Source organism: Oncorhynchus kisutch, linkage group LG14 (genome assembly GCF_002021735.2).
Source record: "Oncorhynchus kisutch isolate 150728-3 linkage group LG14, Okis_V2, whole genome shotgun sequence".
NCBI classification, from domain to species: Eukaryota; Metazoa; Chordata; class Actinopteri; order Salmoniformes; family Salmonidae; genus Oncorhynchus; species Oncorhynchus kisutch.
In genome coordinates this window covers 47,747,307-47,819,395 of record NC_034187.2, presented here as the reverse complement: position 1 = coordinate 47,819,395, position 72,089 = coordinate 47,747,307, and the positions used below count along the sequence as shown (strand labels likewise).

At 43.3% G+C, this 72,089-nt stretch overlaps 3 protein-coding genes across 3 annotated transcripts; all 3 read left to right on the top strand.

Moving 5' to 3' along the window:
- The first annotated feature begins 705 nt into the window (after positions 1–705).
- LOC109903134 (protein S100-A1) lies at positions 706–2,822 on the top strand. The gene is made up of 3 exons (XM_020499760.2): positions 706–835; positions 2,000–2,165; positions 2,563–2,822. Exons 2-3 carry the CDS (start codon positions 2,025–2,027, stop codon positions 2,719–2,721), a joined length of 300 nt encoding a protein of 99 aa, XP_020355349.1. The 5' UTR covers positions 706–835; positions 2,000–2,024; the 3' UTR covers positions 2,722–2,822.
- An 8,371-nt stretch (positions 2,823–11,193) lies between these two features.
- On the top strand, positions 11,194–13,599 carry LOC109903135 (ictacalcin). The gene is made up of 3 exons (XM_020499763.2): positions 11,194–11,290; positions 12,229–12,371; positions 13,211–13,599. The coding sequence occupies exons 2-3, from the start codon at positions 12,234–12,236 to the stop codon at positions 13,349–13,351; spliced, it is 279 nt and encodes a 92-aa protein (XP_020355352.1). The 5' UTR covers positions 11,194–11,290; positions 12,229–12,233; the 3' UTR covers positions 13,352–13,599.
- Positions 13,600–33,241: 19,642 nt separating this feature from the next.
- snx27a (sorting nexin 27a) lies at positions 33,242–71,531 on the top strand. The gene is made up of 13 exons (XM_020500761.2): positions 33,242–33,658; positions 41,508–41,739; positions 46,786–46,978; positions 47,542–47,606; positions 47,690–47,794; positions 55,907–55,985; positions 56,294–56,457; positions 59,829–59,918; positions 63,460–63,609; positions 63,778–63,906; positions 65,773–65,832; positions 67,000–67,048; positions 67,655–71,531. Exons 1-13 carry the CDS (start codon positions 33,348–33,350, stop codon positions 67,720–67,722), a joined length of 1,695 nt encoding a protein of 564 aa, XP_020356350.1. The 5' UTR covers positions 33,242–33,347; the 3' UTR covers positions 67,723–71,531.
- The last annotated feature ends 558 nt before the right edge of the window (positions 71,532–72,089 follow it).

Below are 72,089 nucleotides of genomic sequence, written 5' to 3'. Positions count from 1 at the left end.
TGATTGGTCCTTGGGTGGTGGGATATTCTGTTACGTTCATGGAAAGGAGCGGACCAAGGCGCAGCATGCATAGAGTTCCACATACTTTATTACAAAGTGAAACATCACAAAAAGAACAAACGAACATCCAGTACATAGTCACTTAGGCACTAACTGAAAACAATATCCCACAACGCAGGTGGGAACAATGGACAACTTAAGTATGATCCCCAATTAGAGGCAGCTGATTATCGTCTCTAATTGGGGATCGTACTTAAATTGTCCACTGTTCCCACCTGCTTTGTGGGATATTGTTTTCAGTTAGTGCCTAAGTGCGCTCTGTACTGGACGTTCGTTTATTCTTTGTTGCTTTTGTGAAGTTTCAATTTGTAATAAAGTATGTGGAACTCTAAGCACGCTGCGCTCCTTTCGAAGAACATAAGAGTGCTTTCTCAAACAAGCCTATTGTCATTACAATCGATTATCATTTACACTAGGCTATGTCTATTTGTCTTTACCTCACTCTCAATTTTCACTATTCTCATTATTCTGTATATAAATGGGAGATTAATACAATTTGGGGATATTAATAATTTCTCAAATAAAATTTGCCCTACTTGTCATGTAAATGAGTAAGTCATTTTAATAATTTTAAACGCACAACGCGAACTATTCGTTGACTGTGTTTGCAAGGTTTACCAATTTAACCTACTATATTGCTCAATATATCATTACTTCACTCAAGGCAGCGCATAGGCGCCGCCCTGTAGTCTGTATATAAATTCTCAGACGCAATATTTTTCTCAGCTCAGCACGATTCAACTCTTCTCAATCGCCAACTCCACACTCGTGAACGGTAAGAATTCAGCATTTAATATGTATACTCTTGTTCTTGTCCGACTGGCGGTAAAAAAAAATGTCTACGAATGTAAAAAGTTGCTTCAGGCTAAATAGTTTTGTTAATCCTATCTGATCTCTTCATCCAACTCAGGAACTAGTCAGCGGACTTGAAATACTTTAATTCATTCTTGGTCTTGTGCATTTGGCTTTGAAGTGCAGTTTTCTATGGGGTAGTTGTCAAACTTTTCATCTGTAAATATAAAAGTCAACATAAGTCACTTTTTACAGTCCAGCCTTACAGTAGTACCTGTTTAGGTGTTCTGCATTGATGAAGGATTTTAAAACTTTATAGTTTCATAACTAAAATAATCACATTTGTCATAAGGACAAAAGAGCATGTCCAACACATAGATATAGAACCTAGAATGTTTGCTAAACAATTAGAGCATTATAATTGTGTGCATTATAATTGTTTTGGTCTAAAATAATCTGCGTTTGTAATATTATTTAACAATAAAGAAATTGACTGAAATACGGGTGTGGCTCACTTTGAATGACTGGGTTAAGAGCTGACTGTGGACATGTACACACACGTATTTTCTCCCTGTTGGTGCAACCTCTCTTTCTCGAGTCTGGTTTGTCTTTCCTTTTACCCTACTTTCCTCAGTTTTGGACTACATTTTTTCCAAGTTCAGTCATTTCCTCTCTTCTCTCATACCACACCCTTTTTCATTGGCTCTCTTTTACATTTCCCTTCTATCTAATTCAACCAGGTAAAGTTAGGTCAAATGATCTGTGTGCTCTTTGTATCTGACTTGTGTGAATGTATTTTGTGTTCTGTATTTGAGAGAAAAGAACTTAGTAGTGAATCTGTGATCAACTTTTGTTGGTGATTTTATGGATTACTCATGTGAGCATTACTCATTGGAATGGGCAGGGCACATGGTGCTGATTTTCTTCAACATGGCCCATTCACTCACACACACACACACACACACACACACACACACACATTCCCTCATGAAATATAGTTCCTTTAGCCAACATCTTGTAAACTACAGTATTTGTTAAAAAAACATTATGCCAGACTAAAAGATACATGTTAGTCACATTAATGCTTTGCTACCCTGTCATTCAAATGTAATTTTTCTCTCTCTCTCTCTCTCTCTCTCTCTCTCAGTGCAACCTAACTTAGACCTGCAACCATGCCATCAGACCTGGAACGAGCAATGGAGTCCATGATCACTGTGTTCCACAAGTATGCTGCTAAGGAGGGCAGTGGCAACACTCTGAGCCGCCGTGAGCTAAGGGACCTGATGGAGAACGAGCTGTCTGGCTTCCTCAAGGTGGCCATCTCTACTACTACTACTCTCTACTATGTCTGTGTATCATATGGCACCATAGGGCTCTGGTCAAAAGTTGTGCACTATTTCGGCAATAGGATGCCATTTGGGACGTACAGTATATTATCTCTATTACTATTTTGCTGTAGAAGCACTCCCTGTTAATTTGATCACGTGACTTGACCAGGAAAAACTCAGGGGACCCTGAGGGGACTCAGGGGACCAGGTCATAAGGCCCAGAGTTTTCCTTGGTCAGGTGGTCTGCAAAAAAAATGTGTTCCTACTTGTCATGTATCTGCCCAATAAAGAGTAGCGACGTCAACAGTTGTCCCCTAGTACTGTTTGTGAAATTACAGTATTTACATTTAGTATTATTAAAACATCCCTGTCTTCCTTTCAGTCTCAGAAGGACCCAGCCACAGTAGACAAGATCATGAAGGATCTGGACTCTAATGGTGATGGAGAGGTGGACTTTGAGGAGTTTGTTTCTCTAGTTGTGGGCCTGTCCATCGCCTGTGAACAGTGCTACCAGATGCACAAGAAGAAGATGGGGAAGTGAGGGATGAAAAGAGGAGAGGAGGAAGGGGCGTGGAGAAAAGAAGGGTTCTAATTTTCACTTTTGTAATGATCACACTGTCCATTAAACACAAAGACCAAGGAGTTGTTGTCATTATTTTGTGTGTGTGCATGCATGCATTAGAGAAAGTAGTTATAGATGCAGGTTGTACATGTGTTATACTGTAGCTAGTCTATTGGAATTCAATTAGAGTACAAAAACTGTAGATGTGTGTTTATTTTTGTCTACAAAAAAATGCATAATAGTCTTGGGGGAGGTTTCTTGGACACAGATTAGGCCACAGGAGATTGGTGGCACCTTAATTGGGGAGTACGGGCTCGTGGTAATGACTGGAGCGAAATGAATGGAATGGTAACAAATATATCAAACATGGTTTCCAGGTGTTTGATGCCATTCAATTTGCTCAATTCCGGCCATTATTATGAACCGTTCTCCTGGAGTAAAAAGCCATTTCCATGGATAATCGCTGTTGAGCTTGTTTTTGTTGTTGTCCAGAACTAGGATTAATGTGTGTCTGAGAGACTGCCATATAAAGACACCATATACCATGTCCTTTCACAGATTTACCTGTGATTTCAGTCTTGTACAGATTAGATTTTAGTCATTTAGCGGACACTCTTATCCAGAGCGACTTACAGTAGTGAGTCCATACAATATCGTACTTAGCCACTCAGTAAAAGGCACATGACAGCCCACTTGGAGTTTGCCAAAAGGCACCTAAAGAACTCTCAGACCATGAGAAACAAGATTCTCTGGTCTGATGAAACCAAGATTGAACTCTTGAATGCTAAGCGTCACGTCTGGAAGAAACCTGGCACCATCCCTACAGTGGAACATGGTGGTGGCAGCATCATGCTGTGGGAATGTTTTTCAGAGCATGGGACTGGGAGACTAGTCAGGATCGAGGGAAAGCGGAGCAAGTACAGAGAGATCCTTGATGAAAACCTGCTCAGGACTGAGGCGAAGGTTCACCTTCCAAGAAGCTGACCTAAACACACAGCCAAGACAACGCAGGAGTGGTTTAGGGACAAGTCTCTGAATGTCCTTGAGTGGCTCGGACTTGAACCAGATCGAACATCTCTGGAGAGACCTGAAAATAGCTGTCCATCCAACCTGACAGAGTTTGAGAGGATCTGCAGAGAAGAAAGGGAGAAATTCCCCAAATACAGGTGTGCCAAGCTTGTAGCGTCATACCCAAGAAGACTCGAGGCTGTAATCACTGCCAAATGTGCTTCAACAAAGTACTGTGTAAAGGTTCTGAATACTTATGTAAATGTAATTGCTTTTAGAATAAGTCTGTAACGTAACAAAATGTGGAGAAATTCAAGGGGTCTGAATACTTTCTGAATGCACTGTATGTAACAGAGGCCAACAAAAGAACTGTAGGGTGGTTTAATTATAGGACACATAGTGGGCTATATTTTCATACAATTATTTTCCCACAAGGCCTTTCTCATCGTGTGTCATGGTCTGGTGCAAGTTGAGTAACAAAAGCTGTTATTTCCTCTCTCATTCTCTCTATTGGCAGGACCTACCCTCTCTTGTTCTCTGAGTATACTTAAGCAGGGCCTACTTTGCTGCCAACCAATGTTATTGGTTACAAGGCAAACAGGGGTGTTGCTAGGTAACTGTGGGTTGAGGGGGAGGTTGCATAAACAGTATAAACACTATATCCACATGAGTTACACGCCCATGTGACACACAAAAGGGTTTTAGAATGGGGACTTCTCTCGGGATAATTTCATAACATCCTTTCTACTCACTTTGTGCTATGTGCATTTTACAGAATGTTGTAATGCTGTATAATGTACTGTGTTAAATGAGACAACAAAACTACAGTAATTTACATATTCTCAATTTAAGTGAGACAACACCAGATACGTTCCTACTTGCCAGGGTACAAAACTGGTTAAAAATACATAATTTCTTACAGTTTTGCAATTGAAACAAAATATTTTCAACCAGTTTTCCTCAATGGGTTGGAAGTCACTGATCATTGGTTTGAGAGTCTATATGTAAACACATTTTCGGCAAGAAAAAAAATCGGAGAATTTCGATTTCAACTATTTAGATACAATTTCCATTTTGGATAGTTCAATAAAACTAACTTATGTAGTTCCATTTACAATGCCTGTCTCAAAGTACAGTACCAGTCAAAAGTTTAGACACGCCTGCTCATTCAAGGGTTTTTCTTAATTTTGTATTATTTTCTACATTGTAGAATAATAGTGAAGACAATAAAACTATGCAATAACACATATGGAATCACATAGTAATATATTTTTTTTTAAACAAATCTAAATATATTTTATATTTGAGATTCTTCAAAGTAGCCACCCTTCGCCTTGATGACATCTTTGCACACTCGTGGCATTTTCTCAACCAGCTTCACGAGATAGTCACCTGGAATGCATTTCAATTAACAAGGTGTGCCTTGTTAAAAGTACATTTGTGGAATTTCTTTCCTTAATGCATTTGAGCCAAGCAGTCGTGTTGTGACAAGGTAGGGGTGGCATATAGAAGACCAAGTCCATATTATGGCAAGAACAGCTCAAATAAACAAAGAGAAATTACAGTCCATCATTACTTTAAGACATGAAGGTCAGTCAGTATGGAACATTTCAAGAACTTTGAAAGTTTCTTCAAGTGTAGTAAAAACCATCAAGCGCTATGATGAAACTGGCTCTCATGAGGACCGCCACAGGAAAGGAAGACCCAGAGTTACCTCTGCTGCGGAGGATAAGTTCATTAGAGTTACCAGCCTCAGAAATTGCAGCCCAAATAAATGCTTCACAGAATTCAAGTAACAGACACATCTCAACATCAACTGTTCAGAGGAAACCGTGTGAATCAGGCCTTCATGGTCGAATGGCTGCAAAGAAACCACTACTAAAGGACACCAATAAGAAGAAGGGACTTGCGTGGGCCAAGAAACACGAGCAATGGACATTAGACCGGTGGAATTTTTGGTTCCAACCACCGTGTTTTTGTGAGACGCAGAGTACGTGAACGGATGATCTCCGCATGTCAAGGCACACTTGACCAGCATGTCTACCACAGCATTCTGCAGCAATACTCCATCCCATCTGGTTTGGGCTTAGTGGGACTATCATTTGTTTTTCAACAGGACAATGACTCAACACACCTCCAGCCTGTGTATTGGCTAGTCCAAATATGAGATTTTTGGTTCCAACCGCCGTGTCTTTGTGAGACGCACAGTAGGTGAACGGATGATCTCTGCATGTGTGGTTCCCACCGTGAAGCATGAAGGAGGAGGTGTGGGGGTGCTTTGCTGGTGATGCTGTCAGTGCTGTCAGTGATTTAGCATGGCTACCACAGCATTCTGCAGCGATACACCATCCCATCTGGTTTGCGCTTAGTGGGACTATAATTTTTTTTCAACAGTACAATGACCCAACACACCTCCAGGCTGTGTAAGGGCTATTTGACCAAGAAGGAGAGTGATGGAGTGCTGCATTAGGTGACCTGGCCTCCACAATCACCCAACCTCAACCCAATGGAGATGATTTGGGATGAGTTGGACCGCAGAGTGAAGGAAAAGCAGCCAATAAGTGCTCAACATATGTGGAAATTGTTGGAAAAACGTTCAAGACTGTTGGAAAAACGTTCCAGGCGAAGCTGGTTGAGAGAATGCCAAGAGTGTGCAAAGCTTTCAAGGCAAAGGGTGGCTACTTGGAAGAATCTTAAATATACAATATATTTGTTTAACACTTTTGGGTTACTACATTATTCCATGTGTTGTTTCATGGTTTTGATGTCTGTGCTATTATTTTACAATGTAGAAAAGAGTAAAATAAAGAAAAACCCTTGAATGAGCAGGTGTGTCCAAACTTTTGACTGGTACTGTATGTCTAACTGATTAAAAACAAGTACAAGATTTGGCACTGACCAAAGTTCTTATCTTCTCTATTCTGGAATAATGGTGATCAGGCCACAGTTCCATATTTGACCCCTAGATGTCAGGAGAGTATGGCAATCCTACTGTTAAACTATTGCATTGTTGTATGGAAGAAAACAAATTTAAAAAGGGAGGGACTACAAGAATGAGTGCAACGAGAAACTAGTTTTCATATTCTGTTGCAGAAGGATTTGCTGAGATGTGCCTTAATAAATACGACCCAGGTAATTTGTTACTGTCAACCCTCACATACACAAACAACCACATAACACTGCTGCTTACATTAACCTCTACTGTGTGCTCTTCCTTTTGTATTGTCTGTCCTTCAAAGACAACAATGTTTAGATTGAGAGAAGGTGTTGGTGAGGGGGCAGCAGAGGGAAAGAAAGGCAGAGAGGAGTTCCACAGGGGAGGTCAGTCAAGTCAAATGAAAAATCTAATTGTATTTGTCACATGGTCCAAACACAACAGGTGTACACTTTACCGGGAAATGCTTACTTTACTTTACTTTCCCAACAATGCAGAGTTAAAAAGTAGAAAATAGTAAAACAATAAACAATAATGAGGCTATATACAAAGGATGTCGCGATATGTACTCCTATGCTATATCTCATTATGGTTACACAAACATATTTGAAGATGAAGACGTTTGTGTTCTCATGTGATAAGTCGGTCATATGTGTGTGGATGTGCGACTGCTGTTTATTTATCTATTGCTCCTATTTATGAGCACTGGGTAATAAAGGCCTGGGTTGTGTGCGTGCGAGCCTGTGTGTGAGTGGGACTCTTGTTGTTTACTACAGAATCTTACACAATTGAAACATCAGTCCCTTGGGACCCTGGGACTGAATACTGCAACTGGATCCTGGACTTTCTGACGGGCCGACCCTAGGTGGTGAGGGTTGGTAACAACACGTCTGCCACGCTGAACCTCAAAACAGGGGCCCATCAGTGGTGTGTGCTTAGTCCCCTCCTGCAGTCCCTGTTCACCCACGACTGTGTGGCCACGCACGACTCCAACACCAGCGTCAAGTTTGCTGATGGCACGCCGGTGGAAGACGTGATCACTGACGACAATGGGGCAGCCTACAGGGAGGAGGTCAGAGACCTGACAGAGACCTCTCCATCAACGTCAGCAAGACAAAGGAGGTGATCGTGGACGACATCAACAGGGCTGTGGTGGAGTGTGTTGAGATCTTCAAGTTCCTTGGTGTCCATGTCACCAAGAACTTAACATGGTCTTCTCACCCCAGCACAGTTGTGAAGAAGGCGTGACAGAGATTTGGCATGGCCCCTCAGATCCTCAAAAAGTAATAGAGCACTGAGAGTATCTTGGCTGGCTGCATTACTGATTGGTATGGCAACTTCACCACCCTCAATCACAAGGCTCTGCAGAGATTGGTGCAGACAGCCCAGTGCATCACTGGGGCCAAGCTCCCAGCCATCCAGGACCTCTATAACAGGTGGTGTCAGAGGAAGGCACCAAAAATTGTCAAAGGACCCAGCCACCCAAGCCATAGACTGTTCACTCTTTATTTAACTAGGCAATTCAGTTAAGAACAAATTCTTACTTACAATGATGGCGTAGGAACAGTGGGTTAACTGCCTTGTTCAGGGGCAGAACGACAGATGTTTACCTTGTCAGCTCAGGGATTCGATCCACCAACATTTCGGTTACTGGCCCAACGCTCTCCATGCCGCCCCAATCTTATAATCTTATAGTTACCAAAGATACTTGAAAGTTAGACCATTAAATTGGATCCTATTGTATCGGAGGCTCATGCTATCTTGAAGACATGTTGAATTAAGGACGAATTCCAAGGAGGAATATATACAATGTATACATGTACAGACAAATGCAGAAATCCAAGATAGTACACATAATGCATCCTTGATTAAACCACTGACCATACGCACACACACATCCATGCACACAAACACATTTATGCACACACGCACACACATGATGACCACTGAGACTGCATTGGTTGCAATAATGGTAGAGATGGGCCTGACGCTCAGATGTTCATAATTATGTTCAGTCAGGCGTCTGTCTGACTCATTTGCTCAGGGTCATGTCAGTGAGTCACAATCCCAACCTCAGAAATGTGGAATTAAATCGCTGTGGAGGAAGAGTGGACCCACTCACTACCAGTGAGTCAGGAGGAGCTCCATTTGCAGAACTTAACTGGAACTAGTACACACACACACATTCAGCTTCCTCACTGAGTCACACACACGCGAGTGATTTGAAGGAGAACCAGCCCCACACAGTAATCTAGATGCACATTTTTAGGAATAAAAGCACGCAGGGAGTTGTGGGAGTGGTACATAAAGCATGCACTCACTGTCTTTCTCTGTCTCCAACTCAAGCGTTACATTAAAAGAGCCAAGGCCTGACAAATTACTCTGACTCAAAACAATAAACTGTTGGAATCTTTCAACTGTGTGTGGGTCAGCGTTTCTATTATTCTTCTTACAAGCTTTAGAAAAGCGTCACAAGATGAAGTTGATTATCATTTCGCAAAGCAACAAAGGAAGAGCACGGGACAGAGACTCTGCCTAGGCCTGTTTTGTGTGTGTGTGTGTGTGTGTGTGTGTGTGTGTGTGTGTGTGTGTGTGTGTGTGTGTGTGTGTGTGTGTGTGTGTGTGTGTGTGTGTGTGTGTGTGTGTGTGTGTGTGTGTGTGTGTGTGTGTGATGTAATGGCATATACAGTATTTTAGTGCAAGTAAAACCAGATATTAATGTATTAATGTGAAGAAGAGCTACAATACAGAAATTATATAAGATGTGTTGGTGATTAAAAGTGTTTTCTTCTCAGTAAATACAGTAATATTATGGTATAGTAACTCAATTACATTATTTATACATATTGTAAACAATTTATCCTCCAGTGAATACAGCCCATGCCTCCTAGTTGAAAGATGTTTGGTCAAGTTGTGAAGCAATTCCTATAAATGCAACTAAGAATCTAACTGGTGACTGAAGTTAATTGTGACCAAGGAAACCGCAGGCTTTTGGGACATGTTGTAATTATATAAATGATACTGCATGACTCACTCAGACAAGCAGGGCTGTGAAGCTATGTTCATTTCCCTCTGTTAAACACATATCCAGCCATAGGCTTGTGTCCCAAATGGCACCCTATTCCCTTTATAGTGCTTTTGACCAGGGCCCATCAGAAGTATTGCACTATGTAGGGAATAGGGTGCCTACTGTTAAACTATTAAACCCGTAGCGAAATTTTATTCTAGATCTGCTGTCTTACCACACCTAAATAAGTTGAATGTGTTCTCATATAGTCAACTTTGCAATGGGCTACTTTTACTGTGCAAATGGAACTCATATTATACTGTATCTACAGTATGACTGTGCTTATCCATAAGTACCATGTAGTGCAAGTCTGTAGGACACTACGCTGTATGTGAACTTTAAACAACCAGTGCACAGTATCAATAACGTGTTGTCAATAACACAGTATAAATAACGTGTTGTCAGTAACACAGTATCAATAACGTGTTGTCAATAACACAGTATCAATAACGTGTTGTCAATAACACAGTATCAATAACGTGTTGTCAATAACACAGTATCAATAATGTGTTGTCAATAACACAGTATCAATAATGTGTTGTCAATAACACAGTATCAATAACCTGTTGTCAATAACACAGTATCAATAACCTGTTGTCAATAACACAGTATAAATAACGTGTTGTCAATAACACAGTATCAATAACGTGTTGTCAATAACACAGTATCAATAACGTGTTGTCAATAACACAGTATCAATAACGTGCTGTCAATGACACAGTATCAATAACGTGTTGTCAATAACACAGTATCAATAACGTGTTGTCAATAACACAGTATCAATAATGTGTTGTCAATAACACAGTATCAATAACGTGTTGTCAGTAACACAGTATCAATAATGTGTTGTCAATAACACAGTATCAATAACGTGTTGTCAATAACACAGTATCAATAATGTGTTGTCAATAACACAGTATCAATAAGACATACTAGCTGGCAGATTCAATGTTAGCGTCACCCATTTGCATTACGAACAAGTTACAAAAGTAGGCCTGTTTGGCAGACAATAATACATTATGGGTTTTAATACTTCACAATCAAAATCATTCTTAAGCAAATCCCATCTTTGGTCAACCTACAATACAACTAAAGGCTGCTGGTCATAAGCTCAAGGTAAACTTGATGTAAATGCATTGCTTAACCTATAGTGTGAGAAGGGCAGTGAATTGTTCTAAATGTATTGTATTGCATCTAAAGTCTTGGGATTGAATGGTTGGATATAATGCAAGGATTTAGACCATGTCAGGTGCACCAAGCTAAACATCCACTCTTATGCAATGTGGTGTAAATATTGAGACAATTAACACTATCAGGTAACATGATAAATGAATGATAAATGAACGAAGAGGAAAGTAATAGTTAATGTATCAGAGAAAGAGAGAGGGGGGAAGAGAATTTAAGGACCAAGATAAAGGGAGGGATGGAGGGTGTGGAAGTGTATAAAACACATCCCTCTCTCCATCAGTCTCTCACTATCTCAATCTCTCCATATACACTCACTTTCTACTTTGCTTTCTCATTCTTCGTACATCTCGGTGAGTAGAAAATGTCATCTTGTTTCTCTTAACTGGGCGGTCTGATGTTTAAACTTCAACGCTACTGCAGAGTTTTTAAATGTAATCCCTGTTAAGTATGTTTTGATTTGTGCACTTCTTATTTTTCTCTTGATATTTTCTCACTTGAAAACAAAATGTCCTTCTTTGGCTCCTGTTGTGGTTGTCTTATTACGATGCATTGATTCTGTAACTGAGGTTGGGTGTAACATATCACTCTGCTCAATACTCAGTAGTTGTAATGTGTCATCTCTGGGGGGGGGGAAACAATATATCAACAGTTTTTGGTTCTCCTATTCTCATTCCCTTTTCCTTGCTCTCCCTTCTTTCATTCATTCTCTGTGTCATCTGGCTAACGTTACCTTGGCTCGACTCATTCCTCCCTCAGCCACACCCTAAATAGCAGGGGCACACGCACACAACATTAAAGAAGTGACTCTCTTGGGGATAACACACCGCATATGGAAAATGAATAATCCACAGATGGGATTTGCCCGGACCTTAACCTGTTTCCTCATCAGGAGTCATGTGAATTACCAGAAGAGCAGGATCGTTGCCATAACAGTGCCTGTGTTTTTCACCATAGAACCTGTGGTAGAGACCATGGTTGCCTCCCAAATGGCACCCTATTCCCTATATAGTACACTACTTTGTTTTGACCAGGGCTATGTAGGAAATATGGTTCTACCATGGGCTCTGTGGAAACCAGGGTTTATTTTTATCCCTCTTCATGGAAAATACAGAGAAAAACACAAGAGACAAAAGCTATGATGAAAAAGCTACAGTATGATGCAAAACAAAAACCATATGCTGTCAGTGAATTCATTGAAATGGTTTAATGCCCCACAGATGTCCAGAAACTTTATTTATTTAGTGCTTCTAATAGGTTGTGTGTCCCTCTGTTTCCCCTTTAACTATAGTTACCATGTCTGGGATCCAGCAGGCCATGTCTCTCCTCATCGCCTCCTTCCACAAGTACTCTGGGAAGGAGGGAGACAAGTTCACCCTCAGCAAGGTTGAGCTGAAAGAGCTGCTCCAGGCTGAACTAGGGGAGATGCTGGGGGTGAGTGAGACTGAGCAAGTCCTAATGATCTGGGATCAGATTTCTTGTTGCACTACAGCAGGTGTGTCAATTCCTGGAGGGCCGTCCCATTGGGCACAGACGTCGGTTTAGTTTTGATATACATTTGGTTGAGTTGTCAACTAATGTGAATTCAATGTGAAATCAACAAAAAGTGTTACCATGTCATTGGGTTAAAAGTTGGGTGAAAAAAATATTAAATTCCCTTTTGTTGATTTTTTTTTTTTAAACCAATCAGTTTTCCACATTGATTCAACATCATCACATTTCATTTAGGGGTTGAAATGACGTGGAAACAACATTGATTCAACCAGTTTTTGCCCAGTGGGGTGTGTCTGCTGATTTTTGTTATTTCCTTTCAATTTGTGTCCAATGAAGACCTAGACAACTAGGTGAGGGCCCTCGAGCAATTGAGTTTGACACCCCTGCACTAGATACTGCACTGTTGCAGTATCTAGTGTTGTTCGTTAGGGTAAGTAAGCATTCCACTGTAAGGTCTACACCTGTTGTATTCAGCTCATGTGACTAATACCATTTGATTTGATGCTGGATCAGTTCTCTCTCTTCAGAGATCCATTGCGCTGGACAGAATAGGAAAGCTGGAAAGATGGGGTCCATTTTTGAATACAGCTCAAATAAACAATGCTTGCTAACTCCAGCAATGGCATCCCAAAATATTGAAACTCAAAGATTTATCTCACCATTGGCCAGAAATACAGCAATGTGTCGCCATGATCAAAATAAACGGATAGATAAACCAAGACAGTTTGTTTGCTGTGTTAACCTCCCACTTCTTTCTTCTGCATTCTCTCTGTTTGCAGAAAGCCAGTGACAAGTCAGCAGTGGACAGAATCTTCAAGGACCTGGACTCTAACAAAGACAACACTGTCGACTTCAAGGAGTATGTCACTTTGGTGTCCTGCCTCACGGTGATGTGCAATGACTTCTTCATAAAGAAGTAAGAGCACTTTCGCCACCTAGCGGCCGTCATGCAAAACTGGAGGAGGAGACATCATTTTCTCTCCACTAAACAGAGATTTCACGGGAGGGAGATACACTTGGAGGACAATGACATGCAAACACAGTGAAGCGGTGTAGAGCAGTAATATTACAGTAATAGATAATAGTCAGGTTGAGTCTGTGAATGTGTCCTTGTCCATTGTTAAACAAATTAGATCAATAAACAAATTAGATGAGTATGTTCAGCCTACCCTGGTCTGGTGTCATTTTTGTGTGCTGCTGTCACTTCTTCATATCATACGTTTCTTACTGAGGTTTTGTTTAAAGTTGTGATTATAATTCCTCATGAACTCAATAGATATTAGATCATTGATTTAATGAATTGTTCCTTCAACCAAAAGTTGAGCAATTATTTCTTGATTATTTTTCCAGAAGGAACTTCAGTTGTGGCAAGTCGGATTAGATAAAGATAAAGGTATGCAATCAGTGGCCAGTTTATTAGGTACATCCATCTAGTACTGTGTCGGACCCCCCTTTGCCTGCAGAACAGCCTGAATTCTTTGGAGCATGAATTCTACAAGGTGTGTTGTTCAAACGTTGCTTAATTTGTATCAAGGGACCTAACATCTGCCAGGAAAATTATTCAGTTACTCCTGAGTCAGTTATTCCTGACTCTGCCATCAGCAGGACTTGATTTATTAGGATCCCTATTAGCCGACCTCAATGGCAACAGCTAGTCCTACTGAGGTCTGACACATAACGAAAAAGACATTACAACAACAACAAAAAATACTTTACAATTTACATACATTTAAAAACATTAACATGTACTGTGTGTGCATCTATCAGTTACACATACATATGTCAGTACACACACACACACAACAAGTAGGTCACATGGGGGAGGCGCGTTGTGCCGTGAGGTGTTGCTTTATTTGTTTTTTGAAACCAGGTTTGCTGTTCACTTGCGCTATATAAGATGAATGGGTGTTCCATGCACTCATTCATGGCTCTGTATAATACTGTACATGTACATGAATTTGTACATGAATTTGTTCTGGACCTGGGGACTGTGAAAAGACCCCTGGTGGCATGTCTGGTGGGGTAAGTGTGTATGTCAGTGCTGTTTATACAATGGCTCTGTCACGTTCTGACCTTTATTTCCTGTGTTCTGTATTTAGTTAGTATGGTCAGGGCGTGAGTTGGGTGGGCAGTCTATGTTTGTTTTTCTATAATTTGGGTATTTCTATGTTTCGGCCTAGTATGGTTCTCAATCAGAGGCAGGTGTCATTAGTTGTCTCTGATTGAGAATCATACTTAGGTAGCCTGGGTTGCACTGTTTGTTGGTGGGTGATTGTCTATGTTGTAGCTTCACGGTCGTCATTTGTTTATTGTTTTGTATACAGTGTCAGTACTTTCGGTATTAAAGATTTACCATGGACACTTACGACGCCGCATTTTGGTCCGATCCTTCTCGCCTCTCCTCTTCAGATGAAGAGGAGGACGGCCGTGACAGGCTCGGTCTAATCCTGATTGATTAAAACCACATTCCAGGTGTCTATTCCCCCAGCTAAATCTACGATGTTAAAATGCCTATTTACTCTGTTCCATCTGACTGCGCAATCCACTGTCTCAATCCAGTGAAACCTTGCTGTCTATCTCTTCAACATTTGAAACATTGTTTCAATATTCCACTTCGACCTCCAGCTGTCCCATAGTAATGAATGTGTCGAGAGTCGGGACGAGACAGACAGGCGGCGTTTCTCAGCCAGTCTAAATCATGAATCGTGTCATGACTGTCCTGTGAGGATCCAAATAGGTCAGATCAGCTTGGCAATGGATAACTTCAACCAGACCCTCTCTCACCCATAGACAGCTCACACCCTGCTGTCAATCAAGAACAAGAACTTTCAGCTATCTCCCTCTCCAAATTCACACAGCAATGTGCCTGTTTCACAGATGTTTTCCTGACAAAACTCTAACATGTTCTAAAGTACTGGAACAATATTTCTAACATAGGAAACTTTTTCACACTACGTGCAGGACAACAATCCTTTCCCCATGAGTAGGGCAGACATATCACATATCTCAGCTGAAATGACAGAACATGAGACTGAGGTTGAAGAGGATAATTCCTCGGCTCCCAGGGGCAAAGACGGAGTGAATGAAACATTGGAGATGGTACCTGGTGAGCCAGAGTCTACAACAGTGACCTCTCATTCCAAGATAAAGAAGAAGAACAAGAAGGAAAATGCTAAAACTCTGAGGTTAATAAGGGACCCCGAAGGTAGTGAAACTCTCTGGCGAATACAAAAGAAGGCAGCCAAACATCAACGCTGGCCTTCATTCAAACAATCCGGAATAAACTTACACCCAAGCGGCCCAGGGTAACAAGCTCCTCATCAGAGTCTGGAGTTAGGTCACCTGCTGATATGGAGGATGTAATTCTGGGGAAAATGGAGAAAAGTCCTCCTACTTAGCCATCCAGACCAAAATCATTGATGAAGGATTGAAATAATCTATATCTGAGAAAAAAATGGTCTGGTTCAGAGAAGGATATTCTGTGTATGTGAGCATAACTTCTGTCGCTAACATGGCTTTCCAAGAGAATGAGCAATCTGCTGATAATGTCATTTTAATGTCAACTCTTGATTCGTGTCCCAAACAAAACCCGCTTTTGAGTCAGAAACTCAGTTGCCTTAACACAGGTATGGTAACGCTCCGGGTGTCGTGGGTGTGGAGTCAGACGCAGGAAACAGAGAGTGCAATGCTGTGCTCTTTAAAGCACTAACACAACACAGGGTGCTCACAACCAAACTGCCCCAAACACAGGGGACGAAAATAGTACAACAAAATACACGACCAGGAACAAACACGTTCCTCTACTACATAACCCAAGGTCACAATAATTAATCCCGCACAAAGAAACAGGCGGGCCGGCTGTCTAATAAAGCCCAACTAATCATTCACGAACAGGTGCTAACAATAAACATACAAGGAGGGGGAGGAAAGACAATCAGTGGCAGCTAATAGGCCGGTGACGACGACCGCCGAGCGCCACCCGACCGGGAAGGGAAGCCACCCTCGGTCGGACTCGTGACAGGTATTAGAAAACATTGTACCATGAAACTTTTCCAAACCATAGTCAGTCTAAAATGCTTTGGGACCATGGTTCCAAGCCTAGAGGAATATTGGGAGGTAATCTGAATATTCATAGCATTATTCTAAGAGTGAACAGGTAGAACATTTATTGAATGACTCCTATCTAGATTTTCTTCTGTTTCTCTGAGTCATGGCTGAAGAAATCTTCTCCTATTTCTGTCTTTAATGTCCCTGGATATTCCAATCGTATCATATGGAAACATGCCAATGACCTTGAATGTATGGGGCTGAATGTCTTCCTCTCCCCTCATATGTCTCTCACTATTATTGGATTATATCGACCACCAACATCTGATATCTTGTTTTATGACCATGTAAATGCCATGCTTAAAGAATGTGATCATAAGAAAGAGATCATCTTCAGGGGCGATTTCAATATAAACTGGGAAAACAAAACTTGCAGTAAAAAACTCAATGAGATCACAGATTATTTCAACCTGACTCAAATAATACAAGGTCCAATCAGAGTAACACAGTCATCCCAGACTCAAATTGATCTGGTCTTTACTAACAGACCTGATCGAGTTCAGTAAACTTACCAACTGGCATATCTGACCACAATGTTACATTGGTGGCTAGAAAGCTCACTAAAAAGAGATTTAAGAACCATATTAATGTGCAACAGTATGGTAAAAAAAAATCCTGAAAAGTAAGCAGAGTAACACCGATGCAGTTCTAAGTCAAATTGACTGGTCTGATCTGTTAAGCTATGAAGACCCAGAGTCTGGATACAGAACATTTCTGTCAGCTTTTGACAAAGTGGATACCTCTTTCACAAGGACATTTCAATGTAAGCCAAGATGGAAAACTTCTCTGCCATGGCTCAACAAGGACCTCTGGAGGCAGATGAGAGAACGGGATCTTTCCTTGAAAAAAGCACAGAAGTCTGGAAAGAATGATGACAGACGTGTATTTACAGCACTGAGAAATAAGGTGGTTAGGAATATAAAACAAAGCATAAAGTCTTTCTTAGAGTGATCAATGAAGCGAAAGGAAATGGAAAAGTGATTTGGGAAAATCTTAACAAACTAACAGGGAGAGGAGCTGAAAAGGCCAAAAAACATCCAGAATTAAAAGTTAACGGAATTCTAATTCAAGACTCCGATTTCATATCCACCACCTATAATGATTTTTTTGTTGACTCTGTCAGGGAACTAGCTCAACGACTTTCATCCAAGACCACAGTTCTCACTCCCATATACAGTTGAAGTTGGAAGTTTACATACACTTAGGTTGGAGTCATTAAAACTCGTTTCTCAACCACTCCATACATTTCTTGTTAACAAACTATAGTTTTGGCAAGTCAGTTAGGACATCTACTTTGTGCATGAGACAAGTCATTTTTCCAACAATTGTTACAGACAGAATATTTCACTTATAATTCACTGTATCACAATTACAATGGGTCAGAAGTGTACATACACTAAGTTGATTGTGCCTTTAAACAGCTTGGAAAAACCCCGAAAATGATATCATGGCTTTAGAAGCTTCTGATAGGCTAATTGACATAATTTGAATCAATTGGAGGTGTACCTGTGGATGTATGTAACGGCTTTCTTGTGGTGAAGGAGAGTCGGACCAAAATGCAGCGTTGTGATGATTCATGTTATTTTAAAGGAAAACCTATACATGAAAAACTACCAAAATAATGAAAATGTGAAAACCGAAACAGTCCTATCTGGTGCAAACACAGGGACAGGAGCAATCACCCACAAAACCCAACACAAAACAGACTACCTAAATATGGTTCCCAATCAGAGACAATGACTAACACCTGCCTCTGATTGAGAACCATATCAGGCCAAACATAGAAATAGACAAACCAGACACACAACATAGAATGCCCACCCAGCTCACGTCCTGACCAACACTAAAACGAGGAAAACACATACGAACGATGGTCAGAACGTGACAGCACCCCCCCCCCCCCCCCCCAAGGTGCGGACTCCGAACGCACAACCTAAACCTATAGGGGAGGGTCTGGGTGGGCATCTGTCCGCGGTGGTGGCTCTGGCGCTGGACGTGGACCCCACTCCATAACTGTCTTAGTCCACCTCCTTAGCGTCCCTTGAGTGGCGACCCTCGCCGTTAACCTTGGCCTAGGAAACCTAACAACTGGCCCCACTGGACTGAGGGGCAGCTCCGGACTGAGGTAGCTCGGGACTGAGGGGAAGCTCAGGACTGAGGGGAAGCTCAAGAGGAAGCTCAAGACTGAGAGGAAGCTCAGGACTGAGAGGAAGCTCCGGCAGGTTGATGGATCTTGCAGATCCTGGCTGGCTGGTGGTTCCGGCAGATCCTGGCTGACTGGCAGATCCTGGCTGAATGGCGAATCCTGGCAGACTGGCGGATCCCGGCAGACTGGCGGATCCTGGCTGACTGGCAGTTCTGGCAGATCCTGGCTGACTGGCGGATCCTGGCAGACTGGTGGATCCTGGCAGACTGGCGGATCCTGGCTGACTGGCGGATCTAACTGATCCTGGCAGACTGGCGGCACTTGCGGCGCTGGACAGACTGGCGGCACTGGCGGCGCTGGGCAGACTGGCGGCACTGGCGGCGCTGGGCAGACTGACGGCACTGGCGGCGCTGGGCAGACTGACGGCACTGGCGGCGCTGGGCAGACTGGCGGCACTGGCGGCGCTGGGCAGACTGACGGCGCTGGCGGCGCTGGGCAGACTGGCGGCACTGGCGGCGCTGGGCAGACTAGCGGCGCTGGGCAGACTGGCGGCACCGGGCAGACTGGTGGCACTGACGGCGCTGGGCAGACTGGCGTCACTGGCGGCGCTGGGCAGACTGGCGGCACTGGCGGCGCTGGGCAGACTAGCGGCACTGGTGGCACTGACGGCGCTGGGCAGACTGGCGGCACTGGCGGCGCTGGGCAGACTGGCGGTACTGGCGGCGCTGGGCAGACTGGCAGCGCTGGGCAGACTTGCGGCGCTGGGCAGACTGGCGGCACTGGCGGCGCTGGGCAGACAGGCGGCACTGGCGGCTCTGGGCAGACTGGCGGCACTGGAAGAGTCTGGTTGACTGGCGGATCTGGAAGAGTCTGGTTGACTGGCAGATCTGGAAAAGTCTGGTTGACTGGCAGATCTGGAAGAGTCTGGTTGACTGGCAGATCTGGAAGAGTCCGGCTGACTGGCGGATCTGGAAGAGTCCGGCTGACTGGCGGATCTGGAAGAGTCTGGCTGACTGGCGGATCTGGAAGAGTCTGGCTGACTGGCGGATCTGGAAGAGTCTGGCTGACTGGCAGATCCTGGCAGACTGACAGATCTGGCTGCTCCATGCTGACTGGCGGCTCTGGCTGCTCCACGCTGACTGGCGGCTCTGGCTGCTCCATGTAGGCTGACAGCTCTGGCGGCTTCTTACAAACTGGCAGCTCTGGCGGCTCCGTGCAGTCTGGCAGCTCCTTGCAGACTGGCAGCTCCTTGCAGACTGGCAGCTCCTTGCAGACTGACAGCTCTGGCTGCTCCATGCAGACTGACAGCTCTGGCTGCTCCATGCAGACTGACAGCTCTGGCTGCCTCATGCAGACTGGCATCTCTGGCTGCCTCATGCAGACTGGCAGCTCTGGCTGCTCCATGCAGACTGGCAGCTCTGGCTGCTCCATGCAGACTGACAGATCTGGCTGCTCCATGCTGACTGGCGGCTCTGGCTGCTCCACGCTGACTGGCGGCTCTGGCTGCTCCATGTAGGCTGACAGCTCTGGCGGCTTCTTACAGACTGGCAGCTCTGGCGGCTCCGTGCAGACTGGCAGCTCCTGGCAGACTGGCAGCTCCTTGTAGACTGGCAGCTCCTTGCAGACTGACAGCTCTGGCTGCTCCATGCAGACTGACAGCTCTGGCTGCTCCATGCAGACTGACATCTCTGGCTGCCTCATGCAGACTGGCAGCTCTGGCTGCCTCATGCAGACTGGCAGCTCTGGCTGCTCCATGCAGACTGACAGCTCTGGCTGCTCCATGCAGACTGGCAGCTCTGGCTGCTTCATGTAGACTGACAGCTCTGGCTGCTCCATGCAGGCTGGAGACTCCAGCAGCGCTGTAGAGGAGGAAGGCTCTGGCTGCGCTGAATAGGCGGGAGACTCCGGCAGCGCTGGAGATGAGGAAGGCTCTGGCAGCGCTAGATAGGCGGGAGACTCCGGCAGCGCTGGAGAGGCGAGGCGCACTGTAGGCCTGATGCGTGGTGTTGGCACTGGTGGTACTGGGCCGAGAACACGCACAGGAAGCCTGGTGCGGGGAGCTGCCACCGGAGGGCTGGTGCGTGAAGGTGGTACTGGATAGACCGGACCATGCAGGCGCACTGGAGCTCTTGAGCACGGAGCCTGCCCAACCTTAACTGGCTCGATGCCCACTCTAGCCCGGCCGATACGAGGAGCTGGAATATACCGCACTGGGCTATGCACCCGCACTGGGGACACCGTGTGCACCACTGCATAACACGGTGCCTGCCCGGTCTCTCTAGCCCCCCGGTAAGCACAGGGAGTTTGCGCAGGTCTCCTACCTGGCGTAGCCATACTCCCTGTGAGCCCCTCCCCCAAGACATTTTTGGGGCTGACTCCCGGGCTTCCTTGCCAACCGTGTTCCCTCATATCGCCGGCTCCTCTCTCCGGCTGCCTCTGCTCTCCTCGCTGCCTCCACCTGTTCCCATAGAAGGCGATCCCTTCCCGCCAGGATCTCCTCCCATGTGTAGCAACCCTTGCCATCCAATATATCGTCCCATGTCCAATCCTCATTGCGCCGCTGTTGCTGTTGCCTGTTGTCACGCTGCTTGGTCCTGTTGTGGTGGGTGATTCTGTAACCGCTTTCTTGTGGTGAAGGAGAGTCGGACCAAAATGCAGCGTTGTGATGATTCATGTTATTTTAATAAAGGAAAACCTATACATGAAAAACTACCAAAATAATGAAAATGTGAAAACCGAAACAGTCCTATCTGGTGCAAACACAGGGACAGGAACAATCACCCACAAAACCCAACACAAAACAGGCTACCTAAATATGGTTCCCAATCAGAGACAATGACTAACACCTGCCTCTGATTGAGAACCATATCAGGCCAAACATAGAAATAGACAAACCAGACACACAACATAGAATGCCCACCCAGCTCACGTCCTGACCAACACTAAAACAAGGAAAACACATACGAACGATGGTCAGAACGTGACAATGTATTTCAAGGCCCACCTTCAAACTCAGCGCCTCTTTGCTTGACATCATGGGAAAATCAAAAGAAACCAGCCAAGACCTCAGAAAACAAATTGTAGACGTCCCCAAGAAGGAGACGCGCTCTGTCTCCTAGAGATGAATGAACTTTGGTGTGCGAAAAGTGCAAATCAATCCCAGAACAACAGCAAAGGATCTTGTGAAGATGGTGGAGGAAACAGGTACAAAAGTATCTATATCCACAGTAAAACGAGTCCTTTATCAACATAACCTGAAAGGCCTCTCAGCAACGAAGAAACCACTGCTCCAAAACTGCAATACAAAAAACAGACTAAGGTTTGCAACTGCACATGGGGACAAAGATCGTACTTTTTGGAGAAATGTCCTCTGGTCTGATGAAACAAAAATAGAACTGTTATAGAAATAGAACTGTGTTAGAACTGCCATAATGAACATCGTTATGTTTGGAGGAAAAAGGGGGATGCTTGCAAGACAAAGAACACCATCCCAACCGTGAAGCACAGGGGTGGCAGCATCATGTTGTGGGGGTGCTTTGCTGCAGGAGGGACTGGTGCACTTCACGAAATAGATGACAACATAAGGGAGGAAAATGATGTGAACATATTGAAGCAACATTTCAAGACATCAGTCAGGAAGTTAAAGCTTGGTTGCAAATGGGTCTTCCAAATGGACAATGACTCCAAGCCTACTTCCAAAGTTGTGGCAAAATGGCTTAAGGACAACAAAGTCGAGGTATTGGAGTGGCCATCACAAAGCCCTGACCTCAAACCTATAGAAACTTTGTGGGCAGAACTGAAAAAGTGTGTGCGAGCAAGGAGGCCTACAAACCTGACTCAGCTACACCATCTCTGTCAGGAGGAATGGGCCAATATTAAATACTAATTGAGTGTATGTAAACTTCAGACCCACTGGGAATGAGATGAAAGAAATAAAAGCTGAAATAAATCATTCTCTCTACTGTTATTCTGACATTTCACATTCTTAAAATAACGTGGTGATCCTAACTGGCCTAAGACAGGGAATGTTTGCTAGGATTAAATGTCAGGAATTGTGAAAAACTGAGTTTAAATGTATTTGGCTAACGTGTATGTAAACTTCTACCTTCAACTGTATAATAATAAACCAATATTCATAATTCCTGAAATCTCAGAGTCAGCAGAGTCAATGTTTTTAATTTGCTGTTTTTGATTTTGTTATATTTGCAACGGTTTTCTAGGTGTGGTGAAGGAGAGTCGGACCAAAACGCAGCGTGTAGATTGCGATCCATTTTTAATCAAACAAAAACACAAAATAACACAAACACTACAAAACAATAAACGGAATGTGAAAACCGAAACAGCCTATACTTGTCAACTAACACAGTGACAGGAACAAAGACACTAAGGACAATCACCCACGACAAACTCAAAGAATATGGCTGCCTAAATATGGTTCCCAATCAGAGACAACGATAAGCACCTGCCTCTGATTGAGAACCACTCCAGACAGCCATAGACTTTGCTAGATAACCCCACTAGCTACAATCCCAAATACATACACACCAAAACCCCAAGACAAAACACACCACAATACAAAAACTCCATGCCACACCCTGGCCTGACCCAATACATGAAGAAAAACACAAAATACTTAGACCAGGGCGTGACAATATTCTAGTGAATTCTATGGTTTTTACTAAATTACTTGTAGTTTTTCATGTTGTTTTTCTGTCATTTTTCTAATGACTTGGTGCTGCCTATCTTGGCCAGGACGCTCTTGAAAAATAGATTTTAAATCTCAATGAGCCCTTCCTGGTCAAATAAAGTTGAATAATAATAATAAATATATAATGCTCAAGGAAAGCACCTCCAGGATAACAAGGGCAGTAACTAGAGGGTATCGCGTTGTCCCTTCTCGACACAGTAAAATCGGTCATTCGGCCTTCTCTGTTAGAGCTACAATATACTGGAATGTAATGCCCATGGACGTGAGAAGCTGCATTGATTATTGTACTTTTAAATTTGAATAGAAAAATGGCTCAAATCTATCCAAACCTGTACACATGAGTTGTCTGTGGTATATGTAAGACGACAGTTGATGATGGTGTTGTTGTCGTTAGAATGATTTATTACTGGATGTAATGTATTGTATTTTGTATTGTTTCGGTGAGTATTTGTATTGTGGCTGTGTAATTGTCCTTAGCTGCCCTGGGACTATGGGTGCAAATTAGCTTTTGGCTAACCCCGGCACATTTACATGGATGTTGCATTACTGTAATATTGATGTTGATTAATGTGCATTGTCCCCTATAAATAAATAAAAAATAAATGTGGGGAATGGTCAGAGGCGATCTAAAGAATTATAATGCCATTTCGGTTGTTATTTTGTTATGTCATTAAAAATGTTATAAAGGAAATGCCGTAACTTGAAAAGTATACACGTTATATGTGCGAAGTCTCCATCCTCTACATTATGCATGAAATATGAATGATGATGAAAGTGTTTTTGTTAAGAGAGGGATGTGATCTTAGAAACTATAAGAGGAAATTGTTTCAATAACTTTGTACAAGTGAGTAGTCACCGCCCCCTTGAGTGAGGTAAGAGAGTGTCAGCCTCACGAAATGCCCCTTTTGAATGAACTGTATAAAACGGTGGGTTAAGAATTAACATATCAGACCAGAGAGGCGTGTAGCTGCAGCTCACATCCAAAGTGGTTTGAACTCTGAAATATCAACACGAGGTAGAGACAATAGTCACCTCCCAGACAATCACTGGTGCGGCTGATTAGCTGTCCTAAGTAAAGTATCTAGAAAACTAATTTAAGTGGGACCAGTGGAACCAGCTATCATCACTCCAATTGGAACCATCGACCCCTTCTTCAAAGAGGCAGCTTCAGGAGCGAATGGAAAGTCGATTAAACTACGCAGTTCTGTTCAGGACTACAAGACAAGTTACCGGATACAGAACGACGGCAGAGAACAACAGTAGAAGACGAGTGGGGACCCCTTTTGGACATTCAGAGCTTTGCAAGCGTGCCACGGAAAGGCCCAACACCCTTTCTAAGAAGGCCTGTTTCCGACAGCAATACTTGGAGAACCAAGTTTTATGATTTCTTAATCCAAACGGGCGGCAGTTTGTGTGCAAAGTATATGATTACTGTGAGAGTAGTTTCTAAAATGTACCAACGATAAGTGTCTCTTTCTCTCGCTCTCCCTCCCTCTCTATTGTGTCAGTCCTCTAGGGATCTGTTTCTAATCTAGTAAGTGTGTATGTTTACCCTGTGTTATCATTTAGTTAGCTAGTAAATAAATAATTAAACCAATTTGTGTAGTACTGAATCATAAATAAGGCTGGAGTTTTTGCAGATGCAGGAGGTTACGACTGTTCAGAATGATGATATGATACAAGATTATGATTAATGAGTTGACTGTTTATGGATGTAATAGGTAAAGACCTTTAGAGTTTAATTTGCCCCAAATCCCTAATTAGGTCATTTTTACATGATTAATTTAATTTGGTAACAATTAAACACATTTAGTTGATTAGATAAATAACAGTCATCAGATTAATGAAAGAAAAGTCACAACAATCAGCTGGCTTCATTTTTATGGATAGATACAAAGAAATGTAAATTGAAAAAAGGTGAAATGAAACGAAGAGTTAGTTTGCAGTCTTTCTAGCTTCAGTTTGAAGTGATTGTGTTAGCTGTGCTGTCGGCTAGCTCCTCTGTCCTGACGAGAGAACCCATTTTCTATGCCTCATTAGCTAATTGTTACTATAAAACAGCTTAAACAAATTCAAATGCAGCTACTCTGTTGTTATTCTGGCAGCACTGTTTGACGTGACTGTAAGTTAGCCGTAGTTGGCTAGCTAGCAAGCAAGGGATAAGGACGTTGCCAGCCAGGATGGCAATGAACAATCACCCACGAAAGACAAAGCGAACTCAGGCTACCTAAATACGGTTCCCAATCAGAGGCAACGAGAAGCACCTGACTCTGATCAAGAACCGCCTCAGGCAGCCAAGCCTAACTAGACACACCCCTAAACCTAGCAATCCCAAATCCTATAAAACCCCAATACGAAACACAACACGTAAACCCATGTCACACCCTGGCCTGACCAAAATATATAACGAAAACACAAAACACTAAGACCAAGGCGTGACAGAACCCCCCCCCCCCAAGGTGCGGACTCCCGGACGCACCTCAAAACCATAGGGAGGGTCCGGGTGGGCGTCTGTCATTGGTGGCGGCTCCGGCTCGGGATGTGGACCCCACTTCATTAATGTCCTAGTTCCTCCCCTTCGCGTCCTGGGATAATCCACCCTCGCCGCCGACCATGGCCTAATAGTCCTCACCCAGAACCCCACAGAACTAAGGAGCAGCTCGTGACTGAGGGGCATCTCGGGACTGAGGGACAGCTCGGGACTGAGGGGCAGCTCGGGACTGAGGGGCAGCTCGGGACTGAGGGGCAGCTCGGGACTGAGGGGCAGCTCGGGACTGAGGGGCAGCTCGGGACTGAGGCAGCTCGGGACTGAGGGGCAGCTCGGGACTGAGGGGCAGCTCGGGACTGAGGGGCAGCTCGGGACTGAGGGGTAGCCCGGAACTGAGGGGCAGCACCGGAACTGAGGGGCAGCCCGGAACTGAGGGGAAGCCCAGTACTGAGAGGAAGCCCAGTACTGAGAGGAAGCCCAGTACTGAGAGGAAGCCCAGTACTGAGATGAAGCTCAGGTAGGTAGTAGGCTCCGATAGATCCTGACTGGCTGGCGGATCTGGAAGATTCAGGTTGACTAGCAGATCTGGAAGATTCTGGTTGACAGGCTGATCTGGAAGAATCTGGTTGACTGGCAGATCTAGAAGATCATGGCTGACTGGCGGATCTAGCTGCTCTATGCAGACTGACAGCTCTGACTGCTCCATGCAGGCTGACAGCTCCTTGCAGACTGGCTGCTTCATGCAGACTGACAGCTCTGACTGCTCCATGCAGGCTGACAGCACACTGCAGACTGGCAGCTCCTTGCAGACTGACAGCTCCTTGCAGACTGACAGCTCCCTGCAGACTGGCAGCTCCTTGCAGACTGACAGCTCCTTGCAGACTGACAGCTCTGACTGCTCCATGCAGGCTGACAGCTCCTTGCAGACTGACAGCTCCTTGCAGACTGGCAGCTCCTTGCAGACTGGCAGCTCCTTACAGACTGGCAGCTCCTTGCAGACTGACAGCTCCCTGCAGACTGGCAGCTCCTTGCAGACTGACAGCTCTGACTGCTCCATGCAGGCTGACAGCTCCTTGCAGACTGACAGCTCCTTGCAGACTGGCAGCTCCTTGCAGACTGACAGCTCCTTGCAGACTGACAGCTCCTTGCAGACTGACAGCTGCCTGCAGACTGGCAGCTCCTTGCAGACTGACAGCTCTGACTGCTCCATGCAGGCTGACAGCTCCTTGCAGACTGACAGCTCCTTGCAGACTGGCAGCTCCTTGCAGACTGGCAGCTCCTTGCAGACTGGCAGCTCCTTGCAGACTGACAGCTCTGGCTGCTTCATGCAGACTGACAGCTCTAACTGCTCCATGCAGGCTGACAGCACCCTGCAGACTGGCAGCTCAGGCTGCTTCAAACAGGCAGGAGGCTCCGGCAGCGCTGTAGAGAAGAAAGGCTCTGATAGCGCTGAACAGGCGGGAGACTCCGACAGCGCAGGAGGGAAGGAAGGCTCTGGCTGTGCTGAACAGGCGGGAGACTCCGACAGAGCAGGAGAGGCGAGGCGCACTGTAGGCCTGATGCGTGGTGCGGGCACTGGTGATACTGGAGCGAGGACACGCACAGGAAGCCTGGTGCGGGGAGCTGCTACCGGAGGACTGGTGTGTGGAGGTGGCTCTGGATAGACCGGCGCCTTGCACGGAGCCTGCCCAAGCTTACCTGGCTCGATGCCCACTCTAGCCCGGCAAATACGAAGGGCTGGTATGAACCGTACCGGGCTATGCACCCGCACTGGAGACACCGTGCGCTCACTAGCATAACACGGTGCCTGCCCGGTCTCTTTAGCCCACCGGAAAGCACAGGGAGTTTGTGCAGGTCTCCTACCTGGCATAGCCATACTCCCTGTAAGCCCCCCCCCAATAATTTTTTGGGGTTGCTTCTCGGGCTTCCTTGCCAACCGTGTTCCCTCGTATCGCCGGCTCCTATCTCCTGCTGCCTCTGCTTCCTCCTTGGGGCGGCGATATTCACCAGGCTGAGCCCAGGGTCCTCTTCCGTCTAATATCATCTCCCAAGACCAGAAGTCCTTATATCGCTGCTCCTCATGATTAACAGGGAGAGTTGGCTCAGGTCTGACTCCTGACTCTGCCACTCTCTCCCTGAGCCCCCCCCCCAATACATTTTTTGGGGTGACTTTCGGGTTTCGCTCTGCGCCGCCGTGTTTTCCTTTTCGACTCCATTCGCCTATAGCCTTCTTCGCACTGCTCAAGCGAATCCCATGCGGGCTCCTGCACTCTCTCTGGGTCGGCCGCCCACCTGTCGATTTCTTCCCACGTCGTATACTCCATGCCATTGCTGTCCATAACGTCCTCCTTTCGCTTTTCCTGCGGTCGCTGCCTGTAACCACGCCGCTCGGTCCGTGTGTGGTGGGTGATTCTGTAACGCCGTTCTTCGTTTGTTGAAAGAGAGTCGGACCGAAATGCAGCGTGGTGGTTAATCATGATCTTTAATGAAGAAAACGGAACGATACATGAAAAAACTAAATAAATACAAAAAACAACAAACGGAACGTGAAACTATTACAGCCTATCTGGTGAACACTACACAGAGACAGGAACAATCACCCACGAAAGACAAAGCAAACTCAGGCTACCTAAATACGGTTCCCAATCAGAGGCAACGAGAAGCACCTGACTCTGATCAAGAACCGCCTCAGGCAGCCAAGCCTAACTAGACACACCCCTAAACCTAGCAATCCCAAATCCTATAAAACCCCAATACGAAACACAACACGTAAACCCATGTCACACCCTGGTTTGACCAAAATATATAACGAAAACACAAAACACTAAGACCAAGGCGTGACAGGATTAACGTTTCTTATAAAAACAAGAAGTGACGGTGTCAGTCTTTCCTCAACTCTCAGCCAAGAGAGACTGTCATGCATAGTATTAATATTAGCCCTCTGATTACGATGAAGAGCAAGACGTGCCGCTTTGTTCTGGGCCAGCTGCAGTTTAACCAGGTCTTTCTTTGCAGCACTTGGCCATATGACTGGACAATAATCAAGATAAAATCAAATTAGAGCCTGCAGGACTTGCATTGGGGAGTGTGGTGTCAAAAAAGCAGAGCATCTCTTGATTACGGAGAGACCTCTCCCCATCTTTACAACCATTGATGCAACAGGAAACGGGATTCGTCAGGCTAGGCGATGTTTATCCACTCCTCAATTGTCCAGTGTTGGTGACCTCATGCCCACTGGAGCCACTTCTTCCTGTTTTTATAAGGAGTTGATCCCAGTGTGGTTGTCTGCTGCAATAGCCCATATGTGACCAGGACCGACAAGTTGTGCGTTATTTGCCTGTTTGTGGCCCGCCTGTTAGCTTGCACGATTCTTGCAATTCTCCTTCGAAAAACTGTTTTCGCCCCACAGGACTGCTGATGACTGGATGTTTTTTGTTTGTCTCACCATTCTCAGTAAACCCTTGACACTGCCGTGTGTGAAAAGCCCAGGAGGCCGGCCGTTTCTGAGACGCTGGAACCGGCGCCCCTGGCACCTACTATCATACCACCATCAAAGTTGCTTAGATCATTCGTTTTGCCCATTCTAACATTCAATCAAACAGTAACTGAATTGCTCGATGCATGTCTGCCTGCTTTATAAGGCAAGCCACGGACATGTGACTCACTCTGTAGAAGTTAACCATTTTTGTGAACAGGGTGGTGTACCTAATAAACTGTAAACATAAAGTAAACATATAAAAAGCAACATTCACATGACAGACACAAATGCTTACAAGGTATATACAAGATAAATGTAAGTCACAACAATCAATTTCATTAAAAAGCAGTGATATACAAGACAAATGTAAGCCACACAAATCCATTTTCACTTAAAAGCCGTACTGTTAGTAGCTCTCTTGGTTTCAATAGGTAAAGACCTCAGTACAAAAATGCATAATAAAAACTCATTGTGTGAGGTAGTCCCCAACTTGAAGCAGCTACTGGCCTACTTACGTGTAGGGAGAGCATTCAACGAGCATAACCTCATGAGGGTACACTTTAGCCATTGATTGTGTCCTCCTGTAACTTTCTATTTACAAGATTCTGGCAAAATGTAAACTAGACCTTTTGACTGGAGGGCTACTCCAGACGGCACCTATTATATGTACTATAGACTTACATCAGCAGGCTTATGCACCATTTACATAATAGGGTGGTGACACAGGAGGTTGGTGGCACCTTAATTGGGGAGGACAGGGTCAATGGCTGGAAAGGACTGCATGGAATGATATCAAACTCATCAAACAAACACATGGTTTCCATGTGTTTGATACCATTCTATGAACTCCATTCCAGCCATTGTTAGGAGTGGTCCTCCCCTCAGCAGCCTCATGTGGGTGTGATAAACATATGCTTGTGTAGGTTAAACCGAAATACAATAAACAGAAAGCATCTGCATACACTGACAGTTCTCAGATCCCGTTGCCTGGGTGGAGAAAGTGAAAAGCGGTCTCGTGATGTGATCAAGGGGCGGGCTGACTGAGGGGATTCGATTATCTGGCCCGGGATATCGCGGTGAAGGAGTTTACTCAGAGAGAAAAGTGATTGTATTTGTTTTGTAACCTGGCTGCCTCCCAGGCATGAGCCAGGTGCCCCATTCAAAGCACACAGTGGCAAAGTCTGCTCAAAACAAAAGTAGGCTAGATTAAGCATGCGGTGTAATCAAATGAAATTGTATTGGTCGCATACACATATTTAAATGTGTGTGTGATGGGATATGGACAGTATGTGGATAGAATATTTAGTATATCTGTAGGATATAATAGTATATAAACAGCAATAGTTGAATAGGATGGCATTGACAAGAATACAGTATATACATATGAAATTAATAAAACAGTATGTAAAAATTATTAAAATGACCAGTGTTCCATTATTAAAGTGACCAGTGATTCCATGTCTACAGTGTATACAGTTGAAGTCGGAAGTTTACATACACCTTAGCCAAATACATTTAAACTCAGTTTATGGATGGATTAGGTCAGTTAGGATCACCACTTTATTTTAAGAATGTGAAATGTCAGAATAATAGAAGAGAATGATTTATTTCAGCTTTTATTTCTTTCATCACATTCCCAGTGAGTCAGAAGTTTACATACGCTCAATTAGTATTTGGTAGCATTGCCTTTAAATTGTGTAACTTGAGTCAAAAGTTTTGGGTAGCCTTCCACAAGCTTCCCACAATAAGTTGGGGGTATTTTGGCCCATTCCTCCTGACAGAGCTGGTGTAACTGAGTCAGGTATGTAGGCCTCCTTGCTTGCACACGCTTTTTTCAGTTCTGCCCACACATTTTCTATAGGTTTGAGGTCAGGGCTTTCTGATGGCCACTCCAATACCTTGACTTTGTTGTCCTTAAGCCATTTTGCCACAACTTTGGAAGTATGCTTGGGGTCATTGTCTATTTGGAAGACCCATTTGCGACCAAGCTTTAACTTCCTGACTGATGTCTTGAGATGTTGCTTCAATATATCCACATAATTTTCCTACCTCATGATGTCATCTATTTCGTGAAGTGCACCAGTCCCTCCTACAGCAAAGAACCCCCACAACATGATGCTGCCACCCCTGTGCTTCACCGTTGGGATGGTGTTCTTCAGCTTGCAAGCGTCCCCTTTTTCCTCCAAACATAACGATGGTCATTATGTTCTAACAGTTCTAACACAGTTCTATTTTCAGTTCTTGTTTCCTCCAGCTACTTCACAAGGTCCTTTGCTGTTGTTCTGGGATTGATTTGCACTTTTCGCACACCAAAGTACATTCATCTCTAGGAGACAGAACGCGTCTCCTTCCTGAGTGGTAAGACGGCTGCGTGGTCCCATGGTGTTTATACTTGCGTACTATTGTTTGTACAGATGAATGTGGTGCCTTCAGGCATATGGAAATTGCTCCCAAGGATGAACCAGACTTGTTGAGGTCTACACATTTTTTTCTGAGGTCTTGGCTGATTTCTTTTGATTTTTCCATAATGTCAAGCAAAGAGGCGCTGAGTTTGAAGGTAGGCCTTGAAATACATCCACAGGTACACCTCCAATTGACTCAAATTATGTCAATTAGCCTATCAGAAGCTTCTAAAGCCATGACATTTTCGGGGATTTTCCAAGCTGTTTAAAGGCACAGTCAACTTTGTGTATGTAAACTTCTGACCCACTGTAATTGTGATACAGTGAATTATAAATTAAATAATCTGTCTGTAAACAATTGTTGGAAAAATTACTTGTGTCATGGGTAACGATGCTTCGAGGGTGACTGTTGTTGATGTGTGCAGAGGGTCCCTGGTTCGCGCCCGGGTATGGGCGAGGGGACAGTCTAAAGTTATACTGTTACACATGCACAAAGTAGATCTCCTAACTGACTTGCCAAAACTATAGTTTGTTAACAAGAAATTTGTGGAGTGATTGAAAAACAAGTTTGAATGACTCCAACCTAAGTGTATGTAAACTTCCGACTTCAACTGTACATAGGGCAGCAGCCTCTACGGTGCAGGCTTGAGTAACCAGGTGGTAGCCGGCTAGTGGCAATGACTAAGTTCAGGGCAGGGTACTGGGTGGAGGCCAGCTAGTGATGGCTATTTAACAGTCGGGTGGTCCTTAATGATATTTTTGGCTTTCCTGTGTCATCAGGCGCTGTAGGTGTCTTGGAAGGCAGGCAATGTGCCCCCGGTGATAAATTGGGCAGACCGCACCACACTCTGGAGAGCCCTGCGGTTGCGGGTGGTGCAGTTGCCGTACCAGGCGGTGATACAGCCCGACAGGATGCTCTCAATTTTGCATCTGTAAAAGTTTGTGAGGTTCTTAGTGGCCAAGCCGAATTTCTTCAGCCTTCTGAGTTTGAAGAGATGCTCTTGTGCCGTCTACACCACACTGTCTGTGTAGGTGGACCATTTGGGATTGTTAGTGATGTGTACGCAGAGAAACTTGAAGCTTTTCACCTTCTCCACTGCGGGCCCATTGGTGTGGATGGGGGCTTGCTCCCTGTCTCCTGAAGTCCACGATCAGCTCCTTTGTTTTGTTGACGTTGACGTTGAGGGAGAGGTTAATTTCCTGGCACCACTCTGCCAGGGCCCTCACCTCCTCCCAGTAGGCTGTTTCGTCATTGTTGGTAATGAGTAGGACGCTTGATCTGCCTTACCAATCAAAACTACTTAGAAAATGCTAACATATATTTGGTGGAAAACAAATGTATGTTTCTGGAAGATGCACCAAGCTGTCCTGTTTACAACATGACTGAGCAGCGCATTACTGTTGGATTTGAGAAGGGCGCTCCTTCTTCACCGTTTTTTGCCCGTTCACGTCACGGGCCATAGACCGGTGCACGGTGGTTGAGGTTAATAGAACTCCCTCTGAGTCGGTGTCGAGGAGCTAGGCTGAGCGTATTTCTACTTGTTGTTTTGAAACCGCTAAACACCGACCGGAGGCATTGAGTAGAAGATGGCGGATGTTGAAGGCGATGAAATTAAGTCGGCTCTCCCTTCGGCTTCCCGTAATGGACCCGCTGCAGGTTCGGTAGTCGGTACCGGAGTCCAAAATGCTACCCAAGTGACGTCAGGTCCACGAATGGTTAGAATTGTAAAGTCGGAATCAGGATATGGATTCAACGTTCGTGGACAAGTTAGCGAAGGAGGACAACTGCGAAGCATCAATGGGGAATTGTATGCACCTCTTCAGCATGTCAGTGCTGTTTTGCCTGGAGGGGCAGCGGACCGAGCTGGCATATCAAAGGGTGACAGGATTCTGGAGGTGTAAGTCAGATTTCTTTACCCATAATAGAGGCCGTTAGCTGGCTAGCTAGCTACCTCTGGGGAGGACTGATGCCGCGTTCAAAACAACTGTGAACTCAAATCTCCGACTGGGAAACTCGGAAAAAAGGAGCTCGGACGGGGAAAAATCTATTTGAACGGTCATCCAACTCGGGAATCGGCATCATGCTCGCGTTCGAAACAACTGAGAACTCGGAAAGAACGAGTTCAAATCATGACGTCAGTGGTCTTCAGATCGGGAATTCGGAGCTCTAGAAAGAGGCCCTAGTTCCCGAGTTGCAATTTCGAGTTGTATGACCTTTCATATCGAATTCTTCCAATTTCCCGGTTGGTTTGAACACATGGAAGTCGGAGAGTTCCAAGTTGTTTTGAACGTTGCAATAACTAGGTATTTAGCAAAGTGGCTAACGTTAGCTAGCAAGTTGCTAGCTAGTTAACCTCACTGCAGTAATTGGCTGAAACGTTATCTGTAGCTAGCTAGTACACATTAGCTAGCTAGCACCCATGCTAATTAGCTAGCTAGCACCCATGCTAATTAGCTAGCAAGCATTTTAATAAACAAATCCAGGCCGATAATCATTGCACAAATTTGTGAGTAGTATGTTTTCAAATCATCGCACCACCACCACAAACAATATGATCTTTGCTAGCTAATTTGGTAGAGTACGTTTGCGCAGTCAGTGAGTGATTTTTAACACTGCTCATGAGTGTTGAATGTCAGAGTTGTCATTGGTTTCTTGGTAACTTTTTAATCATTTTTTGAAATGGGAGATTCAAAAGATAGGGCTCTCTCTGTCTAGCGTCCTCATGACTGACAGGATTATGACAGTGAGTAGGTCAGTTATTGTCACTCAACCATCTGTAGACCGACAGTTCAACTCAACTGTGTGTGAAATTGTTTTTTTACTCAGTCTGACAGTCTACCATAGGGAGGGGAAGGGGGGCGGGGGATTAGCCTGGTTATGTAGCCAGTCAATCATGCTTTGAAGTGTTTGTTTGCCCTATTTCTGAGTGTATTTGTGTGCAAGTCAGTGTGCCTGGGTGGAGTTGATACAGGAAAACCCGGACCCTCGTTTTGAAAACATTTTGGGGCAAGGCCATCACCTCTAAAATATAATTTTAATCATAACATCAGAGGAGGGAATTAACATTTCATACCTTCCTAAAAAAGTTGCAAAGGAAATGGTCTTCCTTCAATACATTACTCAGTTTATGTAATTGCAGAAGCAGTGCAGTCTGTTCAGGGCACAGATTTTTCTTTTGCGTATTAGTTTGCCTTACTCTTGAGGAACAAGAAAATGGAAACGATACCAAGCTTTTCTTGGTCAATGACAAACGAGAAAGAATGAGGAACATGATCGACAACTTGCTGAGGCATCAAAAGGGTGTTTCTACTTCCAAATGGCACCCTATTCCCTATGTAGTGCACTATGGGCCCTGGTCAAAAAGAGTGCACTATATAAGGGATAGGGTGATATTGGGACGTAAACCTTTGTCTTCCTAACGGTATGTTTTTATCCATCAACTAGCCACTTTGCCTGTGTCGTATGATAAGTAGTGCTAATGTGTCAAATGAATCAACCACTACTGCTTCCCCAGCAATTGGAAATAAACCTGATGTGTGTAGTCAAGTTATTCCCCTAGTGCCTACACCTCTAGCTCACATTAGTGGATCAGGCTTGAAGGTTAGTTTGTTTGTTTACGCATGCACACTTGCTGTTTTACTAGATGGCTTTAGGCTGTTGTCAATCCCTACTTATTTATTGATTGAGGGAAACCTAAAAGTTATGCAATGTTTTATTTTGCAATTTCAATTCATTTAGATCCACCCTTGTCAATGAGTGAAAAATTCTCATGAATTAGCCAGAAATTGGCCAACTCTCTTGGTACTGTCCCTTTTTAAAAAAATTGGACTTTATTCCAATTCAGTTCACCTACCTTTACGTTTCGATAAATGGTATTCATGAGATTAATTTGGCGGATGCTACAGATAACTGTTTTTCTGATTGATAGAAGGATCAAGGCTACATCAAAGCTGTGATGTGGAGAGGGGTTAGCCTACATCTCCCAATATCCCTTTTCTTTCCCCCCCGGTCCCCTCTTTGTCCCCCTGAATAAGCTTGAGGAAAGTTCCCAATACAGATTTGTTTTCAGCCAGCTACGTTTTCCACTTCATATTAAATAGGGTACTTTTTATTTAAAAGGTTTAATTCGCTAGTCTGTCGAGCCCTCTCCTGCTAGAATGAACGACATACATCTTATAGCGATCTATTGATAGGATAGGTGCCTTTCAGTCACAAAGCGAGTGATGACAGGGAAACACAGCAGAGAGGAAGAGGTGAAGCATTTCAATGTGCATATTTTGGACCTAAGCTTGTCTCCTGCCTTTGGGACAACGACTCCCATTGTTAGGGTGGAGACTTGAGCATATAATTTATATACAGATCTCTAGATGCAGTTGAATTTCTTTACACGGAGGGGAGAGAGCATGATGCTTGTGAATTTGTATGTCCCATGCAATGTAATTGGTAACGATGAGTCAAAATCCACAACTTAGCTACGCAGTGTCATGGAGCATAGTAGGCTATTTCTTGTGTGTGGACTGACGACTGAACAGCAAGTGTTGACTAGTTAATAAAGGTGAACTAACTGAACAAAGTCGATCTCCTATATCCTTTTGCCATTCATGAATCATGAAACGTGGTTATGTCTATGGTATCATATCAGGACTAGTATACCAAAGTATTTCTGAAGTTTCCTTTCCTAGGATGTCTGGGCTTGCCAGACAGTGACGCTGAAGTGGGTGACTCTCGTCACTCAGTGTAAGCTCCTGAATTGGCATCGGTGGGAGAGCCTTTCATTTGACTCCCAAATTTGCACAGGCTACAGGTAGACTTAAGCTTTTTGGCGATTATCTGCAGATAAATTATGAAAATAATTGATGACGATGGTGAATCATCATTGCAGGAATAATGGTTCGAGGAGTGTATAATTGAGAGGTACCCGACTCTACGTATTTTAGTGATTTGTGACCCACCGACACTGCCCCGGTTAGAATGGGAATAAAGCAGCCCAAGAGTTCACACATACGCAAACTTTATTTAAACAAACTGATAAAGATGAACATGGGGATGGTAGTGGTTCTGTAATGGACAGAAACGGAGGTAATGAATACAACGGGGCACAGATGCAAAGGACTGTATAGATTGCATATGCTACCTGCAGAGTATTACACAGTTAACGCAGAGGGGCAACATGCAATAGTAGTAACTATGAAGAACAATATACAAATGTCACACAACTCACTTTTGGCACACACACCATCCCACAAGTCCAGATATGAATGAGTCCAGCTGTTGTTGTGCAGGACAGAGATGAGCTTGCTGCTCTCTGACTGCTTGAAGTATTGTGTGACCTGCAGAGTCAAGAGGATGGGCAGCTGTCCGGCCCCTAGTAACCTCCCTAGCAACCTATCAAGGCACAGGTCACATACATCAGAGAGTTTGAGAGGCACGTTTATGGTACTCCCTAGATTCTCAGGCTCCGGTCGTGGGGAATGGGAGTGTGCAGCTCAGGGTTGTGAGGTGCTGATAAGTCACCGGCAGGGAATTTGTAACAGCCACCCCTAAATATGAGCAACATACAAAATAAGTAATTCCATGCTTGAATGTCAGTCTAGAGCCTATTGGTCCCAAGGTAGGTCTGGGCCCCCATCAGAGGTAGGCAAGGAGCAGCTGCGGTTCCTCAACTGAGGCAGGAAAGTTCCCCAGTGCAGGAACCAGAGGAGGACCCAGAGCAGGCCCCAATGGTAAACTTGAGGCCAGATCAGGCGGCAGTGCTGGTGAGCCCAGGGCAGATGGTGGATCAGCTCGGACACCAGAAGAAGGAATAGGTAGTGCCCCTGGGACAGGACACTGGGGGGGGTCTGGTCTGGTGTGTCTCCCACCGTCACATCTGGGGTTGAGTCCAGAGGCAGCAGGACTGAACCTGGATCGGGTGTTGCACGCTGGGCAGGTGCATCCTGGACATACTGAATGGGCTGGGGCAGGTGAAGCTCTACTGCCAGTAACTGGTGGCTGGGTCTCCCCATGGGCCCAGGTCAGGGCTGGAACTCTCATCGGAGGTAGCAGCAGACGGGTCCGGTGCTTCTGCAGGATTCCATAGTTCAGGGACAGGCGGTGAGGAATAGGGTACGGTCAGCAATAGGTTTACTACCGCTTGGCGATGCTGGCCGAGCCAGGGAGAGGGTTCCCCCAGAGTTCGCCGTGCCACCAAAGAGGCAGAATACTAAAGTCACAGTCGTAGTTTGGGTTGGAGAGGGCTCCCCTGACTGGAGAAAGCCCGGGATCTGGTCTGCTATTCGAAGATGCAAAGATCTATTCTGCTCCATACGAACTATATGTTCTTCCTGTACTTCAATCCCATAGGCTCCATAGAAGGGGTATAGTCCACATGGTATTAGTCCACTGTATACCCCGGAGCCATACTCCACTAGACTGCAGGTAGGCAGTATGGAAAGTGCCCTGAATGACCTGCAGAGTCAAGAGGATGGGCAGATTTCCGCCCCCTTAGTAACCTCCCTAGCAACCTATCAGGGCACACGTCACCCAGGTCAGAGAGTTTGAGAAGCAGGTACTTCTCAGGCTATGGTCCTAGGGAATAATGACCTGAGTGTGCCGATAAGCCCAGCAGGGAATTCGTAACAATCATTCTGATCCAAGTATGATAATTAGGGCACACATCGAATCCAGGCATTAAAACGGAAGTGCTGACTTTAGTAGTGCATCCACTAAATGTATTGAAAATGTATTAATTGTATTACCTGCAACTTTCTGAAGAGGCTGTGTGTGTGTGGGTGGGTGGGTGGGTGGGGGGGGGTCTAATACTTTGTGTAGCTGTTAGCGATGATGCTTATAAGGTTTCCCGAAAAAACCTTCTCAATTAAATGTTACCTACAAAGTAGCCTATGCTGACCTGTCAGAATGATATCATGATAATTTATCAATCCAGTGGGTATTTGTTTTGCAAACACTATCATATGTGCACTACAAAAACACAGCTAAACAGCCTCTTGCTAGGTGTGCACTTCAATTAAAGGATAACTACACCTCAAAGTCAACATTTCTCAGGTTTAAGTGTTGTTGTGGACGTGTGATTTTTAAGAGCAAAAACCTGTGAAAAGCGGAAGCCTAAAACAAACATCATTGTGACAGTTTCATATCTTGCAGTAAAAACTTTAATCTCGAGGAGGTGTTAAAGGTTTAATGTTCTCTTACATAGAAAATAGTCCTGATCTTATAGGCTAGGAGTGTCAAAGGTTACTAAAATGAATAAGTAATGATGGAAACAGTGTGTGGCAGGCAGGCAGGCGCTCCCCTGCCCTCTCCCTCAACCCCCTTGGTACTCAGAGGCAGATTAGCCGAGACACCTGATGCTGCTGCCATCTGGCTTCAGCATCGTGAGTTAAGGAGGGAGGCTTGTCACCACCAGGTAAACTTGTAGGGCGTCAGGTAGCCTAGCGGTTAGCGCACTAGTCCAGTAACCGAAAGGTCGCTGGTTAGAATACTCGAGCCGACGTGGTGAAAAATCTGTCTGTACCCTTGAGCAAGGCACTTAACCCTAATTTGCTCCAGCGGCGCTGTACTACTATTGCTGACCCTGTAAAACTAAATATTTTCACTGCACCTATCCGGTGTGTGACAATAAAACACCCAGTGACAAAGTCACCCAGTGACACATTTTGTTACGTTACAGCCTTATTCTAAAAAAAAAATTACAATTTTTTTTGTCCACTCATCAATCTACACACTACCCCATAACGACAGCATAAACAGGTTTGCAGAGATTGTTGCTAATCTATTAAAAATAAATTTGACATTTACATAAGTATTCAGACTCAGTACTTTGTTGAAGCCCCTTGGGCAGCGTTTACAGCCACGGGTCTTCTTGGGTTTGACGCTACAAGCTTAGCACACCTGTATTTGGAGTTTCTCCATTCTCTGCAGATCCTCTCAAACTCTGTCCGGTTGGATGTGGAGCGTCGCTACACAGCTATTTTCAGGTCTCTCCAGAGATGTTTGATCGGGTTCAAGTCCCGGCTCTGGCTGGGCCACTCAAGGACATTGAGACTTGTCCCGAAGCCACTCCTGCATTGTCGTGGCTGTGTGCTTCGAGTCGTTGTCCTGTTGGAAGGTGAACCTTCGCCCCAGTCTGAGGTCCTGAGCACTCTGGATTAGGTTTTCATTGTGGATTTCTCTGTACATTTACTCTGTTCATCTTTCCCTTGATCTTACTAGTCTCCCAGTCCTTGCCGCTGAAAAATATCCCTACAGCATGATGCTGCCACCACCATGTTTCACCTTCGGGATGGTATTGGGGACCTTGAATGCTGCAGACATTTTTTGGTTCCCTTCCCCAGATCTGTGCCTCGACGCAATCCTGTCTCGGAGCTCTACAGACAATTCCTTCGACCTCATGGCTTGGTTTTTGCCCTGACATGCACTGCCAACTGTGGGACCTTATATAGACGTGTGTGCCTTTCCAAATCATGTCCAATCAATTGAATTTACTACAGGTGGACTCCAATCAAGTTGTAGAAACTTCTCAAGGATGAACAATGGGAACAGGATGTACCTGAGCTTGAGTTTTAAGCATATTTATATAAAATAAGGTATTTATTTTTAATAAATGTGCAAACAATTTAAACGTTTTGCTTTGTCATTATGGAGTATTGTGTGTAGATTGATAAGAAAAGACATGCATTTGATCAATTTTAGAATAAGGCTGTAACGTAACAAAATGTGGAAAAAGTGAAGGGGTCTGAATACTTTCCGAATGCACTGTATCTATATATAGTACCAGTTAAAAGTTTGGACACCTACTCATTCAAGGGTTTTTATTTTATTTTCATACATTGTAGAATAATAGTGAAGGCAAACTATTAAATTGTGTTAAACAAATCCAAATATATGTTATATTTAGGATTCTTCAAAGTAGCCACCCTTTGCCTTGATGACAACTTTGCACACTCTTGGCATTCTTTCAACCAGCTTCACCTGGAATGCTTCTCCAACAGTCTTGACAGAGTTCCCACATATGTTGAGCACTTGTTGGCTGCTTTTCCTTCACTCTGCGTTCCAACTCATCCCAAACCAATTGGGTTGAGGTTGGATGATTGTGGAGGCCAAGTAACAGACACATCTCAACATCAACTTGAGATGGTTTTGGATCAGTTGGACCGCGGAGTGAAGGTAAAGCAGCCAACAATTGCTCATGTGTGAGAACTCCTTCAAGACTGTTCAAAAAGCATTCCAGGTGAAGTTGGTTGAGAGAATGCAAGAGCGTGCAAAGCTGTCATCAAGGCAAAGGGTACTTTAAAGTTTCTCATATAAAATATATTTTAATTTAACACTTGTTTTCTTTTTGGTTACTACATGACTCCATATGTGTTATTTCATAGTTTTGATGTCGTCACTATTATTTTACAATGTAGAAAATATTAAAAAGAAAGAAAAAACATGTAATGAGTAGGTGTCCAAACTTTTGACTGGTACTATATACATAAAGTTTTTTTTATTTTTTTACTATTTTATATATATATATTTTTGTAGCGATAGGGAATCGATAGCGAGAGACTCAGCCAACATTAGAAAGAGATGTATATCAGGGGTTAAAGTTTGGCAGGTTACAGAGCTAGACAGAATAAGGCAAACGTGTATAATTTCAGAGAAGGTGTTGGAGGATAGGTCTAACCAAACACTACCACCCTTAACGGGCATAACATGAGCACCGACTGATCCCGTCCCACCATCTCTCACTCTGCGTCCCACAGTAATGGTGTGAGCGTGGAGGGGGCCACCCACAAGCAGGTGGTGGATCTGATCCGGGCCGGGGAGAGGGAACTGGTGCTTTCTGTGCTGTCTGTGCCGCCCCAAGAGGCAGACGGTCTTGAGGCCGGGGATGAGAGCGCCGCCCAGCTCAGCTATGACTACAGCGACAAGCAGGCCGTGCCCATCTCCATCCCCACATTCAAGCACGTGGAGCAGCATGCCGAGAGGTTTGTGGTGAGTAAAAAATACATAGTTTATGGGGAGGTTTCTGGCTGGCCTTGTTTACTAGAGAATGACTAAACTTTTCTAAAAGCCCAATGTGTCTTTTGCAGTGCAGAGTTCGGCCATGCCAAAATGTGTAGGCCTTTGTCAGTAATCACGTACACAATGCGACCTACACTGAGTATACCAAACATTAGGAACACCTTCCTAATATTAAGTTGCACCCCCCCCCCCCTTTTGCCGCCAGAACCTCCTCAATTTGTCGGCGAATGGACTCTACAGGGTGTTGAAAGCATTCCACAGGAATGTTGACTCCAATGCTTCCCACAGTTGTCAAGTTGGCTGGATGTCCTTTGGGTGGTGGATCATTCTTGACACACATGGGAAACTGTTGCGCGTGATACCCAGCGGCGTTGCAGTTCTTGAAACAAACCAGGGCGCCTGTCACCTACCATACCCCGTTCAAAGACAGACATGTTTGGTCTTTCCCCTTCACCGTCTGAATGGCAAACATACATGGATTGTGTATCTGTTGTCTCAAGGCTTAAAAATCCATATTTTAACCTCCTCTTCCCCTTTATCTCCACTGATTTAAAGTGGATTTAACAAATGATCATTATCTTTCATCTGGATTCACCTGGTCAGTCTGTCATGGAAAGAGCAGGTGTTCTTTGTTTTGTTTACAGGGAGTACCAGCACCAGATCAATGTGCCGTGGTATAAGGTATTTGAGGTAGATGTGTACATGAAGGCAGGGTAAAGTTACTAGGCATCAGGATAGATAAGTGTAAAATAAAGAACAGATTAGCAGCAGCAAATGGTGTGTGTGTGTGTGTGGGAGTGTCAATTCATACCCCTTAACTTATTCCACATTTTGTTGTTACAGCATGAATTATTTATTTTTTAAATAGATGTATTTTCTCACCCATCTACACACAATACCCTATAATGCCAAAGCTAAAACATGTTTTTAGAAATGTTTGCTAATTTATTTAAAATTAAATATAGAAATATCTAATTCACACCCCTGAGTCAATACATGTTAGAATCACGTTTGGCAACGAATACAGCCGTGAGTCTTTCTGGGTAAGTCTCTAAGAGATTGTACAATATTTGCACAATATTCTTAAAACAATTATTCAAGCTCTGTCAAGTTGGTTGTTGATCATTGTTAGACTGCCTTTTTCAGGTCTTGCCATATATTTTCAATCCAATTTAAGTCAAAACTAACTAGGCCACTCAGGAAAATGCACTGCTGTCTTGGTAAGCAACTCCAGTGTATATTTGGCCTTGTGTTTTTAGGTTATTGTCCTACTGAAAGGTGAATTTTATCTCCTAGTGTCTGTTGGAAAACAGACTGAATCAGGTTTTCCTCTAGGAATTTGCCTGTGCTTAGTTCTATTGTTTCTTTTTATCCCCCCCAAAATCCATAGTCCTTGCCAATGACAAGCATACCCATAACATGGGTAGCCACCACCATGCTTGAAAATATGAAGAGTGGTACTCTGATGTTCGTTTTGCCCCATACATAATGCTTTGTATTCAGGACATAAAGTTGATTTCTTTGCAGTTTTACTTCAGGGCCTTATTGTAAACAGGATGCATGTTTTGGATAATTTTTATTGTACAGGCTGTAATTTCTTTATGCCGTCATTTAGGTTAGTATTGTGATATGACTACAATGTTGTTGATCCATCCTCCATTTTCTCCTATCACAGCCATTGTTTTAAAGTCACCAATTCTTGAGCCATTTCTGGTAACTGAGTTAGGAAGGACGCCTGTATCTTTGTAGTAACTGGTGTATTGATAACTTCACCATGCTCAAAGGGATATCTTTAAAAAGAAATGTTTTTAACCAATCTACCAATAGATGCCCTTTGCGAGACAATGGAAAGCTTCCCTAACCACTTATTGAATATGGAATGAGTCCCCAAAAAATAATGAAACAAATTCTTACTCCTGAACTGATTTAGGCTTGCCATACCAAAGGGGTTGAATACTTATTAACTCAAGACATTTCAGATTTAATTTTTTATTCATTTGTAAAAATGTCTAAAAACATAATTCCACTTTGACATTATGGGGTATTGTGTGTAGGCCAGTGATACATTATTTAGATTAAATCCATTTGAAATTCAGGCTGTAACCCAACAAAATGTGGAAAAAGTGAAGTGGTGTGAATACTTTCTGAAGGTGAGTGTGCATAGGGTCAGTGCAAGATAATTAATGGTTACCGGGACTAATTATTTAGCAGTTTTATGGCTTGGCGGTAGTAGCTGTCGCACCGCCCTCTGTAGCGCTTTGCAATCAACGGTGGTGCATTTGTCAAACCAAGCGGGATGCAGCCGGTCAAAATGCTCTCGATGGTGCAGCTGTAGAAATGTGAGGATCCGAGGGCCCATGCCAAATATTTTTTTTTGAGGGGGTGGAAGAGGCGCTGCCATGCTCTCTTCATGACTGCAGGTTCTTGTGGACTAAGGCTGTTACGGTGACAGTATTACCGCCACACCAGCGGTCACGAGTCAAATTCCACGTGACCGTTTAGTCACACAACTGGGTTTCTCCAAAACTGCGCTCTGATGCTGCTGATGGTCATTAGTATTCTACCAAACTTTCTAACTGACAGTCGCTTATGTAGCCTAGCCCATAGTCTTATGTTTTGATACGGTGTGTATCACAACTGAGTGAAACATGTTCTTATAAGCCCAGTCATTATGCAATCGCAATGGTGGAATGTAAAGATACCTTAGTAGAAAAGGACTTAAGTGAAAGTCACCCAGTAAAATACTACTTGAGTAAAAGTACATGTAATTGCTCAAATATACATATTTATCAAAAGTAAATATTATTTCATATTCCTTATATTAAGCAAACCAGATGGCACGGTTGGCTTTTTATTTATTTGTAGATTATTCATTTTTTGCGGATAGCCAGAGGCACACTCCAACACCATTTACAAACAAAGCATTTCTGTTTAGTGAGTCCACCAGATCAAAGGCAGCAAGGATGACCAGGTAGGTTCTCTTGATAAGTGAGTGAATAAGTGCTAAGCATTCGAAATGTAATGAGCTGTCAGGGAAAAATTATGGAGTAAAAAGTAGTTGTAAAAGTTGCTAAATGTAAAGTAAAGATACCACCCAAAAAACGAATTGGCATTTTAAAGTAATTTTTCTTAAGTACATGATTTGTGTAATTGTATGTGAAAACAGAGTTTTGACTGGCCACTATTTAAGAGGATCACAGCTTTCTTATGCTGCAATATTTAGTGCTCAATTCTTAAAATTAAGCACATTCATCCACTTTCCAAAGGTGCCACGTGAGTTTCAAGTTTGGGGAAGCTAATTTTCACCATAAAAATGCATATTTTTTTTATACTAAAGAAAAATATAAATGCTACATGCAACAATTTTTAATCCATTTTAGAATAAGAATAAGGCAGTAACGTAACAAAATGTGTGAAATGTCAAGGGGTTTGAATACTTTCCGAATGCACTGTGTATGTACAGTGCATTTGGAAAGTATTCCGAACTCTTGACTTTTTCTACATTTTGTTACCTTACAGCCTTATTCTAAAATGGATTAAAATATTTTTTCCCCCTCATCAATCTACACACTACCCAATCATGACAGAGCATAAACAATTCTTTAATTTAATACAAATATTTTAATATCACATTTACGTAAGTATTTAGACCCTTTACTCAGTACTTTGCTGAAGCACCTTTGACAGTGATTACAGCCTCGAGTCTTCTTGGGTATGACGCTACAAGCTATTTGGGGAGTTTCTCCCATTCTTCTCTGCAGATCCTCTCAAGCTCTTGTCAGGTTGGGTGGGGAGCTTGGCTCTGGCTGGTTCACTCAAGGACATTCAGAGACTTGTCCCTGAAGCCTCTCCTGCGTTGTCTTGGCTGTGTGCTTAGGGCATTGTCCTGTTGGAAGGTGAACCTTCGCCCCAGTCGGAGGTTGTGAGCTCTCTGGAGCAAGTTTTCATCAAAGCGCTCTCTCTGTACCTTGCTCCGTTAATCTTTCCCTCAATGCTGACTAGTCTCTCAGTCCCACATAATGAATTTGGACCAAAGGACAGATTTCCACCGGTATAATGTCCATTGCTCGTGTTTCTTGGACCAAGCAAGTCTCTTCTTCTTATTGGTGTCTTTTAGTAGTGGTTTCTTTTCAGCAATTTGACCATGAAGGCCTGATTTGACGCAGTCTCCTCTGCCCAGTTGATGTTGATGTGTCTCTTTACTTGAACTCTGAAGCATTTTTTGGGGCTGCAATTTCTGAGGCTGTTAACTCTAATGAACTTCTCTGCAGCAGAGGTAACTCTGGGTCTTCCTTTCCTGTGGCGGTCCTCATGAGAGCCAGTTTCTTCATCAGCGCTTGGTTTTTGTGACGGCACTTGAGAAATCTAGTTGAGAACAAGCTCTCATTTACAACTGCGACCTGGCCAAGATAAAGCAAAGCAGTGCGACAAAAACATCAACGCAGAGTTACACATGGGATAAACAAACGTACAGTCAATAACACAATAGAAAAATCTGTATACTGTGTGTGCAAATTAAGTAAGGAGGTAAGGCAATAAATAGGCCAATAGTGGCGAAGTAATTACAATTTAGCAATTTACACTGGAGTGATATGTGCAGATGTGCAAGTAGAAATACTGGTGTACAAAAGAGCAGGAAAAACAAATATGGGGATGAGGTTGGTAGTTGGTGGTGTACAACTTTTGACGTGTGTGTGTGTGTCTGTGTGTCTGTTGTGGGGATTGGAAATGGTGCAGACAATTACATTGATGAAAGCTTACAATCTGTCTGCAATATTAAAGCTGATCTACCACCTAAAAAAATATAAACCTACAAATGTTAACCTAGGCACATTGGTGTTCCCAAATTTAAGTCTAGGTCACACAACAAAATATTTAGAAGCATATGCAACCAAAATGGTCACACTTTAGAGCCCTGTGTACATGTCTCATCTTTTACAAGTGAATACTGTGCATCATTTCCCCTGTGTTCTGTCATATGCCACCTTACCGCTCACCTCGGTCTGTTCCCTACAGGTGTACAACGTGTACATGTCGGGCAGGCAGCTGTGCTCCAAGCGCTACCGGGAGTTTGCTATCCTGAACCAGAACCTGAAGAGGGAGTTTGCCAGTTACACCTTCCCCAAGATCCCAGGGAAGTGGCCCTTCTCCCTGTCTGAGCAGCAGCTGGACACACGCCGCAGGGGCCTGGAGGAGTACCTGGAGAGAGGTGAGAGAGAGGTAGAGTGTACCTGTAGAGAATTGAGGAGAGTTAAAGAAAAGGAAAAAAATTAAGGATGGCAACATAATTCCCTTCAATGATGTGTAATGGACATGCAGATAGTGCCTATAGCGCCAACACCACAGGTATCATATTACACATAGAGATGTGTATATATTACTATTATTACGTTCTATTTCATTCTGTGGTATTACACCCCTTCCATATGTCAGTGCTGGAGATCAGTTGAGGAGAGATGAAAAACAGCACGTGCTTTATTTTTGGAATGCCTGTGTGAGTTAATTAGAGGAACAAGTAGCACAGAAATCGTGAGTTTTTGGAGAAGTGAGAAACCACGTATGCTGTAACGCAGTGTGTCGAACTCCAAGATAGCTCAATCTCCTGCAGACAGATGGCAAATCATTGCAATACTTGTGGAATGCCCTGGAATGTGTATGTACTGGTAATATAACTGCAGTGCACATTGTGTCCAACTTCAAGTGTGCACGTGAATGCAATATGGTACGATGACCTTTTGCTCTCTCTGTTTCTCTTATTTTCTCCTTCTGTAGTTTGTTCAGTACGGGTGATTGGTGAGAGTGACATCATGCAGGAATTCCTTTCTGAATCAGATGAGGTACGTTTGTGCAGACCGTTTCCGTAGCTCCAGGAGAGCATCTTAAAACGCACACTGATACTCACCTTTCCTTTCTCTATCAGAATTACAATGGCGTTTCAGACGTGGAGCTGCGGATAGCCCTGCCAGACAAGACCATAATCTCTGTCAGGGTGCGCAAGAACAGCACAACTGACCAAGTCTACCAGGTATAGAACCGTTTTTATAGAGAAGTTCCTCACTTGTAGTCAAATATATGCTGACCAAACCGGGCGCGCGCGCACGCATGTTGACTTTTGTATCCCGACACCAGACGTGATCAGGACACCCAGGTTGAAGTATCAAAACAAACTCTGAACCAATTATATTAATTTGGAGACATGTCGAAAAGCATTAAACATTTATGGCAATTTAGCTAACTAGCTAATTTGTCCTGGGATATAAACATTGGGTTGTTATTTTACCTGAAACGTCCTCTACTCCGACAACAGATAAAACGGTAAACCGAATTCCTTTCTCGTCATCTCTCCTCCTTCCTCAGGCTTCTTTTTTACTTCTTTGGCGGTTGACAACCAACTTTGCGGGGAGTTACTACAACTGACTGGTGGAGTGTGGATGTCAGTTCATCTTTCAATCACCCACGTGGGTATATGCTCCTAAACACCAATGAGGGGATGGCACGTGGGTATATGCTCTCAAAAACCAATGAGAAGATGGGAGAGGCCGGGCTTGCAGCGCGTTGAGTGTCACAAATAGAACCTATTTCTATTTTAGCGCCTAGTCACGCAGACGCTCGGTGCAATGACTGAATAACATGTATGTGTACATTTATTTTGCGACGCGAGCGGTATGGTCAGCATGTGTAACCATTTTGGTTGCATATGCTCCTAAATATTGTGCTGTGCCACCTGAAATTTTATTTTGGGAGCAACTGTGCGCCAGAAAAATAAAATCACCCAGATATTTGTTATAATGATTAGGCTTCGCTGTACCGTTGATACCGAGTGCCCCTTAGAAATTGGTTTCTGCCTAGAAAACTGCTCGAACTAGCCTTTTATTCAAGCCATTATTAGAGGGACAGCACAAAGCACGAACAAGGTCGAGAGGGAGAGGAGTTGGCAGCCCCCGACGGTACCACTGGACACCGGTGCTATGGCGCTGGCATTTTCCACCTCTCAAAACATACTGCTAATAAAGTTAACAAAGCACTAACTAGTTTAGCTAGCTACTGTAATGAATAGCTACAGTGCCTTCAGAATGTATTTGCACCCCTCAACTTTTTCCACATTTTGTTACAGCCTGAATTTAAAATGGATTAATTTGACATTTTGTATCACTGGCCTACACACAATACCCCATAAGTGGAATTATGTTTTTCAAAAAATGTTGTCCATAAGTATTCAACCCCTTTTGTTATGGCAAGCCTAAATAAGTTCAGGAGTAAACTTTTGATTAACAAGTCACAAGTTGCATGGACTCTGTGTGCAATAAGTGTTTATTATTTTTTTATGACTACCTCGTCTCTGTACCCCACACATACTGTAAGGTCCCTCAGTTGATCATTGAATTTCAAACACAGATTCAACCACAAAGACCAGGGTGGTTTTCCAATGCCTCGCAAAGATGAGCACTTATTTGTAGATGGGTAAAAAAAGCAGACATTGAATATTCCTTTGTGCATGGTGAAGTTATTTTATCTTTGGATGGCGTATCAGTACACCTTCACTACAAAGATACAGGCGTCCTTCCTAACTCAGTTGCCAGAGAGGAAGGAAACTGCTCAGGGATTTCACCATGAGGCCAATGGTGACTTTAAAACAGTTAGAGTTTAATGGCTGTGATGGGAGAAAATTGAGGAAGGATCAAGAACATTGTAGTTACTCCGCAATACTAACCTAATTGACAGAGTGAAAAGAAGGAAGCCTGTACAGAATATTCCAAAACAGTTTGCAACAAGGCACTAAAGTAAATGTGACAAAGCAATTCACTTTTTGTCCTGAATATAAAGTGTTATGTTTGGGGCAAATCCACTACAACACATTACTGAGTAGCACACTCTATATTTTCAAGAATAGTGGTGGCTGCATCATGTTATGGGTGTGCTTGTAATTGTTAAGAACTAGGGAGAATTTCAGGGTAAAACATATTAAGGAATGGAGCTAATCACAGGCAAAATCCTAGAGGAAAACCTGGAACAGTATGCTTTCCACCAGACCCTGGGAGATGAATTCACTTTCAACAGGACAATAACCTAAAACACAAGGCTCAATATACACCGGAGATGCTTACCAAGACGACATTGAATGTTCCTGAGTGGCCTAGTTTTGACTTACACGGAGTGTACAAAACACTGCTCTTTCCATGACAGACTGACCAGGTAAATCCAGGTGAAACTAGGATCCCTTGTTGATGTCCACTTCAATCTGTGTAGATGAAGGGGAAGGATTTTTAAGCCTTGATAAAACATGGATTGTGTGTGTGTGCCATTCTGTGATTGAAGTGCCTTTGAACAGGTTATGGTAGTAGGTACCAGGCACACCAGTTTGAGTGTGTCAAGAACTGCAACGCTGCTGGTTTTTTCACACTCAACATTTTCTCTGTGTGTATCAAGAATTGTCCACCAGCCAACTTGACACTTGTGGGAAGCATTGGAGTCAACATGGGTCAGCATTTCTGTGGAACAATTTTGACACCTTGTAGAGTCCATGCCCTGACGAATTGAGGCTATTCTGAGGGCAAAAGGGGGTCAAACTCAATACTAGGAAGGTGTTAATCAGTCAATTAGACATTGAAGTTGAACCCTGTAAGAATCTTGCATCTACAGTGCATTTAGGAAGTATTCAGACCCTTTTTTCCCCCACATTTTGTTACGTTACAGCCTTATTCTAAAATGGATCCAATTTTGATAAAATTTGATAAAATTCTCTCACCAATCTTCACACAATAATGACAAAGCAAAACGTTATTTTTTTATTTTTGCAAATGTATTAAAAATGTTACTGAAATATCACATTTACATAAGTACTCAGACCATTTACTCAGTACTTTGTTGAAGCACCTTTGTCAGCGATTACAGCCTCGAGTGTACTTTGGTATGACGCTACAAGCTTGGCACACCTGTATTTAGGGAGTTTCTCCCATTCTTCTCTGCAGATCCTCTCAAGCTCTGTCAGGTTGAATGGGGAGCGTTGCTGCACAGCTATTTTCCGGTCTCTCCAGAGATTTTTGGTTGGGTTCAAGTTTGGGCTCTGGCTGGGCCACTCAAGGATATTCAGAGACTTGTCCCGAAACCACTCTTGCATCGTCTTGGCTGTGTGCTTAGGGTCATTGTACTGTTGGAAGGTGAACATTCACCCCAGTTTGAGGTCCTGAGTGCTCTGGAGCAGGTTTTCATCAAGGATCTCTCTACTTTGTTCCTTTCATCTTTCCATCTATGCTGACTAGTCTCCCAGTCCTTTTTGCCACTGAAAAACATCCCCACAGCATGATGATGCTGCCACCACCATGCTTCACAGTTGGGATGGTGCCAGGTTTCTTCCAGATGTGACGCTTGGCATTCAGGCCAAAGAGTTCAATCTTAGTATCATCAAATCAGAGAATATTGTTTCTCATGGTCTGAGAGTCTATAGGTGCCTTTTGGCAAACTCCAAGCGGGCTGTCGTGTCTTTTTTACTGAGGAGTCTCTTCCATAAACGCCTGATTTGGTGGAGTGCTGCAGAGATGGTTGTCCTTTTGGAAGGTTCTCCCATCTTCAAAGGGGAACTCTAGAGCTCTCTGAGTGACCATCGGGTTCTTGGTCACCTCCCTGGCCAAGGCTCTTCTCCCCCGATTGCTCAATTTGGCCAGGCAGCCAGCTCTAGGAAGAGTCTTAGTGTGTACAAACTTCTTCCATTTAAGATTGATGGAGACCACTGTGTTCTTGGGGACATTCAATGCTGCAGCCATTTTTTTGGTACCCTTCCCCAGATTTGTGCCTCGAAAACAATCCTGTCTCGGTACTCAACAGACAATTGCTTCGACCTCATGGCTTGGTTTTTGCTCTGACTTGCACTGTCAAATGTGGGACCTTACATAGAAAGATGTGTGTGCCTTTCCAAAACATGTCCAATCAATTGAATTTACCACAGGTGGACACCAAGTTATAGAAACATCTCAAGGATGATCAATTGAAACAGGATTCACCTGAGCTCAATTTCAAGTCCCATAACAAAGGGTCTGAATACTTATGTAGGTAAGGCGTTTCTGTATTTAAAAAAAAAAGAATCTGTTTTCAGTTTATCGTTATGAGGTATTTCTGATGAGAATAAGGCTATAAAAAGTTGAGTCAAGGGGTCTGAACTGTAGCTGTCACTTTAGAAAAAAACTTATGTTTGTTGTATTGTATAACTACTAGGTGTAGTGGAACTACTAGGGATGCACAATGTATCGGTAAGCATATTAGCTAAAAATGCCAATGTCGGCATCGGCCTGATATGCAAAACCGATGTCAAAGCTGATGTGCATACCTATATAACGTAGGTAGTTGAAGTAATGATGCCACACAAATACTGCGCTACACATGCAACACAGCATTCCTAACCTAGCCCACAATGTCTGCTGTGTGGATCTATTTTGAAGTTTCAAAGGAAGATAACAAGAAGGTCATATGTAAAATTTGTGCTGCTATTATTTCCCGAGGGGAGAAAGTGGTATCTTTCAATACCATAAATGTAATTACTCATTTGAAAGTGCATCACCCCCAGACTTTCAGCGACTACTTAGAACAAAAGCAGAAAAAAATTAAGTGTACACTTCCAACAAGTTCAAGTCAAGCAGTCATTTGAAAGAGTAAGACAATTTCAACAAGAATATAATGGGATTCATTGCCCTTGACAATCAACCGTTCTCTGTCGTGGATGATATTGGCTCTTGCCGACTGGTCGAGCACCTCGAGCCCCGGTACACACTACCAAGTAGGCGCTATTTTTCAGATGTTGCCCTACCGGAGTTACAGTATTGTTGAAACGCACATCCAGAGGAAAGCCTTATTGCATTGGTCAAGAATGTGCTGGTTCTCATACCGCTGCTGGCATTTCAATGGCATTTGAGAACATGTTTGAAACTTGGAAAAATGAACACACTCCTAGCTCCATTCGAACAAGTGACTGGAGAAATAAGCTCATCAACTGCGTCTGCAGCAGACGTGATACCCTCTGTCATGGCATTGAAACGCCTGCTCAACAGAACTGCAGACGGGTTAAAACTTGTAAAAGTACTCTACTAGAGGCTGTGAACAAGCAGTTTGGTGGCATTCTCTCTGAGCCTCTTTACTGTGTTGCCACCATGCTCTATGCTAGGTACAAGGACCGCTACTTTGATGCAGACAACAAACAGGGTTTACGTGAAATGTTACACAGCTGGACAAGATAGAAACAGACTTTGACAGTGCGCAACGACGAAGGTGACCCACGACAGAAGAGGCGGGGTATTGTGTGTAGATTGAGGGGGGGGGGGGGGGGACTCAATTTTAGAATAAGGCTGTAATGTAACAAAATTTGGAAAAGGTCAAGGTATCTGAATACTTTCCGAATGCATTGTATGTTGAATAGGTGGGCCAATTTGCACATTGGAATTGCATGTACAAATGTCGACCTGCATGAAAATCCTTAATTTTTTTAAGTGCAAAAAATTTTGATCACAATGTAAACCCTGTTTGGCCCCATTTTTCTTTCTAGAAATACCTTTTAATATGCTACAGTACTTTACAAACTGTTCATATACACCCTTTTTAAAGAGACAATTTTCAATGTAATGCATCTCAGTAGGTAAATAGAGATTTTACACAATGTAGAAACCTAATTCTACCAATTTAGTTTTTTTGTATCAAGATTTTAGCTTTGTAATACACAAATCTTTACAGGGTTACATATTAGTTTCTGGGGCGCATGTGTTTCAAAAGTAGCTAGAATTGATATAGTTCCAATATACACTGCTCAAAAAAATAAAGGGAAAACTTAAACAACACAATGTAACTCCAAGTCAATCACACTTCTGTGAAATCAAACTGTCCACTTAGTCCACACTTTGTCCAACACTGATTGACAATAAATTTCACATGCTGTTGTGCAAATGGAATAGACAATAGATGGAAATTATAGGCAATTAGCAAGACACCCCCAATAAAGGAGTGGTTCTGCAGGTGATGACCACAGACCACTTCTCAGTTCCTATGCTTCCTGGCTGATGTTTTGGTCACTTTTGAATGCTTGCGGTGCTTTCACTCTAGTGGTAGCATGAGACGGAGTCAACAACCCACACAAGTGGCTCAGGTAGTGCAGCTCATCCAGGATGGCACATCAATGCGAGCTGTGGCAAGAAGGTTTGCTGTGTCTCAGCGTAGTGTCCAGAGCATGGAGGCGCTACCAGGAGACAGGCCAGTACATCAGGAGACGTGGAGGAAGCCGTAGGAGGGCAACAACCCAGCAGCAGGACCGCTACCTCTGCCTTTGTGCAAGGAGGAGCAGGAGGAGCACTGCCAGAGCCCTGCAAAATGACCTCAAGCAGGCCACAAATGTGCATGTGTCTGCTCAAACAGTCAGAAACAGACTCCATGAGGGTGGTATGAGGGCCTGACGTCCACAGGTGGGGGTTGTGCTTACAGCCCAACACCGTGCAGGACGTTTGGCATTTGCCAGAGAACACCAAGATTGGCAAATTCGCTACTGTCGCCTTGTGCTCTTCACAGATGAAAGCAGGTTCACATGTGACAGACGTGACAGAGTCTGGAGATGCCGTGGAGAACGTTCTGCTGCCTGAAACATCCTCCAGCATGACCGGTTTGGCGGTGGATCAGTCATGGTGTGGGGTGGCATTTCTTTGGGGGGCCGCACAGCCCACCGTGTGCTCGCCAGAGGTAGCCTGACTGCCATTAGGTACCAAGATGAGATCCTCAGACCCCTGGTGAAACCATATGCTGCTGCAGTTGGCCCTGGGTTCCTCCTAATGCAAGACAATGCTAGACCTCATGTGGCTGGAGTGTGTCAGCAGTTCCTGCAAGAGGAAGGCATTGATGCTATGGACTGGCCCGCCCGTTCCCCAGACCTGAATCCAATTGAGCACATCTGGGACATCATGTCTTGCTCCATCCACCAACGCCATGTTGCACCACAGACTGTCCAGGAGTTGGCGGATGCTTTAGTCCAGGTCTGGGAGGAGATCCCTCAGGAGACCATCCGCCACCTCATCAGGAGCATGCCCAGGCGTTGTAGGGAGGTCATAGAGGCACATGGAGGCCACACACACTACTGAGCCTCATTTTGACTTGTTCTAAGGACATTACATCAAAGTTGGATCAGCCTGTAGTGTGGTTTTCCACCTTAATTTTGAGTGTGACTCCAAATTCAGTCCTCCATGGGTTAATACATTTGATTTCCATTGATCATTTTTGTGTGATTTTGTTGTCAGCACATTCAACTATGTAAAGAAAAAAGTATTTAATAAGAATATTTAATTCATTCAGATCAAGGATGTGTTATTTTAGTGTTCCTTTCTTTTTTGGAGCAGTGTATTTGTCAATCAATTAAACTTTTTTTTTTCTGGTGCTCCTTTATTTTATGTTGTGCTCCTAACACCAGTGATTCCAATGATTTTTTGTTGTTGTTTAAGAGCACTGCCTAGAGGGCAACCGTGTGTGCTGGCTTTTGTTACAGCCCAGCGCTGCAATACCTGCATCTTAAAGCATCTTAAAGTACGTGTGCTGATCTAGGATCATTCCCCTCATCTTATTAATGATGATGTAAAACTGATCCTAGATCAGCACTCTTACTGAGACGCTATGTAAATATGGGCCCTGTTCAGGAGGATGTAACATTACAGAACTTTCAGATAGCAATCATATAATTTGTACAATTTCTGTGTCGGATATGACAGGGAAATGTCCGCTCTATTAATTATATTTATATCTGAAACATTCAGTACACCACTGAATACACCCCTGATTTAACCAATCAATAATAATACATTTTGTTTCAAGAGCTTTTCAAGGTGCCCAAAGTCACTTTACATACACCATGAAATCAGCAGGATAAAAAACAAAATCACATAAAAAGAAGTATGTAAAAGTACACTAAACATGATTGATTAACCATTGAGATATTCATCAAATCATCAAGACCCTGGTTATTTGAATCATCAGGTGGGTTAATGCTGGGCTGGGACAAAGGCTTGCACTCCCAGGACCAGAGTGTATAACACTAGATCAATATCAATTATGCGACTGAATGGTGCTTAAATATCAATAATTGATAGGCCGCCACTGTACTTTCCCTCTCTCTATTCCCCAGGCTTTAGTGATGAAGGTTGGTATGGACAGCATCATGGCCAGCTACTTTGCCCTCTTTGAAGTCATCAACCACTCATTTGGTAAGACCATTCATCTGTTTATTCATTCATTTTTTTGGAGTCCACAGCTACTCCATGTACCGACCCCTTTACCTTTCACCTTTACTCTTCTGATCAGTACAGTTGCATCTCAGTAGTCTAAAGTGGCTTCCTCTCTCTCCCTGTCTCCTTCCATTTAACTGCACCAATCTGAAACGACGGGAGACAAGGAAGCCCAACCTCTCTAGTCTATTGAGATGCACCCTCCAGTCAGTTTGTAGACTACTATATTGTTTTAAGGGTATGGAAATAAATAGGCTGCCCCTTTCTACCTCTCCATCTTTCCCTAGTGCGAAAACTGGCCCCCAACGAGTTTCCCCACAAGCTGTACGTGCAGAACTACACGTCAGCTGTGCCGGGCACCTGTCTGGCCCTCCGCAAGTGGCTTTTCACTTCTCAGGAGGAGGAACTTCTCAGGGACAACCCGTTGGCCGTCCACTACTGCTTCCACCAGGTAAGGGCTCCCTCTTGATTATTTGTGTGTGTGTGTGATAGATATATATATATATATCACACACCCCTCCCAGTCAAAAGTTTGGACACCTACTCATTCAAGGGTTATTCTTTATTTGTACTATATTTTTACATTGTAGAAAATTATGAAATAACACATGGAATCATGTAGTAATCAAAAAAGTGTTTTTGAACAAATAATTTTCTTCAGAGTAGCCACCCTTTGCCTTTGACAGCTTTGCACACATTTGGCATTCTCTCAACCAGCTTCATGAGGTAGTCACCTGGAATGCATTTCAATTAACAGGTGTGTCTTGTTAAAAGTTAATTAGTGGAATTTCTTTCCTCAATGCGTTTGAGCCAATCAGTTGTGTTGTGACATGGTAGGGTTGGTATACAGAAGATGGCCCTATTTGGTAAAAGACAAAGTCCATATTTTGGCAAGAACAGCTCAAATAAGCAAAGAGAAATGACAGTCCATTACTTTAAGACATGAAGGTTAGTCAATGCGGAACATTTCAAGAACTTTGAACGTTTCTTCAAGTGCAGCCGCAAAAACCATCAAGCACTATGCTGAAACTGGCTCTCATGAGGACCGCCACAGGAAACGAAGACTCAGAGTTACCTCTGCTGCAGAGGATAAGTTCATTAGAGTTACCAAATAAATGCTTCATAGAGTTCAAGTAACAGACATCTAAACATAAACTGATCAGGGGAGGCTGTGTGAATCAGGCCTTCATGGTTGAATTGCTGCAAAAAAAACATTGTTAAAGGACACCAATTAGAAGAAGAGACTTGCTTGGGTCAAGAAACACAAGCAATGGACATTAGACCGGTGGAATTTTTGGTTCCAACCGCCGTGTCTTTGTGAGACGCAGAGTACGTGAACGGATGATCTCCGCATGTCAAGGCACACTTGACCAGCATGTCTACCACAGCATTCTGCAGCAATACTCCATCCCATCTGGTTTGGGCTTAGTGGGACTATCATTTGTTTTTCAACAGGACAATGACTCAACACACCTCCAGCCTGTGTATGGGCTATTTCACTGAGAAGGAGAGCGATGGAGTGCTGCATCGGATGACCTGGCTTCCACAATTAGAGATGGTTTGGGATCAGTTGGACCGCAGAGTGAAGAAAAAGCAGCCAACAAGTGCACAGCATATGTGGGAACGCCTTCAAGACTGAAAAGCATTCCAGGTGAAGCTGGTTAAGAGAATGCCAAGAGTGTGCAAAGCTGTCATCAAGGCAAAGGGTGGCTACTTTGAATAATTTAAAATCTGAAATATATTTAGATTTGTTTAACCTCTAGTGACACCCCATCCTGTGAACGGGACCGTTGTCATCATCTGACACTAATTAGCATAACGCAACGGACATAAATATTCCTAGAAAATATTCCTATTCATGAAAATCACAAATGAAATATATTGAGACACAGCTTAGCCTTCTGTTAATCACCCTGTCTCAGATTTTCAAAATATGCTTTACAGCCAAAGCTAGACAAGCATTTGTGTAAGTTTATCGATAGCCTAGCATAGCATTTTTTCCAGCGAGCAGCAGTTAACTTGGTCACGGAAATCAGTAAAGCAATCAAATTAAATCGTTTACCTTTGAGCTTCAGATGTTTTCACTCACGAGACTCCCAGTTAGATAGCAAATGTTTCTTTTTTCCAAAAATATTATTTTTGTAGGCGAAATAGCTCCGTTTGTTCTTCACGTTTGGCTGAGAAATCGCCCGGAAATTGCAGTCACGAAAACGGCGAAAAATATTCCAAATGAGCTCCATAATATCAACAGAAACATGGCAAACGTTGTTTATAATCAATCCTCAAGCTGTTTTTCAAATATCTATTCGATAATATATCCATCGGGACAATTCGTTTTTCAGTAGGACCGATTGGCGTAATGGCTACCTCTGTATTTTACGCGAGAGTCACCCTGGGAGCCATCAGGTGACCACTTGCGCAATATGGCCGCCTACGGGTATTCTTCAACATAAATGCGTAAAACTACGTCACAATGCTGTAGACACCTTTGGGAATACGGAGAAAGAGTAATCTGGTTGATAGCCCATTCACTGCTCAATAGGGATGCATTGGAACGCAGCGCTTTCAAAACATGAGGCACTTCTGGATTGGATTTTTCTCAGGCTTTCGCCTGCAACATCAGTTCTGTTATACTCACAGACAATATTTTTACAGTGTTGGAAACTTTAGAGTGTTTTCTATCCTATGCTGTCAATTATATGCATATTCTAGCATCTTGTCCTGACAAAATATCCCGTTTACTACGGGAACGAAAAAATGAAAATGAATGAAAAAATGAAAATACTGCCCCCTAGTCACTAAAGGTTAACACTTTTTTTGGTTACTACATGATTCCATATGTTATTCTATAGTTTTGATGTCTTCACTATTATTCTATTATACAATGTAGAAAATAGTAAAAATAAAGAAACCCTTGAATGAATAGGTGTGTCCAAACTTTTGACTGGTACTGTATATGATTATTATCTGGGTTACTGTATTCAGGGCCTAAAATGTATGTTTTTTTTTATTTTTTAAACTGTTGCAGGTAGATGGAGGGAAAAAAATCTACCAGCCACTCAGATTTTTTTTACCAGCCAAAATACTTCTAACCAAACTGTCAGTTGAAATAAAATATTCAGCTGCCCCTTTAAGGGCGGGAGGTTCCCGTGATAACGGGGCCAACAAAGTTGTCGAGTGTGTGTGTCTGAGATTTGGGATCTGACTAAGCTGAAGCAACAGACTCAAACTAACATTGAAATACAACCGAGCTTGTAAATAGCCAAGATAATCTCGCTTTGTAGACTTTCCAGTAAGTTAGACCAACTTGAATTCCTGTGTGCAGCGCCTCCAAAAAGGAATCGATCAGCACTTCACTGTGCACAGTTACCCAGCCAGGTAGTGTTGCTGCTGGAGGTGGAATATAGGATTTGTATTTATTTGTGCGATTAGCATCTACAGTATGAAACCAAACAGCAGAATTACTTTTTAAACATCTACTGCAGCATTTTCTTGCTAGAAAATCTCAACTCGCACAAGTGCTCATACTTGACTTTTGACTTTATTTGTTATGTGAACGTAATACTCGCACTGTAGAGCCCTTCAAGTTTACTACCCTCCACGTGGCTGGTGAAAGGCATTCATACCTAAATCTATCCTCATTTGCTGTATTACTGGTCCTGAGTCAGTGTTAGACTACTGTATAATACTGATCCGTGGTCAGTGTCAATGATATTACCGCCACTACTGCTTCCCAGTGCCACTGCTCTGAGGTCAGTGCTAGATTAGATGAAATGTGGTCTCTAACAAAGCCCCTTTCTCGCTCTCTCTCTCTCTGCTAAGGCATTGGATGACGTGAAGAAGGGATTCATCAAAACAGAAGACAATTCTTACCAGCTGACGAAACTGGCAGAGCAGCGCAAGATGGCCATGGTTAGTCCTTTTGTCTAGTCTCTCGTTTCTATTCTCTTCCCATTGCAAGTGGTCCTCTGTAGCTCAGTCGGTAGAGCATGGCACTTGCAACGCCAGGATAGTGGATTTGATTCCTGGTACCACACGTACGTATAATGTATGCATGCATGACTAAGTCTCTTTCGATTAAAGCGTCTGCTAAAAATGACATCATATATTATTATAACTCATAATGTGTATGTGCCTTAACGTACAGCATGATAATTTGTGGGTCAATGATGTATAACAGTGTTTCCCAAACTTTTTATAGTCCCGTACCCCTTCAAACATTCAACCTCCAGCTGCATACCCCCTCTAGCACCAGGGTCAGCGCACTCTCAAATGTTTTGCCATCATTGTAAGCCTGCCACACACTATATGATACACTCATTCTTATGTTTATTAAATGTGAGTTTTTGTCCCAACCCAACTCGTGGGAAGTGACAAAGACCTCTTATCGGACCAGGGCACAAATAATAATCAATAATCAATAATTTTGCTCTTTATTTAGACATCTTAAATATAAAAATGTATTTGTTCATCAAAAATTGTGAATAACTCACCACATGTTAATGAGAAGGGTGTGCTTGAAATGATGCACATAACTCTGCAATGTTGTATTGGAGAGAGTCTGTCTTAAATCATTTTCCACACACAGTCTGTGCCTGTATTTAGTTTTCATGCTAGTGAGGGCTGAGAATCCACTCTCACATAGGTACGTGGTTGCAAAGGGCATCAGTGTCTTAACAGCACGATTTGCCAAGGCAGGATATTCTGAGCGCAGCACAATCCAGAAATCTGGCAGTGGCTTCTGATTTGAATTCAATTTTCACAGAACCTCTTGTTGCAAATTCGATGGGGCTCTCTTGTTTAGATACTGGTAAGTGGACTGGAAGCAGGACATTAAAAATCCTACAATGTGATTTTCTGGAGAGAAAAAAAATCTCATAGTTGAAGTGTACCTATGATGAAAATTACAGGCCTCTCATTTTTTGAAGTGGGAGAACTTGCACAATTGGTGGCTGACTAAATACTTTTTTGCCCCACTGTAAGTGAACCCCAAATCAATGTAGTTCTCATCCTATTTGTGCCTCTTCGATGGTCCAATGCCCGCATCTGTTTCTGTGCTTTCCTGGGTAAGGCGGCAGTAGCTCTTCGGCTGCAACAGATTCACAACTGTCAGTGTCCATGCTAGCTGGGCTAACAACATGTTGAAATACTGATGCTAGCATTGGATGTGCTCGTGGAAGCAGCAACTTGTCTTCAACAGGTCTCGGTGTAGTACTGCGTAGAGCTGTTATGTGTCTCTATGGACACGGGCCTTACTTTTTTTTTAACCATTTATCCATTTTCAAGCAAACTGAATGAGCAGCAGCTACATAAGGACTGTTAGTGGAATTCCCGCAAGAGAGTAATGGTTAATGTGATTGGATGTTAATTATTTTACTAGGCTAACTGTATTTGACATTGTTGTTATTTTGCTGAACACTAGATGGTTTCATTTTATTTTTAGCAGTGAAATGAGGCTACTCAGTCGCGAGAGGAAAAACTTCACCCAAATGTATAGCACCGTTGGGAAATGTAAATGTTTGAAAATGTGAAGATTACAAACAAATATAAAATGTGAATTACATTTTTATTTGGCGTACCACTGACGGCATTGCGCAGTGCCGAATTTGGGAATACCTGATGTATACAGTTTTCAAAAGTGAAAACGTTTGAAAAGGGAAAACTATTTAATTTGAAACACTTCATGTTCCCTATGCACTTTCAGGTTTTGTCGCAAAAACTTGATGTTAGAAACATGTTTTTTTTAAATGTGATTGTTAAAATGAACTTCTAAAAAAGTAATTCTGTGCGACCATAAAAACAAATCTGACCATTATTTCATGTTAAAGAAGTATTTAACATTAAGTAATATGTGACAATAGTATAATTTTAAAAAATCCACTTTTTTATTTTACCAGGCAAGTCAGTTAAGAACAAATTCTTACTTTCAATGACAGCCTAGGAACAGTGGGTTAACTGCCTGTAGGTTTTCAGTCCAACGCTAATATAGCATATCTGGTTCAGCTAGTTAAGGTCTTGTTGAGCAGCTAATTATTAGAATCCGATGTGTTAAATTAAGGTTGGACTGAACCCACAGGACGGTAGATCTCCAGGAAGAGGGTTGGGCAGCCCTGTTCTACAACTTCTGTTAAAAAAATGAAAACCATTTAACATTTTACAGAAATGCTTTTTTTTCTCTTATAGACTCACCTGACTCTGCATTGTTTAAACAATAACATAATTGAATTGTTTTTTTTAACACTAAAAACACTGGCACCGCATTACTATTTTTGTGATGGTGTCTTTTTTTTTTTTGGCAGATCAAATGTATTTGTCACATGCGCGACCTTACAGTGAAATTCTTACTTACAAGCCCTTAACCAAAAATGCAGTTTTAAGAAAAACAAATGTTAAGTAAATAATAGATAAGTTAAAAATAACAAATAATTTACGAGCAGCAGTAAAATAACAGTAGCGAGGCTTTATACAGGGGGTACCGGTACAGAGTCAATGTGCGGAGGCACAGGTTAATTGAGGTAATATGTACATGTAGGTAGAGTTGAAGTGACTATGCATAGATAATAAACAGAGAGTAGCAGCAGTGTAAAAGAGAGGTTTGGGGGGGGGGGGGGGGGGTGTAAGTAGCTGGGGTAGTCATTTGATTAGATGTTCACGAGTCTTATGGCTTGGGGTGGAAGCTGTTAAGAAGCCTTTTGGACCTAGACTTGGAGCTCCGGTACCGCTTGCCGTGCGGTAGCAGAGAGAACAGTCTGACAAGAGTAGCTGGAGTCTTTGATCATTTTTAGGGCCTTCCTCTGACACCGCCTGGTAGAGAGGTCCTGGATGGCAGGAAGTTTGGCTACAGTGATGTACTGGGCCGTACTCACTACCCTCTGTAGAGCCTTGCGGTCGGAGGCCGAGTAATTCTATGTTTAATAACTGTATTATTTGACATATTACAAGTTTAAGAAAAAGTAAGATGTTTCTGTGCAGTATCTTTTAAAGACCGTAATCTCCTCATTGCGTAGACACATTTCTAATATTAAAACATCAACAGATGTGATTTAAATTTAGAAATAGCAAGATTAAATGTTTGAATCATGAATTGTTTGAACAATTAAAGACAAAGAAATTCTCACTTTGTAGCAGAAGTTGTAACACAAACTCATTGAAGTTGACAATAATCAAACTTGCATTCTTAAAACAGTGTGTTTTGATGTTGCGCTAGTGTGACATGAAAGCAGCCCAGTCTGTGTCGGACAGCCGAGATTCTCTTAAGCTGAAGGGCTCAGGCTCACTGATCATTGACTTCACATCTCCTTAGTAGTAGATGTCTGGGACAGAGGGCTATATTCTCAGTCAATTTACCTGGTAAAATAAGGGATAAATAAATAATTGAATGTGTATATTGAATGTGTACGTGCCTGTTTGGTGCCTACCTGTGTGGTTGATGGCAGTCTATCTTGTCTGTCAGTACCTGAGTCTGCTGCGCTCCTGTGAGGGCTACAACGAGGTCATGTTCCCCCACTGCGCCTGTGACTCCCGGAGGAAGGGCCACGTCATCACGGCCATCAGCATGCACCACTTCAAACTGCACGCCTGCACAGAGGACGGCACGCTTGAGGTGAGTGAGTGAGATTGGAGTGTGTGTGTGTATACACTGACTTTTATTGTGTGTGCCGTGCTTCTCTCACCACACAGAACAAAAGGAAAAACATTAGAGTGTATGTCTGTGTATACTCTGGCTCATACTCTGTGTATATACTTACCATTCTCTCTCCCGCCCCATCAGAACCAGGTAATAGCTTTTGAGTGGGTGGAGATGCAGCACTGGGACACTGACGAGGAGGGCATGGCGTTCTGCTTTGAGTACGCCAGGGGAGAGAAGAAACCTCGCTGGGTCAAGATCTTCACACCATACGTGAGTTTACAATACACAGACAAAATACACTAGGACATCTCCCATAAATCACTGCTTTAATATATTCAGCCATCAATGAGCATTTCTCCTTTGCCAAGATAATCCATCCACCTGACAGGAGTGGCATATCAAGAAGCTGATTAAACATCATGCTCATTACACAGGTGCACCTTGTGCTGGGGACAATGCCACATTTGTCTCAAGTTTTGAGCGAGAATGCAGTTGGCATGCTTACTGAAGGAATGTTCACCAGAGCTGTTGCGAGATAATTAAATGTTCACTTCACTACCATAAGCCGCCTTCAATGTTTTAGAGAATTTGTCAGTACGTTACAACCGATGACCACGTGTAACCACGCCAGCCCAGGATTTCCACGTCCGGCTTCTTTACCTGCTGGATCGTCTGAGACCAGACCGCTAGACGATCTAGCCACCCAGACAGCTGATGAAACTGTGGGTTTGAACAAACAAACAAAGTATTTCTGCACAAACTGTCAGAAACCATCTCAGGGAAGCTCATCTGCGTGCTTGTCGTCCTCACCAGGGTCTTGACGTGACTGCAGTTCGACGTCGTAACCGACTTTATTGGGCAAATGTTCACCTTCGATGGCCACTGGCACGCTGGAGAAGTGTGATGTCAACGTTGTGAACAGAGTGCACGATGGTGGGGTTATGGTTTGGGCAGGCATAAGCTATGGACAAAAAACAGAATTGTATTTTATCGATGGCAATTTTAATGCAGAGATACCGTGATGAGATCCTGAGGCCCATTGTCATGCCATTCTTCCGCCGCCATCACCTCATTTCAGCCTAAAGCACCACCACCTGTTGCAAGGATCGAGTTCGAAATTCCTGGAAGCTCAATGTCCCAGGTCTTCCTTGGCCTTAAAACACGCCAGACATGTCACCCATTGAGCATGTTTGGGATGCTCTGAATCGACCTGTACGACAGCGTTTTCCAGTTCCTGCCAATATCCAGCAACTTTGCACAGCCATTGAAGAGGAGTGGGACAACATTCCAATCAACAGCCTGATCACCTCTATGCAAAGGAGACGTCGCGCCAGACACTGACTGGTTTTCTGATCCACACCCCACATTGTTTTGAAGATATCTGTGACCAACAGATACATATCTGTATTCCCAGTCATGTGAAATCCATAGATAAGGGCCTAATTTATTTATTTAAATTGACTGATTTCCTTTTATGAACTGTAACATGCTGACCACACCGCTTGCGTCAAGGTGCGCGAGCAATAAAAAATCAATGTACCCATACATGTTATTCAATCATTGCACCTACACTGCTCGTGTGTGCCAATGAGCGTCTGCATTGCCAAGCACTAAAATAGCCCTAAAGTCAGTTCTGTTTGTGACGCTGAACACAGTGCAAGTCCTGCCTCTCCCATCTCCTCATTGGTTTATACAAGCATATTACCCATTTGCCATCTCCTCATTGGTTATACCCACGTAGGTGATTGAAAGATGAACTGAGGTTGGTTGATCGTGGTAATACACCTTTATTATGAAAGTTAGTTGCCAATCATCATATAAAGTCCAAAGAAGAAAAGGCCTGGGAGGAGAGATGACTAGAAACGATTCAGTTGACCATTTTATGTGTGGATTAATTGTCGGAGTAGATGACCTTGTGCATTTTTAAAGCTTTTCGACCTGTCCATAAATGATTATAAATGGTTCAGAGTTTTGATATTTCAACCTGTGTGTCGAGATCGAGTTTAGTGTGGGGGAACAAAATCAATTGGCGCACGTGGACGCACGTTTTGGGCATGGTGTAACTTGTGTTTTTATATTTTTAAGTGCATGTAGAAGAGTTCATTCTAACAAGGTGTGTTTGTCGTCTCTCCCTAGTTCAACTACATGCACGAGTGCTTCGAGAGGGTCTTCTGTGAGCTCAAGTGGAGGAAACGGGTAGGAGTCACACCCTTCCTTCTCTTCCAATACACAACTAATTGTCTGTATCCCAAATGGCACCTTATTCTCTTTATAGTGCACAACATTTGACAAGGTCCCCTATTAACCGGTCAACAAATGGTTACATTTTATCCAAACAGTAAAATTATGTGACCAACTGAAACTTTATCGGATCGGGCAGCAGGTAGCCTAGTGGTTAGAGCGTTGGGCCAGTAAACGAAAGGTTGCTGGATCGAATCCCCGAGCTGACAAGGTAAAAATCTGTCGTTCTGCCACTGAACAAGGCAGTAAACCCACTGTTCCTAGGCTGTCATTGTAAATAAGAATTTGTTCTTAACTGACTTGCCTAGTTAAATAAAAAATATAAATTATAAAAGCATGTTTCACTACCAGCTTTTTGAGGTGCTCTCACGCTGGCAATAAGCCATTTAATTCCACTAAATTATGCAAATGTACCTGGTCAACCATGGTCAACCATTAACATCCCTAGTTTTAAAGCTAGTTTCCTGCAATTCTATGCATTTTGCCATGGCTAATGTAGTGTTCTTTTGATCAAACATAACAACAAAGTTAATACTGCTCAATTCATTTTTTTTAATAAAAAATTTATTATTTTTCTCCCTGACTGTCTAGCTTTTTTGTTGGTGATTATTAGTTCTTAAAGATTGTAGTATGAAAAAAATATATTGGTCCCTTGTCTTTTCTACATACTTTATATATTTTTTATAGTTATTTTTTACTGTTTCGACTTAAGCGACCCACCCAAAGATTACAATGGCAGTACAATTCCATTGTCTTACAATGTTGTTTAAATAAAAAAATACATGTTTTATTGTCACACCAGATAGGTGAATTGAAATGCGTTGTTTTACAGGGTCAGCCATAGTAGTATGGCGCCCCTGGAGTAAATTAGGGTTAAGTGCCTTGCACAAGGCGGCGTTGACAGATTTTTAACCTTGTCGACTCAGGTATTCAAACCAGCAACCATAGTTACTGGCCCAACGCTCTAACTGCTAGGCTACCTACCGCCCTCACCATTGTAAGAGTTTTAGACTATGGATTTTACAACATTAGGTACTCTAAATGTCAATTTCCCTCTCTCTACGCCAATGGTTATTTTCAAAAAATAAAATAATCTTTCTCCTTTCCCTCTCCACATGTTAGGTTGAAGAGGAGGCCTCTGACAAAGACAACCAGAACTGCAGTAACAACGGTAAGTGTGCTCTGGAAAGCCTTGTTGTCCAACATAAACCACATGAACCGGTCACAATGCTGCTGATAAGAGGCTACTTATTTCACAAGTTTTAACAGTCCACTATACTCAGTGACATGAAAGCTTAAAGCACCCCCCCCCCCCCGTCCAATATTCCCAGTAGGTAAGAATGAGTGAGAACAGAGCAAAGTTGATCATCTCCTGAGGCGAGGTGTACAGGAGCACATATACAGGTGTATGCTTATGAGCATAAAAGAAAAGCTGCCATGTGGTCCATATCAAGGTCACTTCCTTCCCAGGCACAAAGATGAATAAACCCAAACTGACAGCTATTTACCCTGTGGGAGACTGTCATACAGCAAAGGCAAATGAACAGCAAAGTAATATGAATGGCAAATGCAAAGTGACCAGTAAAGACAAGTGAACAGCAAAGGAATGTGAATAGCAAATGAACAGGAAAGGTAAAGGGCAGCAAGTCACCAGCAAAAGCAGAATTGTAGCGTGGACACTGGACACTATGTCTGCTCTGTTTGTTACATCTGCAGCTTCACTGTCAGGAAGGGAGGGTGGTTGAGTTTGGTGTCTTGAACCTTCTCTCTATTCTAGAATATCTCCCTGCTCTGGAGACACAGAAGGGATGGCGCCATCTAGGGGGCGAGATCGCCACATCCTAAATACTCCCAGAACCAGAATCGGTCCACTCACGCCATCACAGCCACAACCGAGGTTGACATCTGCAAAAGAAACAAAAAAAACTAAGAACTTAGGTGATCCACTCCCCAAATGACAACTGGAAACTGATTTTAAAATCACACAAACCCAGGAATTCTCAGATAGACAACGAGCAATGAAGGAAAAAAAAAACATTAATGTCATTACTAGATGTTCATAGAATAGCATATACTTTTTCCTCCATGCATCACCCCTCCGACATGGAGCGGGACACTGAGTTCTGCCACCCCACTGGTTGAAGAAACAGAACAGTACAGTTCGATTGGTCAAGGTTCACACCAGTCTGCGGCACCATTGGGCGAAGGGAACTCCTTGATGCGATCAACCGATGAAACGCCAGCGAGGAAGCCAGCCGACATCTGCGACGTGATTGTGACGGCCAGCTCTGCCACACGTTTGGTCTGGGCCAATGCTTTCAATGTGCCTCTGGTCTACTGAACTACAAGCTGACATGCTGGGAAACGAAATGGAGGGTGGGTGGGACACCGTTGTCACTGGCAATGGTTTTCCCTGATGCTGGACATTATTAGATGGATTAGGTTTTCTGGATAAGGGGGGTAAGAAACAAAAGGTTATCTGTCAAAAGCTGTAGGCTATAAAAACAATTGTTGCACAATATAAGCTCCCAGTAATTAGTTGAGTGGTTAACCTAACAAATTACTGGCAGCTTATCTATATGTGTGTGCAACTCTATTTTTATAGCCTATAGTTTACTCGCCGTTAGTCAGCACATCTTCTAACTTTTTGGGCACCAGGTTATGCTTTTCAAAAGCATAGGAAACAAAAGTAACTGACTGGAGATGCAAGGGGTTATTGTGTTTTGTTCATTAAAACAATACAGCTATGTTTTAGAAAAATCTGCTAAAGTGATATATTAATATAAGAGCTCAACTAATTCCTTATTCTTACCGTGTGGAAAGCTTCCTTCTTGGCTTCTCATTCTTGCTCTATTTTTCACATTTTCTAACCTAGCTAACACACTAGTCATGAATGATGTCTGTTGGCAGTTCACCAAAAGATTGAACATTTTATCACCTTAAAATGTTTGTGGTGATTCAGCAGAAATTCCAAGTTCGGAGGGAAAATTGTGTTTTTCATCAAAGTGGTGTTGCCATCTATTGAAGGAAGTCGGGGTTTGACCTTGTGAACTAAACGTTCAGAGAAACTAGAAACCAGCTAATATTTCCCCCATTCTGAGTATTGATCAACAAACAGACCGGGATGGAAGTAGTGTGTTGGGTGCAGTGCATATTGCAGCCAGCAGAGAGCGGTAGAGTACTACTAAAGTACTATGTACTACTGAGACAGTATTGAGCAGACATGACAGAGATTGCTCCGCTGGGCTCTGTAAATCAACCAGTAAGTACTGCTCTACAGTTTGACCATTACCCGTGTGTGTGTGTGCACCAGTGTACGTGTGTGTCTGCGTATAAGTGGGACCATGGCCACAGTTATGATGCATGTTGTCTCTCCCCTCATTGCACCTTGTCTAACCAAACGGTCACAGTATTAAGGGGATGTGAGCATGGGGCATATTCATTACGCCAATTCTGTTGCAAAACCTGTCTTACATGGAATGAAACTGAGAGGGACCTACCTGAATTTGGTGGATAGAGAGAGAGAGATAGTATATAGATATATATCTCTGTTTTGGTTTGGAAATGGTCTCTGTAATGAAGACACCCCAGTGTTACTCTCAGTATTGTGAAGGCGGTAGGCTTGATTAGGATGTGATATGTGGGGGTTTAGGTTTTGAGGCAGCAGATAAAGACCTGGGCGGTGTCCCAAATGGCACCATATTCCTGATGTAGTGCACCTCTTTTGATGGCCCCGGTCAAAAGTAGTGCACTACATAGGCAATACAGTGCCACTTGGGACGCACCACAGAGCGGGTTGTGCAGGGTGACAGCTGTGCAGATAGATGGATGGGAGGAATTTCCCCTCCCCTAGTGAGCGCTGCCTTGCAGCCTTTTCAAGCTGTGTAAGGTTAGCTCACACCTCTTCAATGCCTCAGCCCCTCGCTCCTCCCTCTGTAGCAGAAACTATGTTGAAATAAAGGATATTACTGAAGTTTGACAGGTATAACATTTGACCATTCTTAATTGAAGGGTTCTGCACTGCTTGCCTTCCAAAAGGAGAATAACCAATGACAACCGATACACTAGCATTTCTGTTATAAACACCACAGCTGCATCCTGAAAGAAATGCTAAAGATGTGCAATTGAGGTGCTGCCTATTTGTTTTGACAGCCAGGGTAATAGCCAACTTAGTGATGGATGACAAAGATAGCAGATGCTCTACCAGAACGTGTGTGTGATTTTGAGAGGGACGAGAGGGACGATGAGCAGGTGTGTGTGTGTGCGCACGCACATCCGTTCTGCGTGCCAGTGTTCCGTTCTTCCACTCCAGGTTGGTCTGCCATCAGACTAGATGTGGTTGCCTTAGCAGCACTACGCTGTGTGAGCATGCCCAGTCTCGCCCCAGACAGCATAACAAAACTGACTCGCTCACCCTTATAACGTATTCATGTTAATGTTCTTTAATGTTTGATGTCGTCGAGATGGTATCTGTTCTTGTGAGAGAGAAAAAAGCCTTTGACAGACTTCGGTCTACGTCCCTAGGCTGTAGCAGGTGCTATGTCTGTTGGCTTTCATACCCTGGAATTACAGGGGCGCATGCATACCAATTCGCATACACAGGTGCACACACTTGTATGTGGAGTGGGTTGTCAGTGGTCCATCGTCATGGTTACAGGGAGTAGGAGCCAGTGAGATGCCGGGGATGCTAAGATGTTGTCTTTGTGACTCATTTGTTCCGAGCTATAATAATGCTAGTCACCTGTGCTTACTTTGCTGCATCTCTATGTCAGTTGTAAGAGAGTGATCATGTCTCCCCGATCGAATGTATTTCAAAAGGTCTTTCACCCCTACCTTTTTGTTTGCGGTATTATTTAAAAGGTCAGTGTCCTCTGATAGCAGCTTGACACTGTTGTAGATTCAGCCTCCACTACATTACCATAAGAGTGAAAAAAAACGGGGCCACGTTCAGTAGCCAAACTCCTTATTCTACATGTCGAAAGGGGTGTTTGTTCTACATACTGTGTTTTTATATCTGAACGTTCCAAAATGTTTTGCCCTGTTGAATGCACCCCTGCATTAAAGGATGGCACCCGCTTCTTAACACTTGAGCTAGGCATTCTAAACAACTAACCAACATGGAGATGTAAGTGCTGTTTTCTGACTGTTAGCCTTCTTTGTGTAGGTAAAACATGGATTTCTGTTCTTTTACATTTCAGATGAGCAGGGCTTTTGTTCCATGGCAAGTACAGTAGGTAACATTAAAAACCTAGACATGTTTAGATTTTGTCTTCAGCATAACTTGTAAATTATAGGATAAAAATTCTCTCTCTCTCTTCCTCCATTTAAAACTTTAATTTATTTCAGCAAATTATTAAAGCTGTGGGAAACCATAGTGTGGTGTCCTAGTACTACTGTAGGGTATTTGGGGAAGCAAGACCTAACTAAAATATACATTGAGTCAAGTTTTGGAAGTTAAGCAGTGTTGGATTTACTTATCAAAACTAAAAACACGAATAAACAACTGATACTGAAACACAAAATGGAAAGTTTTTTAAAATATAAAATATATGAAGGTTTAATAACCAATATAAAAATGGAAAAAATATTACAGGTTTGGAAATGTCATGTAGAGAAATATTGTAACGTTATTTTAAATAAAATTATATATTGAAGAAAAATTGTGTTCTATGTTTCTACTGTACTTTTCACCCCTAGGGCAAAGACTATAATTGTTTTTGGTCACACACCCTTGCATGCTGAATGTGAAGTTGGTAATTAGCTCAATTTGTTGTTGGAACAACTCATTACCTCCTCCTGTCATTTTGATAAAGTACTCAGGTGGTTCTTATCAATGCATGGACCGTTATTCTCCACAGGGATATCACTGATGTCTTGGTTCTGCTTCTGTGAAGTCTTCATTACCCTCCTGGGCAGGGATGGACTGACCAAAGGGCAATTCTGGAAAATGCCAGATGGGCTGGTCCATCTTTAGCCCAGTAGGCCTTATGCATTTATTTTATTTGTTTGTTTTGGGCAAAATTGTAATTATTTGGCTAGTTTTGGGGGTCAGTGTGGGGGCCTCAAAAGAGAAAAAATGGGCTGGTGTGTTAGAAATGCCCAGGACGATTTCTGGTCCCAGTCTATCCCTGCTGCTGTGGTGATGAGAAACTTTTCTGACTGTTGATCGCTCTTTCAAAAAGTCAGATTTATAAAACCTGTCAGAATAGTGC

Coding starts and splice junctions, on each gene's coding strand:
- LOC109903134 (XM_020499760.2), top strand. CDS start 2,025: ATGCCATCAGACCTGGAACGAGCAATGGAGTCCATGATCACTGTGTTC. Junction 2,166..2,562: donor AGCTGTCTGGCTTCCTCAAG/GTGGCCATCTCT, acceptor TCTTCCTTTCAG/TCTCAGAAGGACCCAGCCAC.
- LOC109903135 (XM_020499763.2), top strand. CDS start 12,234: ATGTCTGGGATCCAGCAGGCCATGTCTCTCCTCATCGCCTCCTTCCAC. Junction 12,372..13,210: donor AACTAGGGGAGATGCTGGGG/GTGAGTGAGACT, acceptor CTCTGTTTGCAG/AAAGCCAGTGACAAGTCAGC.
- snx27a (XM_020500761.2), top strand. CDS start 33,348: ATGGCGGATGTTGAAGGCGATGAAATTAAGTCGGCTCTCCCTTCGGCT. Junction 47,607..47,689: donor TCCTTTCTGAATCAGATGAG/GTACGTTTGTGC, acceptor TTTCTCTATCAG/AATTACAATGGCGTTTCAGA. Junction 63,610..63,777: donor CAGAGGACGGCACGCTTGAG/GTGAGTGAGTGA, acceptor CCGCCCCATCAG/AACCAGGTAATAGCTTTTGA.